General features: G+C 29.9%; 4 protein-coding genes, 1 long non-coding RNA gene and 2 pseudogenes across 7 annotated transcripts; all 7 read left to right on the forward strand.

Annotated features, from left to right (window-relative positions):
- Window positions 1-2,621: 2,621 nt before the first annotated feature.
- On the forward strand, window positions 2,622-7,051 carry LOC124831741 (uncharacterized). 2 transcript variants are annotated; one of them, XM_088099795.1, is made up of 6 exons: window positions 2,622-2,761; window positions 2,838-2,999; window positions 3,666-3,808; window positions 3,935-4,064; window positions 5,205-5,396; window positions 6,688-7,051. In XM_088099795.1, the coding sequence occupies exons 2-6, from the start codon at window positions 2,862-2,864 to the stop codon at window positions 6,892-6,894; spliced, it is 810 nt and encodes a 269-aa protein (XP_087955921.1). In that variant the 5' UTR covers window positions 2,622-2,761; window positions 2,838-2,861; the 3' UTR covers window positions 6,895-7,051. The 2 variants fall into 2 exon arrangements, with proteins under 2 accessions (XP_087955921.1, XP_047161780.1); XM_047305824.2 differs by lacking the exon at window positions 2,622-2,761 and having other exon boundaries at window positions 2,768-2,999.
- Window positions 7,052-10,522: 3,471 nt separating this feature from the next.
- On the forward strand, window positions 10,523-13,379 carry LOC148193081 (putative WRKY transcription factor 31). The gene is made up of 5 exons (XM_088099719.1): window positions 10,523-10,958; window positions 11,281-11,379; window positions 11,511-12,062; window positions 12,154-12,267; window positions 12,467-13,379. The coding sequence occupies exons 1-5, from the start codon at window positions 10,632-10,634 to the stop codon at window positions 13,139-13,141; spliced, it is 1,767 nt and encodes a 588-aa protein (XP_087955845.1). The 5' UTR covers window positions 10,523-10,631; the 3' UTR covers window positions 13,142-13,379.
- An 8,979-nt stretch (window positions 13,380-22,358) lies between these two features.
- Window positions 22,359-24,493, forward strand: LOC124820488 (uncharacterized). Of its 2 annotated transcripts, XR_015782370.1 has the most exons (6): window positions 22,359-22,698; window positions 22,836-22,974; window positions 23,074-23,273; window positions 23,414-23,829; window positions 23,935-24,017; window positions 24,098-24,493. It is a non-coding gene; the product is annotated as an uncharacterized LOC124820488 (long non-coding RNA). The 2 variants fall into 2 exon arrangements; XR_007027368.2 differs by having other exon boundaries at window positions 22,359-22,974.
- Window positions 24,494-37,995: 13,502 nt separating this feature from the next.
- LOC124828332 (E3 ubiquitin-protein ligase PUB24-like) lies at window positions 37,996-39,407 on the forward strand. The gene has a single exon (XM_047301595.2). The coding sequence runs from the start codon at window positions 38,061-38,063 to the stop codon at window positions 39,291-39,293; it is 1,233 nt and encodes a 410-aa protein (XP_047157551.1). The 5' UTR covers window positions 37,996-38,060; the 3' UTR covers window positions 39,294-39,407.
- Window positions 39,408-60,953: 21,546 nt separating this feature from the next.
- Window positions 60,954-61,459, forward strand: LOC148193082 (E3 ubiquitin-protein ligase PUB23 pseudogene; annotated as a pseudogene).
- LOC124829351 (E3 ubiquitin-protein ligase PUB23 pseudogene) lies at window positions 60,957-62,622 on the forward strand (annotated as a pseudogene).
- A 58-nt stretch (window positions 62,623-62,680) lies between these two features.
- On the forward strand, window positions 62,681-64,275 carry LOC148193083 (uncharacterized). Its single transcript, XM_088098231.1, has 2 exons — window positions 62,681-63,814; window positions 64,108-64,275. The coding sequence occupies exons 1-2, from the start codon at window positions 62,704-62,706 to the stop codon at window positions 64,137-64,139; spliced, it is 1,143 nt and encodes a 380-aa protein (XP_087954357.1). The 5' UTR covers window positions 62,681-62,703; the 3' UTR covers window positions 64,140-64,275.
- The last annotated feature ends 7,814 nt before the right edge of the window (window positions 64,276-72,089 follow it).

The raw sequence follows: 72,089 nt of genomic DNA on the forward strand, positions 1-72,089 counted from the left end.
TCCTCTCAATGTTTGAGAAAATCTCAAATTCTCCATGACATGGTTTTGACTTTTGGAGCTCGTCTAATTCTATTTTCTGGCTAAGATTATCATACATATTCTGCAAACATATATACAACGAAACAACAACCATTTTGAAGATTATCCTGTGGAGTAAAATCTAGAGGCTAAGCACACATGAGTTCATGATTTGAGTTTGCGAATTCAGTAATTAGCATCTAGTTAGAAAAATTTGTTGGTGACAATATAATACATTAATGAAGATGAAGGTGGAATTATCCTAAGAATAACCTTATTTCAATCACACTATATTAAATTTAATTATTTAGTTTAATTTTTTTATTAACTTTTCAATGAAAATATGCTAAACTTTAGAAAATATTAAATATCGACAGTTAATATTGGTTTATATCTTGTAGATTTAATAAGCATTATTTAAAATATTATGAAGATTTGTAAACTTTTCTATTCAGTACTTTTTTTAATTTAATAACAGTTGTTTCATAACAAAATTATATATAGAGTTATTGAGTGAAGTCATACTTGTACTACTAATATATAATAAGTAAATAATTGATGAACTCACAAAAAATTCAAATTAATGTCAAAATTGTCATTTAAAATAAGATTATTATTTTATAAAAATTATTTTAAAAGACATAGCTACTATAATTTTAAATTATTGATAATGAAATTATTTTACACCATCTATTAAACTATATATTTAGATATATTCATTATTTTATCCTGTAAATTTTTTAATCTTTTAATAAAGAAGAAAAAAGAGAGACAAATTTCATACAATTATGAAAGAGACTTCAATGTTTCTGTTTATCTTTAATACAAAAATGTTCAATTTGATGAATTATCTTTAATACAAACATTAAAATCTAATTTTGTATGTTAAATTTTCAGGATAAAAATTGATATTAAAAGTCCATAAATCATATTTTCTTCCAATTATGATAAAAAAACCTTAAATAATATTAGAATTTTCACAGATGTTAACCTGTAAATTTTTTTCGTGTAAAACTTGAAACATAAGATTTTTATATATAAAAACGAAAATAAAATATGTGAACTAGCATGACCAAGTCATGAATTTATGCAGAAACTTGAAAACATAGCTATTTAATCTTTTGTTTGTCCTCACATTCAATCATTCTGGTTATCTAAAACTCCTATTCTTGATTCACGAAAGTTACGTTGAAAACCTTGATTCAACTCTTGCTAGTTTTTTCTTTTTACTTATGCAAGTAGTGATGGTTGTGAAGGTGAGTTGTTGTTGATTTTTTCTTTGGCAAACTTTGAGATTTTTGGTTCATTATAAATCACTCCGCCTATTAATAGGTTTTAAATGTTTTCCTTCACATAACGGTGCTCTCTTCTCTTTTTTTTATTAGGTATATTTATTTTCTAAAAGAGTTTATGTTAGATTTTTTTAGTATCCGAAAATATTTGAAAAGCTCTTGTTTTATCTTAGAAAACTTGTCCAATACACCATGAACAAATCCTTAAGGACATTGAATCTACACGTATTAAGAATCTAGTTTTGTTTGTGCTTTTGTCAATATTTATAACAATTTTAAGGAGTTCAATGGGTTATGTCATTGAATATAATGGATTTTCCACTCTACTAAAAGAGTATAATGATGCTATATGATTTACCTGATATATGATTTACCTGATGAATATCTTTTAAGGGTAATGTATGATTTACCTGATGAAATCACCTATATGAGCGTTAAGTGGGATCGATTGTATGAGACCTTAACATAATCTCTAGAACACTTATGTATATTAGGTACACACATGACCTAGGAAGCGCAACACAGTGATAACTAAGAATTTTGAGGGTGTATTGTAATTGATAAACCGCTAACACACGTTAAGTATATTTGGTTCATATAGTTTGTTATACCAACTACACTTTGTGTTAAGTTTCTTAATCTAAAATTGTTATAAAATAAAGCTTTGAAAATATATTACAAAAGCTAACAAATAATTAGTTGCAAATTTCCTAGTTTTAATTAGCCTCTCTTACGCATGAAAGAGAAGTACAAGTGAAATTCTTTGAGCAAGATTACATATATTATTAGTACACGACTCTAACACAAGATTGATGGTCCATCATGTCTTGTTAATTATAAGAATACTTGTACTGAAAAAAAAACACACACACACACGAGATCACAATGGCTAAAGATCTAAATTTCACATGAAGATTATCTGCTAACTCAAAATCATTGGTTTAAGACAACATCCAATCTTAGGTTGTTATGGAGAAGTGAAATATAACCTGTTATGACTATGTTTCATTGAAATATACTGAATTAGGGTTTATCTTCTCAATTGATTATCATTTATTTCATTCAAATGTAAGTGGATTCAATGGTTATTTTTGTGTTCTGGGAGAAAAAAGTGCAACATTTGTGATGAAGTCCAAATAAAGTACACATTATCCTTCAACTGAATGGAAAAATCTAGTTAAAAATATGTTTGAGTTATGATATATACACCTACCACTCATTTTAATTAGCATTATAATAACTCTTACACAAAATTTAACACTTTGTTATAATTGAACATACTATAGTATCTCCTATTGGAAATTAGAAATTCGATGATATAAAAATGTTGGACAAAAATTGGTCTATTAGAAAAACTAAAATGCGAAACAAACAATTAAATTTTTGTAAAAACTAAAATGGTTTTAACAAAAGTACGATGAACAGGGATCAATTCAAGCGAGAAAGCTAAGGTAAAGTGAGAGAATCTTCATCATTTGTTACAGTATCACTCTCCATTATTAATTTAGAGAGATTTGTTCTTCATAGTCTCATACAGAAGCCAACTGAGGAATGTTGCGCGTAGCTCCCAAATTCTTCACCGCCGCCCCGCTTCGGACCGTTTCACTCTTTGCATGTCGCTTCTCACTCCGTTCTATCGCTGACTCAGCTCCTTTCAACAAAATCCGCATTCAAAGAGATGATGACACTGTGAGTCACTATAACCCATTCCAAATCCATTTCTTCTATATCAAGTTTTTGGGTCATGGGGTTGCTTTGTTTTGCCGCATTTTGTTCATAATTTTAATTTTCCACTTTCTTTCATCTGCAAAATAGAATCTTTCTGACTTTTTTTTTGGGGGTGGGGATTGAGCAATGGGTTTTTGAGTTAGACTCGGATGGTATTGATGAGCCACCACACTGAAAAAGTTAAAGCTTGGAAATTTTTTTTGCCTAAATGTGTTGGGTAACTTTACTCTGGAAGCTGTTCATTGGAGTCGGAACTTAAGAGTGATTATTTCATGTTCTGCAAATATTGATTCTGGACTACGGATGGAAATTGTTGTGCATTTCAGCCGTAATGTGGTTTTCACTTTGCAGCATAAAGTTGTATCAAGGTTTTAAATTGCGATTGTGGTCGTGGTTTTTTCGTCGTTGCAGGATATTGTGGAAAATATACGTAGCTGAAATCCTGGTTGCGGACCATTTTTGAAAGCTTGGTTGTGATTTAGACAAGATTAATAAGATATCATTTTCAGTGATGCTGTTGAACTGAAGTTTTTTTTATGCCATTTTCTATATAGATTTCTATGTGCTACCTGTAGTGGAACCTTATTGCTAATTTTTTGCTATTTAATTTCTGTTTTTAATGATTAGGCATTTGATGCATATGTTGTTGGCAAAAACAACGCTCCTGGAATTGTTGTGCTTCAGGAGTGGTGGGGTGTGGATTTCGAAATTAAAAACCATGCTGTGATGATTTCTCAACTCGGTCAGGGATTCAAAGCTCTTATTCCAGAGTAAGATAACTGTTGCCACCTAAAATTTCTTTATCTTCCGTCTCTGTGTATTGTGTATTGTGTATTGTATAGTAGCATATGCTGTATTCTGATTTTTTTAAGGGCTTTCTTCCCCATTTTTCCCAGTCTATACAGAGGAAAGGTTGGTCTGGATGTTGCAGAAGCACAACATTTGATGAATGGTCTTGATTGGCAAGGCGCTGTGAAAGATATTCATGCTTCAGTTAACTGGCTTAAGGCAAATGGTTCAGCCAAGGTTTCTACCTATTCTTGTGTTGTCAAGATAAAAATTTATTTATTTAAACCACCCTCTTAACTGCGGCACCGAATTCTTAATGTGTTGACCTGTGCCCGAACAAGCATTCTGTTTTTACTTTTATCACCATTCTGTGATTGCAGAGGGTTTTAATGTTTTGATCAACCCATTAAGACATAAATCAGCCTTTGGTTCATATTCGGTGAGTTAGCTTGAGAGTTTGGCACTCTGCATTAGGCATGATTGAATAAGCAAATGCAATACATTATACTTTATCAGTTAATTTGGTGTAAGAGTTGTGCTGTACAACTTTATTCATCAAACACCTCTTATACATTAAAATAATTGGACTACTAAATCAAGACTTAAGGGAGGGTTTCGACTTAATTGCATTTTGAAGCATGGAGTTATGGAAAAACTTACCTATGAAATAATTTTTTTTACCATTACAAGTCATTGTTTACAAACACACCATATTGATTTTTCGATAGATAGGCATTCAGCATGAAAAGTAAAAATACCAAGACCTGGTAGTTTTAAAATTTATCAAGCCTTGTGCTATTAAGTCGTATATTATCTGGCCCATTTATGATGTATATACTGCTTCTAATCTTTTTGTTCCAAAGTTTTAATATTTTGTTCTTGTTATGGTCAAGTATTTTATAATTCTAATCTAGTAAGTCAAAATAGGCTCAGCCAAATACTTATGGTAGTTTCAATTCATCTTCCTTTTATTTTTTATTGGGAAAAGTTTTGCATCATGATCACGATACCTAGGTGGGAATTATTTTGCTGCCAATTTTATAACATTTCAAAGTACATAATTCTGATGTGCTTTTGTGTCTTATACTGTCATGCAATGGTAAGTTTGTCCACAAAATGCTTATTAATGTAATTTGAAAATAAAAGAGCTCATTAGCTTGGGTATTTTTTCTAGGTAGGGAGCATGGGAATTAATTATGTTACGAAACAGATAATTTAGTTCCTCTGTTCTTTTAAATTAGCATGCCAAAAGTGATACATTATACTGAATCCAGATACTTTTTTTTAATACTTTCTATATTGAGAAATATCATTTTTCTTAAATTTGAGGTAAGTCACTGGTTGAACAACTTGTGTATTTATCTTTAATTGCCACAGGCTGGTGTTACTGGATTTTGTATGGGGGGTGCACTTGCTATTGCAAGCTCAGTCTTGGTTCCAAATGTTGATGCTGCTGTAGCTTTCTATGGAGTTCCTTCCTCTGAGCTTGCAGACCCTGCCCAAGCCAAGGCTCCTGTTCAGGCTCATTTTGGAGAGCTGGATAATTTTGTTGGTTTTTCAGATGTTACGGTATGAGAACATACTAGCAACACATTACTGATCTTTGTTAAGGTGCCTTGTTTGCCAAGTAAATAATTTCTGTTTTTCATTTTTTAAGGGAGGTGCCTAATTTCTTAGAGTATGTTTGGATTCCAATTAGGAAATTAAGTTGAGTTGAACTCAACTTGAGTTAAAACAAAGTAACTCATTGTAAGTCAACTGGAGTATGAGGTGAATTTTGTTTCTAACCAGCTCTGAGAAAAAAAGTGTCAAACATGTTCATACATTCTTCAATGAAAATCGAAAGTGTTCCAACTGAAATCAAACACACCTTGAAACATACATTTAGTTCTTTTTTGTGAGGATTAGCATGCAAAGGGAGGGACATTTGATCTTACAAAGATGTTGTGCTTGCTAGAAAACTAAATGATGGAGGGTTGTAAATTAGAATTTAAAATCATTATTTACTTTCTGGTTAAGAGGATAAATAGGAAGAAAAGACATCTACACTACAGCCCAGTAATTGATTGGCTTATACTGTAGACAAAAAATATTTTAAAGTTGCTTTTTTTCTTTTTGGGTAATGCAAGTGCACTAAAATTCAATTTTCTATTACAGAAGCAATGGTTGCTTCTGAGGTAGAGCATATAAAATCACATTAAGCTTTAAATGATTCCAAAAAGGATTGTTAAACATGGGGCACTTATCAAGAAATTGAAGTATATCTTGTTGAAACTTGGTAGTCTAGAGACTCTTGATCTCACACTAATGTGTGCTGGTGGTAGAAATTGAAGTAGAGAAGGGATAAATCTCACACTAATTCTTAGCTTGTTATTCTTTTCAGTTTTTGTTCCTCTCTGTTTCTTCATCATTTTATTATTCAGCACCCTTTAAGTAATGTTGAGAAACACTTGAAGCAAAACTCCAATGCCTACTGGCCATGAATTTCCTCACCTTGTGAACATAGAATTTTATTTCTTAAAAGAAACACAACCTTTCTATATCATTCATGTACTGCCAATGCACATAATCTGTTAAATGCTATCAAGTTAATTCAAGTGCTTTGATAAAAGCTAATGAGCAATCCCTTAACTGTTAGGTTTTATACTTTTGGAAATTGTACCTTCTCCCTTTCACTTTCACCACAAAGTCAATCTTATATCTCCTCAGCATTAGACATTCTGCCTAGAAAATGTTTGTTTGGAAATGTTTTTGAACACTTATTAATGTTATGAGTTTCCAAACTCTTCACTAGTAATATCATGTGTGAACATTGTTTAGCTGATAAAAAAAAGTGTTTGAACACTGTTTAATGTCTCAGGCAGCCAAGGCCTTGGAGGAGAAGCTGAAGGCAGCTGGAGTTGCTCATGAGGTACACATATATCCTAACAATGGACATGCATTCATGAACAGGTCTCCTGAAGGAATCAAGAGGAGGAAGAGCATGGGAATGCCAGACGAAGATGAAGCTGCAGTTCAGCTGGCATGGTCTCGTTTCCAGTCATGGATGACTTACTTAACTGGCTAAATACTTTATTAGTACTGCCTCAATGCTATGCTATACTTCTAATTCCATCTTTGGTAGAAGTAGTTTACTAGAATTTTCTTCACGGGTGGATTGCATACATGCACCCCCTTGAGAAATTTGACTTGGGAATATAAGAAGTAAATATGATATTTGTTTATTCATCGGTGTCATTTTTCTCTATTTTATGGTCAGTTTTTCAAAGCTTTTATGTATTCGTGATTCTATTCACATTTTGTCTATTTCTATACAAGTTTGTTGTTAGAAATTTGAGCTGTACTATTTTTTATAAATCCTTCTGTAACATCAACTTGACGTCGACACTTTCATATTGTACGAAACCTGGTTCACTTATCCTATGAAACAACACACGTACACAACACGAACACTGATCACGATTTATATAATGAACATGAAAAGCTGAGAGAGAGAGAGAGAGAGAGAGAGAGAGAGAGAGAGAGAGTCAACATGATATTAATCTAAATTGAAAAATAAGATTGATGTAATTTATATTTGTATTTACACATGCAAGATACACGAGGTTCATGGTCTAATTGGGTCCACCTTTGATTAATTTGTGTCTGGCTTTAGTTTGACTTGATGTAACTTGTGACAGAACCAAACATTTGGTATCTAAGACAACTTACGAAACCAAAATTGCCAATAAGTTTGATTATCTGCATATGTTAATTGCAGTTAGAAAAAAGGAAACTTTTTGGTGATTACTTTAGCTTTTGATGGTGGGTGAGTGTGAACACAATGGTAGTGTTGTAATGCTAAGGAGTGTGGATCTGAAAGAAGAAAAGGGTCACGTGAGGAAAGACTAATATAAAATGTAGCTTAAACAGCTACAATCCGACCAAACTCTTTATACATAATAATGACAAATCAATCATTTTTAATTTAATTTAAGTAATTCAAATCGTAAGTAATAAACTTTTTTTAGTTTCTTCGGTTGACACAGCCAACAAAATTTATGCACTTTCCATCTTCTACAATGTCTGCAGTTTCATTGAGACGCAAATAGAAACCCAAAACACATGGTTTTACGCGTCTAAGAACCTCTGAAGAAATTATAATGACTAAGGAAACAAAACTAAGGAAAAGTTGGTTCCAGTTAGGTTGAGAAATTATTACGAATATGATCACTTTCTTTCCGTGATGTTAGAATCCAAGAAGTAAAACCGACCTATACCTTCTGATCAAATAAAATACATACACAAATTTGGTAAAATTTGCACACTCTTTTTCTGATTAAAATAACCCAAAAAAGTCATAAAAAGTTGCGTTGATCATTAATGATTTGAGTTGGAGAAATGAAGATTTTGCATAACTTTTCTTTTTTTTATTAGATAAAATAGTTCGTGCATCAAACGTGTAATAACTTTTTTTTAATTACAATAATAATCTCCAAAACTATATATTATATGTAAATCCTTTACATTAACAGTATTTAGAAAGTAAACTATCATCGTCCTTACCTTGCTTGCTATACTATATATGTAACTGCTTTATATTACAGCAATGCTACTTCATGAACTTTTTCTCACAAGTATAACTTTTATGATTCGAAATTTATGTTCGCTTTTCATAAAAAAGAAGAAGTTAAATGACTCTTATTATGTTGTTTCAGTCCTTGTGATATACCTATATCTTTATTCTTGTAAATTTAAATAATTTGCTTTTAGTATGCTGTTATTTCGTTACTAAAAGAAAAGAAAATAAAAAAAAAGTGCTTAAATTACTTTTATTACACATATTTGAAAGTTGTATATTTTTTTATAATATTACTAATATGGGTAACTTTTGAAAATTGTATGTATAAGAATTAGTTGTAGTGATATAGCACAACTTTATTATTAAAAAGTTGTACATGACACGACTTCATATTTGTTAAAGTGAACTCTATACACCTTTTGTGTTAAAGGAGTTGTGTGGGACAAATATAACTTTGATTACACTTAATTTGTTTTTTGCAATTTGAATTTAAATCATATCAGGATAGCAAGACTTAGTTAAATGTAATTTGAACTACAATTTTAATTCAAATCACATTACACTAAAATCATGTCACCTTAGTATTATTTCAATTAAAAATAAATAAATAGAATAAAAGTCGTGTGTGATTCGCAAACTTCTCTATATAAATCGTATGAAGTTGATTTAACTTTATTGTATCATACATGTATCACTTCTTCGTAACGAAGTGTTGTCATGCAACCGCGACTTACTCATATTTTCAAAAAATTTTAAAATTCATTTTGATAATTCTGTGAAAAAATTACACTAATATGGTAAAAAAAATAATTCGACCTTTCTCTATACAATGCCCTTTGACAATATCCATGCATGAGTGTATGAGTATTCAAAACAGAAGAAGAGAGATAGTTAATTTTATGGTGTGAATAGGCATCATGTCCCGTGTGTATCGAAGTCAAAAATGTTGGATAGAAACAAAGTCGCACATAAGATAGTATAAGATATGAATTTATATACATATAAAATATTTTTCTTATAGTAAAAAACTTTTTAGAATGGTACTAAAAATAAATACTTCAGAGTTTAATTCAAAACGAAAAATAACTTACGGTATAGAGATTTACTAAAGTGTATAAGGATAAAAACAGAATGAAACGAAGGAGGGGACCCATAATTATAATTAGTCTTTCATCACATTACATTGCAACCTTTGACTCAGATTACACTTTTCACGAGCCTCATGCGCCGGCCCAACAGGGGCGGTGATTTTCCAGAACGAACGCGTCAATCTCCTCTTCCTAATCTTTTGCCTTCATTCACACCAAATCAACAATATCAGCTACAACAAAATCATACTAATTCTCGAACACAACAGCAACAACAATTTCCTTTCGATACGTACCCATATTAATTTCGACAATTTTTTCCTCATATCATTGGTGCAATATGTTGAATTTCGTTTGGTCAACCTACTTACGTTTCGGGATCCACCAACTTTCTTTCTTTCCTAGTTACTATTAAATTAGTATATGACTTTTTATAAACAATTTACCCTATGATTAAGGGTGAGCAATCTACCCTACAATGTTAGCCTTCCAAAAATTACACAACCTCTATTTTCAATCCTATATCTGTATATGCCATTCCAAACTAAATATAACTAATCATCATCATTCTTGGATTTTCTTACACTTCTTCAAATAAATCTAACATTATCTTTCAAAACCAACTAATTCTTTAGATATATCTTTCAAGCTCCATTGTTAACAAAATTATCTTTTGGACAAAACTTTAAACATGTTAAAAAAGAGCAATGAAAAATATTAAGGGTACAAAAAAGATTTGTTAAATCTGTCTATTTATATAGTAACAATTTTCGTACTTATAATATCTTGTCTGCATCATTCAGCCATCATTCATTAAATTGAAAACATAGAAGATCCGGGAACAAACAAAATGAAAATATTACATAAATATATACACAAGAGATCAAAACTGAGAACGTATATTTTTATGAATAAGTAAACATTAGCATTGACAAGTCTTTGTCCACATGTAAAACTGTAATGTAATAATACTTGGAAGTTATTCAAAGCTAAGAGAGACAACGGAAGTTCTGGTCATCTTCTCAAGTCTCAGTTGTCCCGTTTTATTGCCGAGTCCATTGCATCGTTTATAAAGACTTCACAGACTTCTCTCTCTTTCTCTCTCTCTTTCTTTAGTCTTATTCTCTCTCTGTATCTTTTTCTCTCTTGGAATTTATGGTTAGAGGTTGTGGACTCTCCATGGATTCAGATCCAATTGGGAGCTTCTTCCTCCACAAGCCTATTGTTCTCAATTCTTTCCCTGAAGACACAAACCACCCCAAGTGGAAACTTAGTCCCCACAACAACATGGACACCATCCCCTTCCAAGTCAACCTTAGCTGTTCTCCAAACAATCATCACTCTCCCCCACCACCCCTCCACAACACAACCGAGATGGACTTCTTCTCCGACAACACCAACAACATCAACGACAACGTTTCTGCTTCTGCCTCTAATCATCATCATTCCACCACCCCACCTACGTTGGAATTCAAACTAAACGTGAGTCACCCAACCATCATCATATTTTTTTGGAAATAACTCACATACACTTTCTTAGCTGTTTTTTATATCCGAATTGAAATTTCATATCAGTAATATATGCTGATACTTAATACCAACCCTTATTTTGTCTCGATTATTCAAACGAATCTATAATTTTAATTTAAAAATAGTACCAGAAATACCTGAAGATGTGTATCTGTCTAAGTTTTATCCAGGTATTTTATGGTTTATTGCTTTAACTTAGCACAAACTTTTGAAGACTTTTTTTGTGTGATCATTTTGTTTGTGGGCTCATGAATCTGTAATTTGTTTTTGATAGACTGGGCTGAATCTTCTCACTACCAACACTAGCAGTGATCAATCTATGGTGGATGATGAGATATCACCCAATTCAGAAGACAGAAGAGCGGAGAATAAGGTAAAGATCGATAGATATGTATAGCAGCTAGTTTAATTTAATAAGATGACATGCCATAGGGAGGTTCTCTTTTAATTTGTTTTACTTTGGAGGGTATTCTAAAATTGAGTGCTTTTCATGAACTGTTTTAGCTTGCTGTTCTTCAAGCTGAGCTTGAGAGAATGAAGAGGGAGAATCAAAAGTTGAGAGACGCGCTTCATCAGGTTAACGTCAATTACGATGCACTTCAGATGCATTTCATGAATTTGATGCAGCAGAAGGGCGAGGAAGTTGAAGAACAAGAAGTGATTGGTGGAAAGTCAGAAGAGAAGAAGCAAGGAGAGAGTGGCGGGGTATTGGTGCCAAGACAGTTCATGGATCTTGGATTGGCTACTAATGCTGACACTGAAGAACCCTCTTGTTCATCTGGGGGAAGAAGTCAAGATCGATCAGGATCACCCAACGCAGAAGTGGCCTCGAAGGAATTAGGGACCAGTATGAATGAGAATGTTAATGATGAAGGGCGTGACAAGGAGAAGAAGGAATATGGTAGAGGGGTTGAAAGTGAGGATAGTCCCTCAGGTCATGCTTTTGCTGGGGATAAAGTTCCAAGGTTCAGTCCTCAAAAGAATAACGTTGAACAGGCTGAGGCAACCATGAGGAAGGCAAGAGTTTCTGTTAGAGCTCGATCAGAAGCACCTATGGTAAGTAGGAATTCATGTTCTTCAATTCTGTAAAACTTTTCATGATAATTTTGTTCGTTTTAGCTGATAGAGAAGCTTTTCATTGTCTCAGATCACTGATGGGTGTCAATGGAGAAAGTATGGGCAGAAGATGGCCAAAGGAAACCCATGTCCTAGAGCTTATTATAGGTGTACCATGGCTGCTGGTTGCCCAGTTAGAAAACAGGTATTTTTGTTCACTTTAAAGCTTGATTTCCTGGTTTAATATGATTTTTGTTGAAGATGGATAGAGAACAAAAAAAGTACTATTAAATTGAAGAATATATATGATTTCAAGGCTCAGTTTTTGTTGTTCAATATAAGGTATGTAGGTTAAAACTCAAGTGGTCTATTCTAATCCAATATATGGTACTTGGAATAAACAGGTACAAAGGTGTGCTGAAGATCGAACAGTCCTGAACACAACCTACGAAGGCAATCACAACCACCCTTTGCCACCAGCAGCTATGGCAATGGCACAAACCACTTCCTCAGCTGCAAGAATGCTTCTTTCTGGGTCAATGTCTAGTGCTGACAGCATAATGAATGCAAACTTACTCACAAGAGCACTCCTCCCTTGCTCTTCAAGCATTGCTACTATCTCAGCATCTGCTCCATTCCCAACTGTTACATTGGACCTAACACAATCTCCAAATCCTCTACAGTTCCCAAGGCACCCAAACCAGTTACAAATTCCCCTCCAAGGTATCCCTCAGAATTTTTCAAATTCCCCAGCCTCTTTAATGCCTCAGATATTTGGACAAGCACTCTACAATCAATCAAAGTTTTCTGGTCTTCAAATGCCACATGATGCAGACCCTTCACAATTTGGAAACCACCCTCAGCAGGTACCACCACACCTTACTGACACAGTTAGTGCTGCCATTGCTGCTGATCCAAACTTCACTGCAGCTTTGGCAGCAGCTATCACTTCCATTATTGGTGGTGCTCAGCAGCACAACAACAGTAATAATACTAACAATAATGGCAACATGACAGTCAGCAACAGCACTGGCAATGGCAACATCACAACTAGCAACAACACCAACGGGAAGCAATAAAATAAAATCAGCTATTCCATCAGTGAATTAGTGAATTAGTTCACCCCTTTCATTTTTTCACGACATTGATTTAATTAAGTAGATTTTATGACCTTTCTATTTGTTCATTTGTTTTGTGATTCAGGAAAGCTTTTTTACTATTTGACATAGATAATTTTTTATTTGGTTGTAGACTTTTATATCAGTTGTTATGAAACCTGTATACAAAAACATACATAAAATTTATTTATGCATAAGAAATCGCTCTCTTTCCTCACTTTTTTTTATAAAACATGAAAAAGTATCGCTTTATTCTATTGTAATATTTCCCACGGTAGAAGCTAAATCTTGTTAAAAAAGAAACTTCGAGATGATGAAAGAAGAGATCTATATTGCTTGCAACAAATGGCATCATATGGAAAGGGAAATGAGAATTCAAGAAAACCGTCTCGGAGCAGTTAAAGAGGATGTCACTTCTTGGACTCATATTTTTATAGTGAGAGAAAACGAACACCGACTCAGAGAGAGTCATGATCTTCAACTTGTCTTTTGCATGGCGCCATATCTGGTCAAACAGCATATATGTGAATGCAGTTTCACTAGCATGTTAAAGAATTGACATCATACGCATTTTCGACATAATTTTACCTTTGTTTTCATGCATATATATAATAAAATACAGCTCATAATCAAACCGAATAGCTTTTTGTTGTTAAACTTTGACGTTGAAAAGTAATTTTCCAACTGGCTAACATACACTATCATCTAACAGTAACCCTACAGTTTAGTTCTCTTCATTAATTAGTATCTTAATTCTCTTTTGAACGAAAGATACTTTTGCTTTGACAAAATCATCATCCACAGAAGAAGATAAAGTACTGCTCATGCTAATCTCTTATCAAGTCCTGACTTAAGAATTTAATTCCCAAAACCTGCAAACTTATTATGGCCAGCTGGTCTATTAGGTCTACAAGCATTTATAGATAAACTAAATGAGATTTCAAACACGTTAAGACGTTTAAGGTTGTCTATCTTGTTAAAAACTTGATTCAGATTACTTACTATTATATATGAATAACTTTATATTAAGTTAATCTAAACCAACTATAATATATGTCATTATAAGTGCAAGTATATGTGAATAACTTTATCTGGACCCATAAAGGGTATATATATATTTATATATATATATATATATAAAGATTATTTAAACCAAAGACTTTGGTCTGTGATAGCAAACAAACCTAGCGTGGTTACCAGACGTAAAGTGGTGCCTCCTATTTCATCAACACACACATGTATATATAGGCTTTTTGGCGAAGCTATCAATTAGATTACTATTCATTGGACCTTTTGTCGTTATGTTGTACACGCCAAAGCCTAACATTACCAAATCCACTATGTAGTATTGGGAAATGTGGTAACTAGATTTTGTGTCTTGCTTTTGAGTCTGGTCTGGGACTAGTTAGTATGGGAAGTTATATGGTAAAGTGTTTGATGGGTTGGTCGTGACTTGTTGGCTTCATCATTTATTTGTTGCATGCCTTCACTGCCAATTTGAAAGCTCAAATAAGCAATAGGCTATGATTCTTGAATGCTCAGGCTAATTGAGCATTCCCATGCTTCTGACCACTGTGTTATTCAGCACCAAGATACAACCTTCTCTTTTCGGAATTCTGTGCAATCATGCTCACATATTATAATTCTATTCTCAGTGATCGTACAATTGACATGCCACTACATGCATCAACTTTTGTTTGATTAAATAATCTGTTAAATTGGACCGGTAAACTCTTCGTTTGGATTCATTATATTTGAATGAATAAATTCTGTCACTACATTTTTATTTAGTTTTTACACGATTATGTGCGTCGATTTTCGCAGGTTGATTTTTTCAACAAAACCTAAAGCTAACGAACCAAAACACTCAATTGTTTTGGCACCAGGGGCATCTTGTCAGTGTTATGGCGTAGACAAGATTAAAACAATAAGAAAACATACTTACACTAATAGATATGATTGGTCGATGAGACTTGTGCACAATGAAGAGAATATATTATTTTTCTTAGACAACACATATACAGTAGAAAACAATAAATCAATTAATAAAAACGGTATTTTATTTGTGTGTTGTATATAAAATCTTATTATATAGATAGAGGATTTATAATTATTACAAAAAAAATAAGTTATTTAAACTGAGGAATATATTTGATTTTGTAAGTAAAAAATAGATGTGTAGTTTGGTATGACTTAATACCGTACAAAATAACACATTGAGAAAGACGTTAACTAGTTGATTATGACTTCAAATATAAATAGTTAGAATAATTTGATCTTGTACTTGTTCACAAATGAACTAGCAATCAACTTTTGATGAGTTATTAGTTAACACTAGTAAAAAATTGGGTTTTTACAGCGCACATTATGCCACGGTTCACCGGAAACCGCAGCATAATGGTGCGCAGTGGCAGTTTTGTAAATAAATCGAAAAAATATGCCGCGGTTCCGCTCTGAACCGTGGCATATACTCCAGTCAACCATCCCCTTTAACGCCACGTCTGAATAAAAAATTAAATAACAGAGTATATGTCGCGGTTCTAAGGGTAACCGCGACCTATTCTCCTACCTGAAATAAATTTAAAATGAATTTGAAATATTTAGAAGAATATACCGCGGTTGCCCGCTGAACCGCTGCATATAGTTTAAAAATAATTTCAAAAATGTCATTTAGGTTATTTTTTTAATGAGCATAGGCCGCGGTTTGTTGTGAAACCGCGACATATAACCGTCTTATACCGCGGTTAAGTAGTGAACCGCGGTAGATTCCCCAGTCAGAGTTAAAAAATAAAACTTTGGAACAGTATCGTCTTGTTCGCGTCGCGCACTCTGGTTTCTCTCATCCGTTTCGGGTTCGGGTTCATTTTTGGTAAAGAGGAGAGACAAGTTTCGGCGGCCAGACGCAACCTCCATCCTCACGGCACGGTGGGTACCACGACGGTGACATCTTCGAGGCGCGCGGGGGTTTGCGATTTTGCGGCGACGAGCTTCGCGTTTCTGATAGGGTTTGTTTTTTATCTCATTCTTGTGATTTGGGGGTTAGGGTTTCGGAGGGAATTTCCTTCCTGTGTCTAGCGATTTTGTATTGTGTCTTCCATAGTTGTTTCCCTTTCCTCCTGATATTTCTATAATTGATTTTCATCCCTTTGTATTGTGCTTGGCATTAGATATAATCTTGGTTGTACAGTCGTAGCTTCTTGAGATAAAACAACATGATGCTAGGCTTCGTCCTGTCCTTGACGAGTAATTCTTGTTGAAACACTAAACACTTTGGAAAGGTGTGCTACCTGTCAGACAAAGAAATTCAAAATATGGGAACTTCTCAATTTGTCCATAGCCTCCTTTTCTTGGTCTGGGATCTTCCTTGAAAAAAAAATTGATATCAGCTCAGATCAAGATAGTAATTTAATCTGATATTTTATATAGCATGCAAGTTCTACTAGCTTGCTTTTTCTACCTTTTTGTTGGTTTTTAGCTGTTACAGTTTTTTGTTGAAGCTTGAATTTTGTGAACAGGTAGCTTTGGCAAAACAGAGAGTTGATGAATATATTTACTCTCAGTTGATACAACAGACTGGCACCCAACAGTCAACGTAAGTATTTTCCATATAAATTGGATCCATTTAAATTGTAAAATGTTCCAGTAAACAAGGAACATCTAGTCCATTGTAATAATTAAGATCTTTCTGTAAAAGTTTTTAACCCCATTCTAAAAGGTGGCATTTTATAGTTCATTGATAGTGTAAAATTGTTAAAGTGTGCATTGTGGATTAAAACTAATAAACTATTTTTTAACTGATTTATTATTTCAGTCTGAGATTCAAAATTTTTAATGAACTTTTCGTGTATTAAAATTTTATGCCCCTACTAATGAGCATACAATTGTAAACTGCAAAGCAATTAGTTGTTTAAGTATACTTCAAATTTCTAGTTCTGTAATTTTAAATTGTTAGTGAGATGAAGAAGTTTGATCCTTGGAAAATGTTTGCATATCATAAGTAAGTACACTGTTAATAACGTTTCAGTGAGTCATCATTTTATTGTCAGCTTTACATAATTAATGTTCAGTTATATTTAGGTGAAAATATAACTCTACCAATGGCTATATTAAAGATTTTTAATTAGTAAGAAAGAACTAGGTTATGAAATTGCTATATTTAAGTTACACTGCATTGTGTTTATGGAAATTGAAAAGAAAAAAGTGTTAGCACCTTATTAAATACTGTAAGAGAAGAACACAATATTTGTTAAATACTGATAAAATGGTTTGTGATACCATTTGTTGTCTCATGAAGTATTACAGAAGGTTACCTGATGATTGCCGGGAAAGAAGGGGATTTGGCTTAAATTGCCTTTTAGAGAAGTCTGACCTAGTTCCAATAGCTATTAAGGTAACATAACTTCTTGATTGATTACTTAAAATAGATAATTAATTGGCTATAAAATTGTTTTGTCATATATTCATTTCTTATTGTGCTATTAATTATAGAAGAATTGTTGAACCTATGACTCCTGCTCTCAGGAAGGCTTTGGATACCACCATGCAGAACCAAGATATGCTAGTACTAGTAAAGAATGTGCTTAATATGTATTATCTTAATTTGTAAATATTTTTGTAGATATGCAGGGGAATATGCCGCGGTTAGTGCTAAAACCGCGGCATATACTAGAGTCTTTTGCCGCGGTTCAACCGCGGCATATAGTGGACAACTTTTTTTTTAAAAAAAAAATGGATTTAGGCAGCGGTTCCTTGGACAACCGCGGCATATTCCGCAACCTATATATCGCGGTTATGACCGCGGCCTAAAGTCTCTGACTTACTACCGCGGCTGAATATGCCGCGGTTCGTAAACCGCGACGTATAGTGAAAAATAACCGCGGTAAAATCCCCTCGCTGCACTAGTGTAATGAAACAAAGGATTGGTTTGGTTGGGTACTATTAAACATAACACCTCTGGGCTTGGTCAAAAGATCAAACTGAATAGTCTTTGGCCAAAGGTCAAGACGATTGATCTAGGATGAAGACGGAAACAAATTGTTTCGTATCGAAATTTGAGACAAACCATCTTAGACCAAAAGTCGAGACAGGTTATCAATTCGGACCAAAAGTTAAGATAGATAGTTGACTCAGACCAAAAGTCGAGATAGGTCGAGACAAACCATTTAGAGCCGAAGATCGAGAGGGTTGTCTCAAGCCGAAGGTCGAGGAGAGTCATCCTAGACTAAAAGTTGAGATGGATTAGCCTAGATCGAAGGCCGAGATGAGTTGTCTAAGGTAAAAGGCCAAAATGGGTCATGACGGGCTAAAGGTCGAGACAAGTCGTCTCACTCCGAAGGTCGAGATGTGATGTCTAAATACGAAGGTTGAGGAGGGTCGGCCTAAACCAAAATTTGACACGAGTCATCTCAAACAAAATCTCAAAACAGGTTGCATCGGGTCAAAGATGAGTTACTCGAGCCAAAAGCCGAGACAATTCGTCATTGATCGAATGTCGAGATTGATCCTTCTAAACCAAAATTCAAGAAGGATCGTCTCGACCCAAAGTTCATCATGGGCCGTCACAACCCAAAAGTTAAGACAAGTCGTCTCGATCCAACTGATACATGTCAGTCTAGGCTAAAGGTTGAGACATGTCAGTCCTCTTAGACTAAAGGTCGAGATGGTCGACCCAGGTCGAAGGTCAAGACGGATCGACTAAGGCAAAATGTTGAGACAGCCCGGGACGAAGGTTGAGACATGCAAGCCCAAGTTGAAGGTCGAGACATGTAGGCCTAAGCCGAAAGTCGAGACAGATTGACCAAAGTCTACGCCCAAAATGGCCAACTCAGATCGACGATCGAGTCTAATTGTCTCAGACCAAATGTTGAGACCGACTAACCTAAAATCGATCGACTGACCTAAAATCGATCGACTGACCTAAAATCGATCGACTGACCTAAAATCGATCGACTCAGGTTAAAGTTTGAGACAAGACGTCCCAATATGAAATTTGATCGAAGTTCGAGACGGGTAGGCCCAAGAGAAAGGCCAAGACGATTTGCCCCAAGTTGAAGGCCGAGATAGGTTGTTACAGGTTGAAGGTCTACACAGGTTTGTCCAGGCCAAAGGTCGTGGCTGGCTAACTCAGGCCAAAGGTTGTAACTACCCAGCCTGGATAAGAAATTAAGATGGTTTATCCTGTGTCAAAAGTAGAGACAAGTCTTTCGTGACCGAATATTAACCTCATCAGTTACACATAACTATATATCCTATAACTAATTTTTTACACACATGAATCAAGTTATACTGACCTCATGAGTTGTAAGAGATAAAAAGAAGTATCCTGGAGTTAATTCCTCCTCATTTTCCTTATACCTCATAACGTTTGACTCTTTCACCCCTAACAACTTATCTACCTCATCAAATATTTTACTATAATATTCTATCTCTCTGTAGTCAATATTGCAAAACTTCACAATAACTTTCAGTCTCACATACATTAACATATAAACAATCATGATAATTAAAAAAAAAGTCTAGAAAACAAATATACATTCCAAATCTAGTTAATATGTATCATTAATCAATCTAACTCAATTCACATTCCAATTATAAAAGTGTGGATTAACTCGATATATATATATATATATATATGGAGTTTGCTAACTTTAGCAATGTGTACCGAGTTTTAGTAGATAAAAATACTATCATATATTATGGATTCTAAGTTTTAAGGTCAAGGGTATTTGAATAATTTTCATTCTCAAAACTAAAAAAAAAAAACAAGAAACTCTCAAACCCTTACTCACCTCCCTCATTCCTCTCAACCCTTTCTCTTTCATCTCTCTCACTTCAACCTTTTCTTTGTCATCCCTAGTGTAGCCCCAACTTAAAAAATCAGAAACACTCGCCTAACCCTAATCCACCTTCCTCACTTATCCAATTTTTTTTCTCTCTTATCTCCATACTCTCTCTCACCCATGCAATTCCAATTGAAGTGAAATCAAGAATTCTCACTATTTCTTAGATTCATGGATAGGTTGGGGCAATAATATCACAAAAAATACCTAAGAAAACTAAAATACTGGCAATTTGAAACAAAATATAGTTCCAGATCCATGTATTCTATTTGTACTATCTTTTTTGCACTAGATATTGGAACGAAATCTTTCATCACTTTTCGAATTCTTCTTTTTTATATTAGTTGTTTTCATCTTTTTCTTGGATTCGAATCCAAAAAGAGTTATAAGTTAATTAAAAGCAACCCGCGACACCACAATTTGTTGTTCTTTCTCTGTTCGATCATTTGTTTTTCACTTTAATAACAAAATTAAAATTATGGAAAACAAATGAATGAACAAAGCAAGAGCAACAAATTGCGGTGTCGCGGGTTGCTGTGTATGGGTAAGAGAGAGTATGAAGATGAGAGAGAAACAAAGTGGATAAGTGAAAAGGTGGATTAGGGTTAAGCGAGTGTTTCTAATTTTTTTCAGTTGGGGCTACAGTAGGGATAACAGAGAAAATGTTAGAGTGAGAGAGATGAAAGAGAAAGGGTTGAGAGAATGAGAAGGTGAATAAGGGTTTGGGGGTTTCTTGTTTTTTTTTTTCAGTTTTGAGAATGAAAATTATTCAAATATCCTTGACCTTACAACTTAAAGTCCATAATATATGAGGGTATTTTTGTCTACTAAAACTCGATACAAATTGCTAAAATATACCAACTGAAAAAAAGAGTGTACATAAATTAACAAACCCATATATATATATATATATATATATATATATATATATATATATATATATATATATATATATATATATATATATATATATAAGTCTTGTTTTTAATTAATATTTCTTTTTCATATGTAAATTCGTACTCTCAAATAACACATAGGACAAAGAAAAAGTAATCCACAAATTATAAGGAAATTATAATAAAGAAAAAAGAGACTAGTTTATTAATGAAAATAAAATAATAAATCAAGAAAATATTAGTGTGTTAATTGGATTGAGTTGTTCAATAATTTTATCAAGTCGATTAAATCTAATTATATTGAATTTAATTTTATTTATAATTTAATTAATATATGATTTGATCTCATCCAATCATATATGTAAATATAGTGACCAAAATCAAGTTATTAATAGATAATAATATATAGTATAAAAGTGTAAATCTATATACTACGTATTCATAGTCCTCAAAAAATTTTAAATAATATTTTTTAAAATACAAACAATTCTTATTAACGAGGAAACATTATTGAATACATGAACACATAAATGTATACATGCATCCATTCGTATTTACAACATCACAAGCTCGTTGTCGATCCTTACTACCCCCATAAATATAAACATAGTATATGATCATCGTATGTGGAAAAGACAATCACAATAATGTAAGGGCAAGTAATTGATATTGAATCATAATACATATAATTTTTTTATCATCAACTTAATTTAAACAATTTGTATCATATCATTTGTCATAATACTATTTTGTACATATCACAGAGACTAGGAACCTCCTTCGAATCTCATTGTCTAAACCTCATTCTTTATACGAGTATAAGAATTTAGTAAAGTCACAATGACTTCATGCTGGAACACCTTATATTAATGTATACACTACACTTTATAATATGGTCATTAGAATAGTTTCAGATATTTCTCAATCACACAACACACTTCAATTTCAAAGCAGTTACCCCTTTTACCTAACAGATTTACGACTTATAAACTATGTTATTCTGATTCTTAAAACTAAAACTAAAATTTCTCTTTTCGAGTTAAAATTTTACTATCATCATAAACCTAGTATGAGGACTTGTTGCGTCTTATCCCTATGAAGGGCGACTACAAGAAATAGACTTAAAAGTCTTGCATCAATGTCGAAGGTTCCCTACTTTTTCAGTCAATATGTTGGTTCTCCTATTAATTCATTTTATGGATAAACAAAATTCATTTTGTGTTCAAGTACTTCACATGTAAAAGTGAGATTGAATGATATTATTAACACTACAAAAATATAACAGCATAGTAGCGGTTCGTTTCCCGAGGTTTTAAAAACCTCTCTTAATTATCCGTGGTTGCACTACAAAAATGCAGTTAAATTTAATTTATTTTTTTTAAATATAATTATAAAGGTTTCTTTGTGAAATTTTTGAAATGTCGCGCCTCTGCACCACCAGTGCTTTGTTTTTCACTTCATCAGAGTTTCGAGTATTATTGACTTTCTTCACTGCTCCGTTTCCATCTTCACCTTCGCCTCTCGACTTCTTCATCTTCAGCCGTTGCGTCTCAATTTCTCCATCTTCGTAACCCTTTGTCACTTCGCAGTCATGATTTCCTTGCCTTCTCCTCCTCCAAATCCTTAATTTCAAAAACCTGAAGCTCACCGACCTTGTGATTGACTTTTTGAGGAGCTCTCCGATGGCGTTTTTAAGGAGCTTGTGATTCGCACAGCCTTCGTGTCTTGCCATTTCCATCTCCCAACCTTCGTGTCTCACCGTTTCCATTTTCACCTCCTTCGCGTATGACTTCTCCATTCTCACAGTCCTTCTTCACTTTGCAATTCTTATTTCCCTTGTCTTTCCCTACTTCAAATCCCTAATTCCGAAAACCCAAGCATCATTAAGAGCTCGTCGATGTTGCAATTGATGTTTTTTAGGAGCTTGCGAGTTGCACAAGGTGGAATCAGACGTTGACCGGAGCCACCTCCTTCTTCACGACGTCCTGGACGGTGTTAACAACTTCTTCAGAGGGGAGATTCCTCAATCTCAGGGACACCTGAGAAGCCTCCAATACTTGTAAGCATACATGAGCTTGGGTTTGATATCTTGAGATGAATCCATTTTTAGTATCAATCTCTACTGTTTAATGCTAAAATTTTCCCAAAATTGTTTCAGGAGGCTCAATAATAACACTCTTGTTGGTGAATGCCAAAGTCTCTGGCTAACATGACCCAACACAATCTTCTGTAATACACATATGAACTCTTCTGTTTGATACTTGTATCTCATGCATAATTTCAGTTTATATTTCTAGTTTTGAGGTGTTATTTGGTGGAGACACAAGCACAATCAACAAGCATTCTTGGATATTAAAGGTACTTGCCATTTGCACACCTTGAATGAAATCAAAGTAAAATATACATCGTTATATAAGAATGTTCCAGTGCATCAAAAGTTAATTCAAGTATGGTATTGTTCTGAAATTTATGACCTTTTTGTTAACTGTTTCAAAAAGGATCATGAAGAAGTCTACCTTGGAAACTTGAAGAGGTTTCAATTTAGAGAACTCCAGATTTCTACTCACAACTTCAGCAGCAAAAACATATTAGGAAAATGTGGTTTTGGAAATGTCTACAATCTCCCTGATGGTACTCTTGTAGCTGTCAAGAGGCTTAAAGATGGAAATGCAATTGGAGGAGAGATTCAATTTCAGACCGAAGTTGAAATGATCAGCTTGGCAATTCTTTTATTTCTGAAGAGGCAGAGCCAAGTCCCTTTGTTGGTCAGTGGCAAGGTAAACCTGTTTCTTTCATGCGATCCAACGAGCATGGAAACCATGAAACACAGAGGAAATGGGACACTTAAGGTCTTCATGGCTTGCCTCTCAAATTTGTTCAAGTTGACCAAAACGCCAGGAATTGGTGGAGAAAGGTACTTCAGTTCATAATACTCCCTTCCCTCAGTGCCTTCTTTAGAAACCAGTAACTTTACTTCTTAATTAGCATATTAACTTTATCCATAATTTTCACTTTGAAGCTTGGTAACGTGGTATTATAGCTGAAGGTTTGCAAGGGGAAGATCGGTTGGAGGCTCTCTTGTACTCAGCTATCTATCTCAAGGTCTTGTTCTTTCTTTTCCATTCAATCATCCATGCTCTTATTTTACCATCTTCTGAACCCTTCTTACATTATCTGTGCAGTGGATAAACACAGGGCAAATATCTTGTTTTGAAGATGGAGGTCACCACCGCCCCAATAGGGATGCTAAGATTTCAAGGCTTATATTTCGTGAACTAGAGCGACACACTACTCGGAAGGATATATCTCCATAGGTGATCTATTATTAGTTTTGACAGTGGATTATGTGGTCCTGATTGCATTATAGATGTTGTTGATGTTTAACAAAAGTTATATGAGGGTGGGTGTTTATGTTATAGGTTCTACATTGCAGTATATTTTAGATGTGTAGGTGTGTCTTGGCCTTAAGGCTTGTTTAGATTCTTTATGAGTCATATTTTTGGTATTGAACATTTGTATTGAATATATGTATTGAACATCTATATAGAACATATGTAATGAATATCTTTCTTTTTAATTTTTATGTATGAACAATTAGTTGTATGAATGATGTTAATTTTATACAATATTATTCAATTTTAGTTCATATTAATTTATTGTTTGTTTTCTCAATAAAACCATTTTTATTATAATCCAATTTTATTACAATAAAAAAACAAAAAAAAATTAACTGGATACATTTCCGGCGGTTTTAAAACTCCGGTTAACTAAACCATGCAAATTAGGGGCGATTTTTGGAGAACCCCAGCTAGTTCCGGCGGTTTTTCAGTAACCCCGCTAATACCGGCGGTTCTCACAAAACTCCGTTAATACCGGCGGTTTTCTCAAAACTTCCGCTAATACCGGCGGTTTTCACAAAAAACCCCTGGTAATTCCGGCAGTTTTTGAAAACCCTCGTTATTTCCGCCGGTTCTGCAAAAAACCGCCGGTAATTACTTAGCGACGCAGGTTTTTCCAACGGTTTTTCTAACCGCGGGTAACATATTTTTTGGAGGTTAAAACCGCCAGAAACGCAAAAAATAACCTCCAGTAAAAATATAATTTTTTATAGTGTAACATGACACAGAATAAAATCAATTTCAATAGAGATAAATAAATAAAAATGAGATTAAGAACACTTCACTTAAATAAATAAATAAAAATATAAATAAACAAAAATGAGATTACGAAGACCTCGCTAGATTAATAAAAATAATAAAAATGAATAAATAAAAAAAAGTTATAAACACCTCATTAATAAAATAATAAAATTAACAAAAATAAGGTTATACGCACCTAACTTAATAAAATGATAATAATAAATAAATGAAACTGAGGTTATAAACCTCACTAATAAAACAAAAATAAAGATAATAAATAAATAAAAATAAGATTATAAATATATCACTAATAAAATAATAATAATAATAAATAAATAAATAAAATTGAAGTTATAAATATTTTACTATTAAAATAAAAATAATAACCATAGAGAAACAAATAAAAATAAAAATAAAGACACCAAAATAAAATAAATATATATATATATATATATATATAATGATAGATGTTTTGTTTTCCTTATCTCAAAATAACTTGTTCAAGTAAAACTCTATTCGTAAGAAGATTGAATAATTTTTCCAACCTACTTTAAAATCTTAATCGATAGAGAAAGAAGATGAAAATTAAGAAGAATGAGAAAGAAAGATTGATGGATGCAACTATCAAAACTCTCTTGTTTCACTTCTGTTCTTAGCATTATATAAAATATTTAAATATTTTTTTTCTCCCATACATTCATAGTCATGTAATAGTAAATCCATAATTTATTATTTAAATATTATAATACTATTTCACATTTGACAACTTATGATAGTTGAGAGAAGACTTGTTGACTTTTGTAGAAAATTTGTTTCTTATCACAAATATGAAAATGATATTTCTAATTACAAGCCTCTAAATATAAATCTAACGGTCAAAGTGAATAATATTATCTTAATAACATGTTGTAAAATTTTGAGTTCGATCCAATAGTTAACGAAACAAAAATTGAATTGTTATTAAAGTAACTCGAAATAGAAAATAAGTGACACTAGTTCAAATTACAATTTTTTTTCTAACCATAGACCTCTAAATGGAAATTCAGAATTCATGATAAAAATCTCATCTCAATCTAAGAGATGAAGCAAATACAATTTTTACTAAGGTAAGTCAAAATTAGACATTGTGTAAACACTTAACTTTTACACTAAAATACAAAAATTATTTCTCTTAACATAAACCTCTTAGTGTAAATCTTATTAGTTACATTATAGAACTATATTTTAACAATACTTTGTGAAAATTGCAGCCTAATCCAATAATATATGGAATTACAATAACAATTTTATCCATATAACTTAAAACTGAACACTAATTAATATTTCAAAATTATCTTTTAATTCTTTTACAAAACCCTTCTTCTTAATTCCATAATTTCTCAATTTATTTATAAAAACATATAAAAAAAAACTTAAATATAGTTAATATATAAAGAATAAAGGATATTACACTTATACATAAAATTATTTTATTTATATTGTAAATATCTAGATGTTACATTATTAAATCATTTTTCTTTTTCTTATAAAATATCAATTATTTATATAATATAAGATCATTAATTAAAAAATATATAATTTTATTCTTTTCAAAAAGTAAATTAATTTTATATTAAATATTTAATTATGAAATTTAAATATGATTAATAACTAATATAAAAATACAACAGTAATAAATTATATTATATTTTTTTATATTTTAGATTAATTTAAACAAACTAATTTTAACGTCGACTTATTTAAAGTTTTAAATTAATCGATATAAATGTTATATTAGTTTTTAATTATATTGATATTAAAAATTATAATTTGTAATAAAACTAGCCAAAATTTTAAGTCAATTAACTCAATCTAAATCCAAAACAGGCAAAAATAATCGGATTAAATTAAAATTAATATAAAAATTCAGAAACATAAGTCAATCCAACCTAATATAAATGTTAAATAATTTAGATTTTCTACTAAACCCAGACTAGGAATAGGATTAAAATATATTGATGCGTAACTATATTGATACTATGATAGAGCCAGTAAAAGGAGAATTTTGAAAGGTAAAACCAAACCTAAAAGTTTAATTAACAACGAAATTAGCGCGCAGTTTAACATTTTATAATTTTCAGCAAACATTGCTCAGGTTATATTTGAATTATCAAATGAAACATTACTTTCATTTCTATAAATTCTCATATTTTTTTGGTAAATTTTTAATAGCATACTGTCAAATAATAATTTATTGTTTAATGACTTTTATAAATTTTTTTCTAACAAAATTTAAAGTATTTATAACAAATAGTTGTTCATTAATTTACTATAATTATTTATATAATTGATTGATTAATTTTGTTATGATTTGTTATAATTATTTATATAATTGATTGATTTATTACAATTATTCGTATTATTGATTAAGTTATTTGTATAATCTATTTTATAAATAGATTTTTTTTCTTTAAAAGATAACATAGAAAATGAGTCTTCATTATTTTTTTTTTCATTTCTTCTTCTTTAGTATAAACTTTAATCAACTAAATTAGTGGAAACATTTTTCTATCTAAAAATTATATGTATATCAATTAAGATTCTTTCTAATTTTTTTCTTATTTATAATTTTAATTTTGTGATATTTTATTTTATATTATCCCTTTTTATGAAATATTTTATTTCTTCTTATTCCCGTATAAACTTATAAAGAGAAAAACATTATTTGACTAATTATTTACAGCCAAACATGAGCTTCGCCTACACTTGCAACTTTAAAGAAACCACGTCGTGACTGATGTCTAATTATATATTTCAATAACTATCGTAATTTTTAAATATTTTTTATTTAATTATCATTCTTATAATAAACAAAAGTATTAATCGCTTTTTACTTGTATCTTTTACACTACTTCAAATTTTAATTTCTTTACCTACATATATTTATTATGATTCAAAACTGAAAATGGTGAACTAAAAAATTATAAATACTTTATTAACGTCAAGAAAAAAAGTATTTTTCATTTTTTTAAAGAAATTTTTAATACAAAAAAAAAAAAGGATCGGGAGGTGGAAATTAATTAAGGAATTAAATTATCATGATTTTTGGATATTCCAACATCATGCTTAATGTCAATAAATGATTTACACAAGGTTTTGAATGTGTGTGAAATAAGAAGATTAAGAAAGTAAATTCATTGATTCCTTCTATCAGCCCAATTATCATTTGTGCACAGGCCCATCTCACTTATAAGCCCTCTATAAGCTCAATTTCAATTTCAGTCTATTAATTGTATATAAAAAATTGATAAAAATATAGTTTTTCCCTGGAGATATGATTATTATATGGTTCTTGCTTTTTGTCAAAATATATAATTGATTTTACTTAATTTACCCTAACGAGATATAAATATTATATTGTTTGTTTTCTTTTGTTGAAATATTGAAGAAGAATGCTTTTTAATTGAAATTTATGCTAAATATTTTAGTTTACCAAAACAATTTTAACTGACCCTATGCTCTAGAATCATTTCATATTTATGCATCAACGCTTTACTGACAGAAATTTATTTGAGAATAATGTTTAATGAAATTTGTTAAGTATTTAAGAGTCCAAAAATGGTTCTGAATAGTCAGAAAACTTGTTATGATAAAAAAGCATATCAAATAGTCAAGTAATTTAGCAAGATATATTTTTAAAATAAATGCATATGCATATTAAGAGATGGTTTTCTAGTAAAACAAACTTAACCTTTCTATATATATATATATGGTATTAGCTTTCAAAATAAAAATGTCTGCATAATAGAATATTATTAAAGTTCGTTAAGCTGATTTTAAAGTAATAAATAATGTTGAATAGTTTATTTTCGAGTTAATTAAAAGGATCAATAAGAAAATATACCCGTGATAAATAATTGATAAAATATTAATTAGATTAATAAGGAGCAAAGTTTTCATGATGACTACCAACTAATTAGTTAAATAATATTATTTACACATATCTCCTTGTTATTAAGTATTAAGTATGCATTTTTTATTTTAAATTAATTTATTAAGAGAAATAGTGTAATTGTGAGTTAAAGAAAGCAAAATATTAAATCGTTATTAATCTAATTAGATCGTAAGAGTATTGAAGAATCATATGTCATAGAGATAAAGGGTCAACGTCATACATTTTATTGAATCTTTAGAACATTAATAGATAATCTCACGAAGAAATACACATATATTTTATTTTAATATGTCTAAGAATAACTTAATTTTAATATATTTTGATTTTTTTATATTACGCATTTATTTGAAAATTATTTATTTTTTATTATATGTTTTTACATTCCCAATATAAGCAAGCTATCATAGAGGGATTTTGATTTTTTTTATATTACGCATTTATTTGAAAATCATTTAGTTTTTATGATATGTTTTTACATTCCCAATATTAATATAAGCTATGGTAAAGGATTTCTGAGTGTCACCACATTACATTTAACATAACCAATAGAAAGTGATTTCCAAATCATCATATAAAATTTAAGAACTATTTGAGTATAAAGAAGAGTTTTAATACTTTTTCTGAACAACTTATTTCGTTAAATTAAAAATTTATTTCATAATTAGATGTGCTATGAGAATTAAAGGTGATGAATTGATACATGATTTTTAAGACAAATAAACATTTGAAGATACAAAATGTGTGTGAAATAGAGAAGATATTTAATATAGTGTGGTGATATATTTCACATATCATCATATATTTTAAACATGTAATAGGAATTTTGATTCCTAAACATGGTACATTAAATAATATATTTTATAAATATGCATGGTTTGAACAAAATTTATAGTTTTTCGTCTATTGTACAAATAAATAACAATTCAAATTCACCTATAGACATAACAAAAAATAGTAAAAAATTATATAAAATGAAAACTCTATTTGAACATTCTTTTCCCATTAGACACAACCACAGATAAACTTCTCTAGAAAGATTTATAAAAGAAAAAAAAATGAATTTATCAGTTAAAGTTAATTTGTCAATAAATTAAAAAAATTAAAAAGCTGTATAAGAGAATTTATATAAATTAACTTATAAACCAATGAATTTTAATTTATGGAGAAAATAATTTAATTTTTTTATGTTTTTTCTCCTATAACTCCTTAGAAAGAAACTTATTTAAAATTATTTTAAAAATAACTAAAACATATGAAATTATGTGAAAGAGTTAGTTTATACATAAATTAATTTAACTTTTTCCAAATATAAATAAATGAGTATTATGAGATTGGTTAGTTGAACATAATTAATTAGATTCAGAAATGGTAATGATAGTTGTTATTTAAGTATTTTTCTTTTTAGAATATTGCATCATCCACTGGTAGACAAAACGTGTCCCTCATGCTCTTAATTCACACGTGCTCTATTGTCTCAATCAGAATTGGACCACTTCTCTTCATTCTTCAACCATAACATAGCCACGCATAACAAAACCCTAAAAAAAATTTCCTGGCACTAAAAGAAGGACGAAAAAGAGGACCACGTGCCTTGCGTGTGACGAAAACTCCTCTTCAATATTGATGCCTTAACCCTTACAAGTCACGCCATCAACCCAAATCTATCATAATATTTTAGATCAATCATCAAGGTATTATTTATTCTAAGATTTTAAATTTTCTTTTTAACGATTTTATTCTTTAAATATGTTTGATTTTGGTATATTTTATTATTTTATATTTGTTTCTACGGGTTTCAAAAAATAAATAAATATATATATATATATATATATATATATATATATATATATATATATATATATATTAAAAAAACACGGTTCAATAAGATTTTTTTAATTTTTATATTATAGAATTGTTTAATTTACTTACAAATTATAACTAAATTTCAATAATTTTGTAGATTTATTATTATTTATCATTTTATTATTATTTATTATAATGTTATTATATTCTTCATTTAAGTATTAATAAGAATACACACCAACTACTTTGATCTTATAAATATAACTAAAATTTATATAAAANGTTGAAGGAGAAACGGATCTGCCATATCCGTTGAGTCTGGGCGATTTCCTCTGCACCCATAGAAAACACAGAAAACGCATCAACCTAAGACCAAAGGTCAAACATACAACAGACAGATTATATTCCAGTAAATTCAAATGAAATAAATTTAGTTTGAACCGAGGAAACTGCATAATAAACGCACCGAAGCACCACTGAACCACCACGGCACCACCACCGCACAAGTAACACGTGACCAAGGCATAAAATGGAGAAGAAAAAAAATTAAAGAAGTGAAAACGGATATGAAGAATGGATTGAGAAAAATGAGAAAGTGAGAGTTTGGGAGAGGGGTGGGTGTGCGGCTACGTATGAGAGTGAAAATGAGAGGTAAAAATTAGGGTTTTCATAAATTAAAAGGTAAAAAAATAAAAAATTTAAAGTAAAAAAAGAGTGATTTTGTAATTAAAAATTGTTTGGAGAGATGGAGGAAGCATTTGAGATGGTGGAGGAGCAACTTCCCTTAAAGGTTTGCTATGGGTTTTGTTTCAACAATAAATAAGAAAAACACATCATTGAACTTCCCTCTCCCAAAAATAAATATCTATCACGCCAAAAAAGTTTCAATGGGATAAATCCTTTACACCATCTCAACAAGTACAACTTTCAATTAGTCTTGTTACTATAAAGAGGACATTTATTATTTAGTCCTTTATTTTACGCAAATATATAACTTTTGATGAAACAAAGAATTAACAAATTTTCTAACTTCCTAAACCCATGCTTAGTTAAGTTTCAACACAGTAAATTTCATTTATATTATTTAATTGAGTTTTAACTGTTTTAATCTACTATCTTACATTGTTACTATTAACTCCACATAAAAATTAAAAAGTATATATAATTAAGTTTCAAGTTTATTATATATTTTAAATTGAGTATTTACTAAAAAATTTAATTATATTAGTGACTAAAAAATTTTATACTTTTAAAATGATTACATAAGATAAACGAAGATGTCAGGGTTATACTTTTATACTTTTGTTTAAGTACAATATCATGAACTTAAACAATAAAAAAAATAAACTATGAAACCTTAATTATAAACAACATTGTTTTAGGTTTTTTATATTTTAGTAGTTAATTAAAAAATAAAATGATGTCCTATTTTACAAAGAAAATTAGGATTTACTATTCAAAACTGTGATATTTTACTTGTAAAATCTAATGGTCAAATTTTTTTACTTTATAACAACACGAGATAATAACGACTTAATGCAAAATATAAATATTTTAGATCATAAAATGATTTTTTTAATAGAGATAATAACGACTTAATCCAACCCTCCAACTTCTTATATATATATATATATATATATATATATATATATTTAATTATAAAAATATTTTCTAAAATTTTAGTTGATTAATTAATATCTTTAATTAGATAAATTAAAACAAATATGAATTTTTATATTAAATTACTCTATTATAGTTAAATATTCTTATTAGATAGAGATGATACACTTTAATGTCTACCATTTCCTTTGCTTTTCAAATAATAAGTCTTTTTTATCACATATGTCAAGATTTTATCTTTTGATAAAGGTTGTATAATTTTGGTGGAAAAACTACAAATGAGATTACTCACTTAACTTTGTGGTATAAGTCAATTTATCCTTGACTCTTTAGGAATGAAAATATATTTGCAGGGAGTCTTGTAGTTGGAAGTTCCATATAGGTTTAAAATAAGGTCAATTTATAATATATAACTGAGTGTAAATCTCAATCCACAAACTGATTTTTTGGGGATGAGTTAGACCTTAAAACCCACTTCTTAATATTTGTCCAAGCGTCTTGGATCGAGGTGTACTAAACATATATGTATATTAATCTCTAAAAATTAAGATATGCTAGTTGAAAGTTTTTTCGAAGTGTCTTCAAACTCTTAGACCTAGGTGAACATATATTAATAATTAAAATTTAATTTATAAATATTAATGATTTAAATTCTAATACTATATATATATAATATGTGTCTTTTAAATTACTTTTTATTTTAATTTATAAGTTTAAAAAATTGGATTAATTCATCTCGTACCACCTCTCTAATTTTACAAACGAAGAGAAACAATCTAAACTAAACTAGTTTAGCAAATTGAATACTGAAACCTAACCCATAAAATCGAAACCGACGAGTCCCTTTACTCTTGGCATTCTACAGTGAGAAGTAAAAGATTCTAAAAGAAAAATTCTATGGCGTCCTCCAAAGTCTGCCATTGTTAATCGTTTCCATTTTCAACAACCATGGATGCATGTCTTTCATGTGCTCATTCTCTTCTCTTACAAACAACGATTGACTTTTTCCTTAAATAAATGAAGGCCCACAACAAAGATTTGACACCCATTCGTCTCTATGCAAAATGCTTCGCTCCATCTCTTTCTCCCTCTTTTAATCACTTTTAGTCTTCGGAGATCAATTAATTTATTATATATTTCATTTTTCTCTTTATTTTATTCTTTCATTGCAACATATCTCTGACTTGGTAATCACAAATTCTTACATAAAGACAACCTACCACAATTAATCAACATAATAGGCCCACCTAATAATAATCCGTTAAACTTAAAAAAAAACACTTCTAGTTTATAAACACTAGAATTAAAATACCAAAATAGTAAATTTGAAGTACAGCTGTATTTTTTAAATTGAGAAACTAAACAATTATTTGAAAAATTCCAAGAGAAAATTCCTCCTAAATTTTAAAGATTAGAAGGACAATTACACTTAAAATTTAATCACAAATACTATTTTTTTTATAAACCTGAAATTTAAATTTTATTAGGTCTCAATGGAAATTGTGTATCTAAACATAATTTTGTTTGACTAGCACGTGTTACTCAGTTCAATCTCTCGTATTTTCAAAGGTGCTTAGCATCCAGAAGAGTGAAAGAAAGAAAAATATTGCAAGACGATAATGAGTATTGTGATTTGACAAAGAAAATAAAAAAAAAGAAAAAAGAAAGGAAGACGAGAGAAAAATCAAAGTTGGATAAGATTGTATATAGCACCGATTAACTTTGTTGTTTTGTTAATTTAATTTGGTTTTGAATTCAAACCAAATCTGAATTTGGAAGCTGCAAAGTTTAAACTCACACTGAAGCGATTGGGTCAAAACTATACTTCTCATTCGTAATTTATTGCATGAATTAACGTTTTTTGGAAGCTATTTTACCTTTTAGAAGTGATATTCTCACGGAATGATGTGTGCATGTAATTATTTTGACCGCCGCTATTTTGATTGGTTGAGTGTAGAAGGATATTTTAATTAGGGTGTGTTTAGGATCATAGTGAAAATTAAGTCATTTGAATAATAAGTTAAATATAATAATATTTAAGTTATTCTTTTTAAATTTAATGATGTTTTCAAATTTAATCTTTTTCTAAAACTAAAATCATTTTTTATAATAAAAAAGTTACCTTTCGAAATCAATAAAAATTATCTACAATAAAATTGTTAAAATTATATATATTTATATTTGTCCTTAAGTCATTTGAATAATAAGTTATATATAATAATAATTAAGTGATTTTTTTTAATTTAATGATTTTATTATTCTTTGTTATTATAGAAAAAAAGTGAATACAGTCTTAAAAGAGATGCCTAGCATATGTTTTACTTATTGATAGTAGTTTTTATACTAAATAAAAAAAACAACTATATAATTAATAAAATATAATTGCAATACATTCGCATTACAAATATTTTTACATTGTCCTTTCACATTAAATTGTCTTATATAATTGAAAGTTTTGTAATTATTTTTTTGTAATATGTATTAAAATTAAATTTTCCTTTTAAATATGATAAGATTAATCTATTCATAAAGGGAGAACTATTCATATGATAAGATTAATCTATTCATTCTTATTTTTAATTCTTTTAATCTAATGATTTTAGCAACGATGGAATTAAAAGAAATTGAAAGACAAAAAAAAAAAAAATTCTAAAAGATTTTTAAAATAACTTAATCCTTCCTTTTTTTTTTGTTATGTTATTCGATCAATTTTTTGTAATTTATCCCAAACATATGAAACATGTCCACTCACCTTGTCATACTTGTTAGAACATAAATAAATCACATATTTTAATTTTTTAGATTTTATAATATTACATAAGTTTAAGTACCAAATACAACAATCATTACGAGTAATAGTAAAATTGATAAAGTGAATAACTTTAATGTGTGATTCTACATGAATTTATAAATTAATTTTTAAAATATCCCTAACTAGAATTTTGATTTGTGCAACGCACATTATATTCATTTTTTAAGATAAATGTATTTTATTTTTTATAAAAATAATTGAAATTAGGTTATAATTTACAACCCATCACTACTGATTTGATGGGCTGACTTTCCAGTTATGATTTTTTTTTGTCATCAAATTTAATATCGTCAGTTTTGTCGAGTTGTTCTGTTAGGTTAGATGATTGTCGAATTGCTAATATCATGATTGTTGAGTTGTTTTGCTCTGGTATGAATGGTTGTTAAGTTGTTTTTGTGTGGTCTAGATGACTGCCTAACTGGTCTAGTCTGTTCGGGTCTAAATGACAATCAAATTGATTAGTCTGGTCTAGATGACTATTGAGTTAGTCTGATTGAATTAAAGATCTTTGGAAAAAAATGAAAAAGTTTCTTTATAATTAAGATGCACAAATGTTGTGAAAAAAATGGTAGATATATGCACCAAAGAGATCCCACATGTAGAGATATGTACAATGGTCAATGAAAAAATAAATAAAACTTTGACAAGAACATATGAGAAAACAATAAAACTTTGTCTCCTTCTGAGCTTGTCTCCATGTTTTTCCTTTAGAGCTTTTCTCCTGTCGAACTTGTGTCGATGTTTCTCCTACTGAGCTTGTATCCACGAATAGTGTTTGGATCAAAGTGATAACTTGGGCTGAGCTTGTATCCACGAATAGTGTTTGGATCAAAGTGATAACTTGGGCTGCAAGCTGTTAGGGTTGGCCAGATGGTGAAAAAATTTCCTACACAATTTGTGTATTGTGGTTAATAAAAATGGTGACAAAAATTTCTATTAGAAAACAAAAGCTCTTTATCGATTAGAAAATAATATTGTAAATTCTAACAATATTGAAAAGTAAATACTTCGTGAACAATTGTATTGCACTGTACCTCTTTGTCTTGGAGTACAATCTCCATTAAAAATCTTTAAAGAACCATAATCTCATCACTCAAGCAATGATATTTAATTTTCACTCTTAGATCCAGTTTAGATATGGAGTGACATTATTTTTGCGCAATAGACATAATGAATAATGAATGTAACCATTAGTTTTGTAACACAAATAATGTCCACAAATGTATATATATAAAAAGAAAAGAATAGAGAACATGCGTCAAACAACTTGCTTTGATTTTTAATTTAAATTTGGTTTATGAATTCCTACATGATTCATGTATCGTGGTCAACAATTTGCCAAAAAAAATTACAAAAATAAACATGCAAACTATGCACAAAAATGCTTCTAAATCTCTATACACAATTTTGATCATAGTAGTTTCTTTGAAAAGAAAATGGTTTAGAGAATTTTAAGATAACTTAGTCCTTTTTTTTATTATGTTATTCTATCAACTTTTTGTTAGTTAGTCAACTTATTCTTGATTAAGACATAAGAAGCATATCCACTCACCTTATCATTCTTGTTAGAACATCTAATAAAGTTTAAATAAGTTATATATTTTAATTTTTTAAATTTAATAATATTACACAAGTTTAAGTACTAAATAGAAAAAATCGTTACAATTAATGATAAAATTGATAAAATGAATAACTTTAATTTGTGATTCATAGAATTTATAAATTAATCTATAAAATATCCTCAATATCTCTCCTTCAACATCTCAAACTATTTCTTTAGTTTTCTAAAAATATTAAACAATGCTGTTTAGAGTATAAGCACTTACACCAATCATAATTTTTGGTTTGAACTTGAAATAATCTTTTTAAACACTAATATGAAAGATAATCTCCTACAAGTACAATTATCTCAACATACGTATCGAAATCTAAGGCTTAATTATTATTTTTATTCTATTTAATTAGTTTAATGATAAAATATTCAATTAATCCTATGATTTGTTACCACATTTTCACCTAATTAATACTAAAATTTTAATAAATAAAAAAATTGTAAATTTAATGACGTTATTGGTAGTACAAATTTATACTGTTGCAGTTTTTAAAAACTGAAAATTTTATTAACAGAGGGAGAAATTCAATAAAATAAATAAACAATATTGGATTTACTCATTAAAACTATCGACAATCTTCACTCAAATTGGTTCATAATCTTGGAATTTTTAAAAGGTTAAAAAGAACAATAAAATTATATAAAAAATATTAAAAGAGAAATAATGAAGAAGCATTATTTTATCGCGAATTTAACTCCCCACCACCGAAAATTGAGAAATTTCGTGACGTTGGTGGTTTGAAACAGAAGCAGGCAATGCAACAGAGTATTAGAAAAAGTTGACCAAACAAACAAACAGCCATTGGGAACACGACACGTCACAATGCATGATGCACATTGCACCCTTGAAAGATTCATTCATGCATCTAAATTCAATTCAAAACCCACAAAATAAAGTAGATGATGCAGTTACTACACACACATTAAGGTTTGACCATCCAACACAACATTGACAAACATAAAGTAGTGATGATGAGCATATATGACCATGACTGGTAAAACCAAAGGAAAAAATGGGCCATGCTTTTGCACATTCTCATCATCATCATCATCACTTTATCATAAGATATTATCCTTCTATGCTATAATCTGTATTATATAATATATATAGAAATCTTCTCATACCTTAATATTTATTCAACAGCAATCTCTTACCAAAAGAAGCAACTCCTTTTCCTGTTCTGCAGAACCATCATTCAGTTCTGTACACATATTTTCAACTTTAATGGCAGAAATTGAAATCCCTCAGTATTTTGTTTGTCCCATTTCGTTTCAGATCATGGAAGATCCTGTGACTACTGTGACAGGGATTACATATGACAGAGAAAGCATAGAAGAGTGGTTGCGCAAGGCCAACGATTGTGTGTGTCCTGTTAGCAAACAACCACTTCCAAGAAGCTCTCAATACTTAACCCCTAACCACACACTTCGGAGGCTTATCCAAGCTTGGTGTTCGGAAAACACTGCCAATGGTGTTGATCGAATTCCAACCCCGAAAACCCCTTTAAGCATGATCCAAGTTCAGAAGCTTCTGAAGGGTCTTGAGGCTCCTCATTCTTTTGGAACATCGTTGGAAAAGTTGCATGCTTTGGCTACACAAAGCCAGAGGAACAGAACCTGCATGGCTGAGGCTGGTGTAGCCAAGGCCATGGTCAAACTGATTAACAACAGTTTCAAAGATGGAAACACAAACGCCAGTTCCGTTGAAGAAGCTTTGAGAATTGTTCATCTGCTTTGGAACAACCACAGCAGCATGAAACCTCTAGTTGGGGAGAGCTTGGACTTCATCAACTCGTTGACTTGGGTTTTGAAGGTTCATTTGGATGACAGCAACAGCAACGTGGTAAACGAAGCAATGCCCCTTTTGAAGTTGACAATCGAGGTTGCTGATTCAACCCTTTTGGGAAATTTAAGCTTTGAATTCTTCAAGGAAATGGTGAGAGTATTGAAGAAAATAGAACTATCTCAGAAAACTATCAAATCTGCTTTGCATGTGCTTGTACAAACCAGCGTTTTGGGTAGAAACAGAACGAGGATTGTTGAGGCGGGTGCAGTGACAGAACTCATAGAGCTTGAGCTTGAGAAGCCAGAGAAGAACATGACAGAGCTCATATTCAACCTTTTGGCTCATCTGTGTTGTTGTGCTGACGGGAGAGAACAGTTTCTTAGACATGCTGCGGGCATTGCAGTTGTTTCAAAGAGGGTTTTAAGGGTTTCTGCTGCCACTGATGAGAGAGCAATTCATGTGTTTTCAGTGATTGCTAAGTTTTCAGCATCAAACGAGGTTGTTCTAGAGATGCTAAGGGTTGGAGCTGTGTCAAAGCTTTGCATGGTGATGCAAGCAGATTGTGGTGCTTATTTGAAAGAGAAAGCAAGAGACATCCTTAGATTGCACTCCAAAGTTTGGAACAATTCTCCTTGTATACAACTGTATTTGTTTACTAGGCACCAAAGGTGATCAAAATTGAACCCCAATGTCGTTTACATGAAAATATTACTATATGATCCAAGATCATTATTTAGTCTCCTCAACCAATCATGTAACTTGTAGTTGAGTACTATTAACGGTTTTACAAATTAAAAACCTCGATTATATGTGAAGATTAATTAAAAGCATAAACATTAGTAGTGAGAAACCATGTAATAATTTTGTCCAAACTTTGGAGAAATTCTAGTAGATTAATCCTAAAGTTGAGAAAAACAAAATAGTATAATACAAATTATTTTTCTTAGGTCCTGAACACCTAGTTAGGCTAAGATTTTATCATTCGGATTGAGCTTAAACTAATAAATCAACTATGTAATTTGAATTGAGGAAACCTTTCTCTTATTTGAATTGAGGAAACGTTTCTCTTTTCTTTTACAAGAGAAAACCTTAGGTAGCTTAAAAATAAAAAAAAGATATCATACTTAGTATATTGTATGATTGTTCACTCATTTACAAATCGGACGATCAATTGTTAATCAAACGTCAACAAAGTACTTTTGTGATCAAAAGATCATAGAATATGATGACCAAATGGTCAACAATTAGGAAGATTAACTCTAATTGTTTATCAATTTAAGGTAAAGTATGGTCATCATCAATTAGGTTGCAATTAGGTTGTTGCTAGTCGAAAATCCACATCTAAATCTATAAATATAGGTTTAAGGTAGATAATTGTATTTACTATGCTACAATAAGCGTTAGATGTTGACCTCAACCTTACACTCCAATACACTTGGTAAATTAAAATTTGATGTAAACATAAAAAATGTAAATATCATCCATGTATATAGAAATTTTATACCAAGAACGACAAGGACACATGAAAAAATATGATAAATTACATTTTTACGCACTTTCCTAAATAAACATTCATTTCATAAAATTATTTTATTAATAATAATATATAAATAATTAAATTTAAAAATAAAAAGTTAAACTTAAAATATTAATATAATTAATTATCATAAAATTTATTCATTATAACATATTGCCAATTTACCAATGCTTTCTTATATAAAACTGGTAAACAGTGTTTAAAATTTGGGAAATTCGTGGCTTGATTTTTCTTAACTCCTTATTAGGAATGACAAAAAAAATTCATAGGTGTCAATATCCGGGTTTTTGTACGAGACAAATTTAAAGTATAAATTACCGATTTAGGTAAAAAAAATATCAAATTACAAAAATAGGCAAGTTGTGAGAGACCTAAACGACTTCAAATAAAGAAGTTGTGTCCCTGCAAAGACTTCACCCTGACATAATGGTCAGAGGTGAAGTCGTACACTCCAAAAATGATTTTAGGGTATGGTAATCGATTATCCAACTTTGTAATCGATTACCACGTCTTTTCTCATAAAAAAATTATAAAAAAATTGAAGTCGTGCACCCCACATTTTAACTTTTTTTATTTTTTTTATTTTTTTTATTTGTTATTAATTAAAATAATTTATAATTTGTAAATAATATTTTTAAATGTATTCAAAATAAATAAAATTATATCTAATTAATAATTAAAGTTTTTAAGTATTATTAAACAAATAAATTTCATGGTTTTAATTATTTTTGTAATTAAATTAAATTTTCTATAAAATAATTTTAATTAAATAATGTGTAACTATAATTATTGTAATTATGTAATTAAAAATTCAAAAAAACTTATATTTCATTATAATTTATTTTTTTGAATTTTATTATTATAGTATATTTTTTTTACAAATTATAATTAATTAATAACAATTTTTTCATTATTTAAATTAATAAAAATATTAAATATAAACTATTTAATTTAATAAAAATATAAATTAATTAAAATTGTAGAGTTGACGACTTCTTGAAGTCGTGCACCCTACACACTTTCACTTTTTTAATTTTTTTTGTTTAAAATGATTTATAATTTTTTATTAATGTATTTAAATGTATATAAAATATTTTAAATTATATATAATTAATAATTAAAGTGTTTTAATATTATTAAATGAATAAATTTCATTGTTTTAATTATTTTTGTAATTAAATTAAATTTTTTATAAAATGATTTTAATTAAATAATTTATAACTATAATTATTTTAATTATGTAATTAAAAATTAAAAAAAAATTGCCTAGTACAAAATCGGATATCTGCGATTAAAATCCGTAACGGATAGTTACTATCGGTTGAAATTTATTATCTACGGGTAACAGATAACAGATATATTTAAATTAAATTTAATTAAAAATAAGATTATTATATATCTTATTAGGTTAAATTTAATTAAAATTAAAATTAAAATTTTATTTTATTTAATTTTTATTATATTATGTATATTGTAATTTTATTTTAAAATTATATAAAATAATTTTTTTTAAATTTTTGTGAGTATTCGCGTGTATCTGGGTTTTAAAAGACCCAAAAATATTTTTTTAGTGAATATTCACGGTTACGAGTCATATTTAATTTTGTAGATCTGTTTATAAGTAGGCAATAGTCCTACCTTACCTAACTCGTTGTCATCTCTTCTCATTATCTTTTCCATTTCTTTACTTATTTAAGAATTTTAGAGTTAACGGCATATAAATAATTAGATATACCCACTGTTAATGATAACATTTTGTGAATATTTTAATTGATTTGTTGTATTTGTTAACGTCTCTCTCATTTTGTTCGAAATTTAGGTTTTTACCACAATAATTAATAAATACATATAATATTTTATAAAAATATGCAATTTTGTTATATATCTACGATTTTTATATTAATTACATTCTCTCCATATATATATTATATATATATATATATATATATATATATTATATTTTTTTTTTAATTTTCCACTCTATAATAAAATAATTGAGGATGTGATAGCAAACTTTAACATTTTATTGATACTATAAAAATGGCTGTTAAATACAGACAAAGTATTTGTAGGTGGAACTTTAAAACAGTAGTTGAATTTTGAGGGGGTAGGGCAGGGTGACGAAAGAGCATATTATTGGAGAAAAACATAATTATTTAATGAAGTGATTAAATGTATTAAATATGTTATAGTTTCTTTTTTAATTATGTGTATCTAGAAGCTTATGGTAAAAAAATGCTGGAAAATATTGATAGAATATTTCATCTTTTGATGTGATTTTTTTGGGAACAGCTTTAAGGTTTTATTTTATTATTTTGGTACAGGCAATTGATCTGATTACAACAATTTTTTAAGATATACTTAGAAAGTTGATTTTAAACCTAATTCCTAATTTTTGCATCAAAAGGAGAAAGGTAAATCGGTGGTGTGAATGATTTGAAAGCCGAAAGAAAGGATAAGATTATTTAATGTCGATGGATGAATATACTCACATAACACGTTCGTCAATTTTCATGTGTTACTTTACTGCTTATTATGTTCATAATTGATTTAGCCAAAACACACGTCAATGTTTTGTCCTTTTTCGAATAACATACACGTGCAATTATAATAAAAGGTTGTTAAAAATGTATGTATTTGTTTTAAAGGTGTCAAAATAAAATAATTATAAATTAAAATATTATTATTTTAAGTTATAAAGTGGGTGTATTTTATTCTATAGATGTAAAAAATATTATCATCTATATTATATATTTACTAAGAAAATCGTTTTGTAACCCAATCCCGTGTTTGTTAACTGAGTTATCATTCATAACGAAATAAACATGCAAGCTTATGGACTAATTCACCAAATTATGTACCTTTCAGTCATCTGAAAAAAAAAATAGCCTTTATAGTTGAAAGATATGCATTAGGTTTTGTATATAGAAGTCCTATTGTTTTTAATAAAAATATAATTTAAATATCTCTTAAACCATAAATAAGCATGATTTATAATTTTCTTTATTTCTACTAATAACTCTAGTTTTCAACTTCTTTGAGATTTTATAAATTTTAAAAAGTGATTAGTGTTTATGTATTTAATTTATTGTTATAATAATAAAAATTTGTTTACAAATTATAAAAATGGTCTGTATGTTGATTAAATAAATATAGGTAAAACTTAACATTTTTTGTTATTTTGTAATTTGATAATAAATAAAAATGTTAGAATTTGAAAAGGACGAACTACATACGTGGAAGAATTACAAATAATAAGAGAAGACTAATTAAAATGACTTAAAGTAATAATTGTAAAGTGATACACATAAATTCAAAGCAATGTAAACATAGTAAGCATATATATATATATATATATATATATATATATATATATATATATATATATGGGTTCTCACAATTATATGAACATTAGAAATACTATATATTTATTACGCCGTCATCATCAAAATCTTATCATAAATGTACTCATGGTAAATTATTAAATAAAAACATATGCCATTTATTTAATTTAATAAGTATTTATTATGTAAAACTCTCAAAACATTATTTTAATTCCTTGTATCAATAAAAGTCATTAAGAAATTATATGTATTTACAAACTTAATAACTTCTAGAAAACCGGCCGACGACGTCTACTTTGAGAATTTTGACTCATTATTAAAGTTTACATGACATTAACAGTTACTTACCTGTAATTAGAGGATTTCTCTACATAAATTCTACAAATGTTATACAAATATTATGCAGTATTTATCAATTTTTCATCATGTGATATATTCATATATAATTTTAGTTATTAAGACAATAGATTTATATATGTCATTTTTGTAAGGGTTATATAACTTGGTGATGACATTATATTCATGTTAGATCATATTGTTATTCAATTTTTACTTCACATATAATACCATATATTACACCTCCAAATACATTAAAATAATTAATTTCTATTGTCTTAATTTTTGAGTTGTTTTATCATTTTAGTGTAATTTCACAATAAAATTATAAAAATAGTGTAAATTTAAAAAAAAAATTGAACTTGGATAAAACTTGACACGGCTTCAAAATAAAGAAGTCATGGTATACTGAAGTGACTTCACTATAGACGAATTAAATTTCAAGTCATGACTATTTTTATAAAAAAAGTTGAACCAAAAGCAAAGTTGTGTCATGTTGATATAATTTCACTTTTGTAATAAAATGAAGTGAAATCATGTAATGTTGTGACAACTTCAATTTTATAATGATTTCAGTTCGTGATGAGTTTAGTTCATAATTACTTCAATTCATTTCATTATATAATTAAAGTCATTAATGCATGACATGACTTCTGTTTAATATTTCATCACAAATTTGAAGTTGTCACAGTATAACACAACTATAATTCATTTCATTACAGAATTGAAGTTGTATCAACATAGCACAACTTCTTCATTTTGAATTTGTGCCAACTCGTTCAAACTCAAATTTTTTAGAGCCTCAAGCCAACCTTTCTTACACCAAGATTACTTCCATTTTAATCTTACACAACCCAAAATCGTTATCCCCATAAGAAAAGTTGTGTATCCAATCAGTAAACCAATAAGTCTCGTACCATGATTCATTTCATATATAAGAGATTGATCTCACCTCTTGTTATAAATAATAATAATAACAACAACAAAAACACTAATTATAATAAGACAAAGATATGGATAAAAAGAAGATTGATCAAGTCAAACAATACTTATAACAAATATTAACAATATAGAATAAAATTATAAATAAAGAAAAGAATAAAAAGAGTTTGGGTTAAGAAAAATAGAGTATTGTCTTTAAAGAGAAAACACACTACAAAGGAAGAAGACAAAATAATGTGTTCATTTCACTTCAAGAAAATTATTACATAACCAATTTTAAAGACCATAATAATTAGTTACTATATGAACTAAGTTAGATATCATTACTATCTAAATAGTTTCTATTATGAATCAAAAATTATAATTGATCTTTGAATTATAGAGTCTAAAGTGATCCTAAAATTAACTACCAAATTTTAGATACTTATCATTGATTCTAAATTAATCTTTTACTGGAAGTTGGAGACTAATTTAAACATTAATCCTTAATAGTTTAAACCTTGTTAGCTAATATTAGATATTAACTTAGACTCTAATTCAAAATCAATATAGTGACTAATTAATTGGTATTTTTAAAATTGGTTGTTAATTAATAATATTTTATAATTCGTGTGATCACTAATGTTTTAAAAAATAATATAAAAGAAATATATGAAAACCCTTGTAAGTATTTTGTTTGTTCTCACTTTTTTTTATTTAGATAGGTTGTATTAATAGGAAGAAGAGAATAAATTATAATAAATAAATCTACTTAAAATAAAATACTAAGTCGTAATAAATTTGATTCAAATAAATAAAGATAAAAAATTGTTCACTCATAAAATATATTTATCTACAAAATTAATAATTCATAAAAGCAAGCATGACTAACCACAAGATAATTTATTTATCTTTTTTAAAAATTATAATAAATATTTTTAACACCTCTAACCTAAAATCTATAGATTAGTTATATTCTTCACTTTACTTTTTATATATATATATATATATATATATATATATATATATATATATATATATATATAATATATAAACTTATTATTATAGGTAACCCAACTATAATGAACAATATTACATATTGTAACAAAGTTAAATCTACAAAATTCTTGGGTTAATTATAACCAATTAGGAGACTATTTTAATTTCTATTATATAGAAGTTAATAATTGAAAGTTTTTTTTTGGCACAAGGATAACTTTATATTTTAGAAATAGAGGTGCTAAATTCAAGCTTGATACTTACTACTTTTAAAAGATTTAGCCATCAGGCTAATTAAGAAAATTTAGTTGCAAAAGGATTTTATAAAATTAAAATATCCATATTTCTATCTAATTTTTTTTATATTCTCTATTATTAATTATATAAAGCATTTGCTTACAAATGATATTTTCTTTTTTCAATATGTCTCATGTATCAACTTTGAAATTCCAAAGCATATTATTAGCAGCAGTCTTTTCTCAAAGGAATTATCTTTTTAAACTGCATGGTTTTTCAACTATTTTCCACTCGAATGTTAGATTTTTCACTCTACTGCGATTTCACATTTTTTATGCATGAAACGAACATCTTCTCCATCACAAGTTGAAATTACTTTTGCTACTAAATTTATCAACATTTCAAACCTTGTAGAGGTCATACATCTGATTCCAACTTAGAGTGAATCTTCCTACACCTCCCTCACCTCATCCTGCACCTCCAAATTTACCTATCTACCCTTCATTTAATAAAAAAGTCAAAACGGTAATTAATAAATTAAATTTTTTTAACCCCCAACCATTTTTCTAACTCCCAACCACAAGCACAAAAATATTCCTTCTTTATAAACCCTGAGGTCCCTTAGGTGCACTGTTCATGGTTTTTCACTGTAGCAAGTAATTTATGGTCTAGTACATTGTAATTGGAATTGGATTGAATTGTAAGATTTGGAGATACAGCAGCGTGACGGCAGGAGGAAGAGGAAGAAGACTCTGCGCCGACGAAGATACGCAACCGCACTTCGAGGTGCGGAAAGACTCCGCCGCACTTCGAAGTGCGTTTTTAATTTAGGGTACCGCACTTTGAAGTGCGTTGATATCTTTTTAATGCTTTCAATTATACAATTTTAGTCCCACCTTCTTTGAAACAACTTTCTTAATATATATATTTTATTTATATTATATGCACATATGCACTCCTCTCATTATAAACTTTTTCTATATCACATATCCTCTTATGTAGGAGTTTATCCATGTAAATTTAACCAATTGCCAAAAACTTTTTTCAAAACAAAAAAAAAGACAAAGAACTCATAACCGGATTATTTTTATATAATTATGAGATAATAATTATTAGTTAAAAATATTTTACTAAAATATCTGTATAGTATTTTTTTTTCTGAGAATTAAAGAATAAATGAGATCCATATTCTCACAGAAAAAAAAATGTTTATCGGTGTTGTGGGTACAGTAAAAAATTGGACAAAGATATACTAGTGATGTCACAGAAAGAAGAAACTAACTTTATAAAGCCGCACTTCCAACTGCGGCTCTGATCCTTGCCGCACTTCCAAATGCGGTGTGCACCTCCAGCGAGCCGCACTTCCAACTGCGGCTCTGATCCTTGCCGCACTTCCAAATGCGGCGTGCACCTCCAGCGAGCCGCACTTCCAACTGCGGCTCTGATCCTTGCCGCACTTCCAACAGCGGCGTGCACCTCCAGCGAGCTCCGATCCAATCACGACCCACGAACCCAATCACGAACCACGAACCCAACCAAGCACATAACAGGAAACAAATATATTACATTGATGGAAGCTACTAACCTGGACGCCAGCGAGGAACACGAGCAAAGCAGCGGATGTCAGAGACAAAGGACAGAGAGAAAAAGAGGGAGGAAGGAGGGGGTGTAGATCTAGGGTTTTACTGAGATGCGGCAGGGAGTGAGATGGGGCAGGGGAAGAAGAAGATGAGTTAAATAGGGTTTCAAATTTTATTAACTTTTTTAAACAATTCTTTTTCTCTCTCCTCGTTGACTGTCAAAGGGCACATTTGGAATTATAATTTTTTTTGGAGGTGCAGGATGAGGATGGTGAGGTGCAGGGAGAATGACTCTCCAACTTATTGTGAGAAACATCTATGAGAAGGAACATTTAACGAAATAAAATAATAAATTCTAACAAGTGGAAAAGACCACCTCTAATATTATTGTGCTGGAATTTGAATTCATTTTTGTCTTTGTTGAATTGTATTCTAGAAACGCTTTTGCACCTGTGATATATATATATATATATATATTGGAAAATACAGGTTAAATAATGGTAAACAATAATGATTTCAACCTGAACCATCCATTAAGATAATTAATATATATTAGTAATACCATAAATTAATATTTCCAAATCTATTTACTAATAATAAATTAAATAAATAACTTTCAAGAACCCTTAAAAGAAAAATCCATCTGCATGAGTAGAAACTTCCATATAAGTAGAAACTATTGAACTTATCAGATTTCTTGACCTCTTAATATCTTTTTATAAACTTCCATACCAGTTGAGATATTGAACTTCTCAGATTTAATTAATGTGACGGAAATTATTGGAATGGGCGAAAATTAAAAAAATATGGGTATGGTGGTGCAAGTGTATCTATCATATATATATATATATATATATATTCCAGTGGTCTTTCCTCTACGTAGAAGAAGATGAAGATATAGATGTAGGCGTAGACTTAACGGTATATATCTTCTAACTTTTCAATCAAAAACTTAAAAAATATCGTATAAAACTCGATAAATAATTAATGAATTTCAACCCTTCCATTTTTTTTTGAAAAGGTCAATATTTTTGTATTTTAGGAGGGATAAAGTCCGCAAACTATTGATAAAAACAATTAGTCTCCAATTTCTAACCTAACATCGCATCATGTTGCCCTATTTTTCATGGCCAAATAATAATCATATAGACGATTGCTAAATAGAAGTTTATCTTTGGAGGAAAAAGTTCTTGCCATCATTTATGCATGAGCTATAATTAAAGATTTTAGATAAAAATTCAAATAACAAACGGATATTGAACTTAAGAATATATAAATCTTATTCTATAAATCAGTTTCATTAAATTTAAAATGTATTTTTTAACAAAGTCGAAGAAAGATAATTTGGATTCTTATAAAAAAGTTTGATTAAAAATAATGAGAAAAGGACATAAAATAAAATAACGGTTCAAAAATCATGATTACCTTCATAGTCAAATACTCATCGAATAGAATACATCTTTGTTGATTTGTTCTTATACTTTTGTCATACGTGTTGCCTAGTTATAATTGTTTTTACTACAGTTCCAGTAGAAACTAGAAACAACCGTCATATTATGTACAAGTCCAAATAAATATATGTCATTATTTTATTAATATTACGCTGACTTCCTTTTCATTTTTTTTATTTGATTCGTTCTAATTTCAAATTTATAATTATATATATTACAAAATAATAAAAGTAATAAGTGAAAGTAAAATCCATATTAACTCTTCTCTTTATAAATGATATAAATAATATGTAAAACAATAAAATAGGTAAATAGAAAAAAAAAACAATGATAAGTGTATACTTGTTTTCGTATTTATAAATGAGTTTAAAGTTATAATTATTGTTGTGTTTCCTCATTGAAAAGTTTTAATTAGAAGTAGGGAAGTTGTGTAATAATTTGCATAAGAAATTCTACATTATTTGGAGTGTTGACTTTACTGTCTCGCTAAGCGCACGCCATCAGCCGCTCAGCCAAAATGAAGATTTTCGCCTAGCACATCAGCACTATGCGCTTAGCGAATGGCGGCAGTTTGAGGTTTGCAGTTGAGGTTTTTTCGCTCAGCGCATGCATAGTTGTGCATTGAGCAAATTAATTAAATGAAGTTGGTTTTAAAAGACGAGACAAAAGCAAAGAAAGTAACTCCTGACAATACATAGCACGAAAATTACTGGAGAATTTCAGGTGACGATCAGGAGACTACTTCAAGGCATTTAGACAACATTGTATGCAAGGGATTGCAAAACTGTGTACGTTCTAGATGACTAGGAGTAAACTAATTCTTTCTTTCGATGGAATTGAATGTAATGACTGACATTTGATGTAATCTTCTTGTTCAATATATGAGAGTATGACTGACATATGCTTTTCTTGTTTTACTTGTCATTATACGAGAGTATGATATATTTTATATACTCAAGTTGTATTGGAAAAAAAAATTGAGTATGAACGTAAGAAAAGCAACCAAAAGGAACAATGTTAGGAATAGTCTCAATTCTTTTGGTCATTTATAAACATCAGATTTTAATGCAAGGGTTATGTTTAATTACTTAAGGAATTAATAATTGAACATATATCTTTAGAACTTGTTTTAAGGGATTAAACCAATATACAATGATATTAATTTTTGAACACAGATTTTATTGCTCATAAAGTGACTGTAATGTAGTCATGAAATCAATTCCAACGAAGCTTACACTCAACTTTAAATTCAAATTTTAATATTTTGTTAATTTCATTACTTTTAGTTTACATGAATCAAATTTTCATTGTTATTAAATTGATTTGGTAAATAATTTCAATTTTATAGCGTAACTCAATTCCCTTGGGAGAACGATGCTCTGAACTTACTCTTTAGTAGGAACGATTTAGTATAATTGCAAAAAGTTATCAAACAATAATAAAAATAAAAAGAAAAATCCACGACACTTAGTCTAAGAAAAACTTTCACTAATAATATTGATGCAACGACATGTCTTCGTATTAATCCCTTAGTTTAATATCGTCATTTGTGTCTTTTGTTACTAATGAATTAAATTAAATACTTAAATGTATTTTACCAAAACATACGAAGAAATGAAGGAATCGAAGAAAATGGTATTATTTGATGGTACAAAGCAATCAAATTTTTTTAACAAGTATATTGGATAGTTTATAATATATGTATAACAATTATTGTATCAATAAGGATTTGATAGAAAATACAACGTTCTAACTAGCTTGACTATGAATAAAACAAAAAAAGGATTGTATATAAAATAGGATTAATCTATGAAAACATAACCATTTTGGTAGTAAAATGCATTGTAAAACAGTTTGGAGTTGAAAAAGATTGACTTCAAGATGATAAAAACATGTTGAAGCTAGATTTCACCAATTTGTCCCGTTTTTCAATCACTAGTTATAAAGATGTCAATCATGTTCTGATAATTCTCTTTGAATGTAATTCAAGATCCATTTATGACACCTAGAATCTAAGATTACCAAACTTCAATACGATTTCATAGTGAATAATGGATCACATGTATTAAAATCAGGACTCTATAACCAGCTAGAGCCTTATATTTATTCCATGCATCTAAAAGTATGAGGAGAATCACTTGGACCACAACTTGGAACTAATTTCCACTCAATCCCAAGCTAGTGAAATAAGATGAGTGATCAATTGATCCAACAACAAGTACAAATTGATTCATAAACATGTAAATAAAACCATACTTTCATTAATAAAATAGTATCAATTACAAGAGAGTTTCAAAGGGTTACATCCTTCTTAAACACTTTAGGAGAATTAGCTCCTCATAATGGATAGACAAAATTCATACAAAGAAAAGACATCATCTCCTCAACCTCTAATAATATTCTTTAAAGTATAGAGGAAAGTGTATGAGAAACTCTCTAAAAGTCTCTCTCTAAGATATGTGTGAAGTCTCTCAAAATATAGGAGCAAAGGTGTGACTTTAACGGTGAAAGCGTGGATTCAGCTACAAAGGTTTCCTTCTAAGGTGGGTTCCTTTGTGGCTCAAGCCTTATGCTTTTAGTGTTCTAGTCCCTAAGATAACTTCTTTGAGAAAGAGTCTTTGCGGCTTAGCCTCAGGTTCAGTGCTTGAGGTTTCCCTCAAAGGTGAGTTTTTTAGTGTGGCTCAAGCCTCAAGATTCTCACTTCACTCGCGCCAAAGTTAGTTTTGCAATTGCTTAGAATTCCTTCATTTTCCTTATTTTTTTTCCATTGACTCTCTATTGTCATCAACATCTGCAAAACAAATCAAATTAAGATGATTTCGACAAATATTTAACATAATCAACACAAGATAAAGGCCAAATTGTCATCAAAATTAAATTATTTTAGGCACTTTTCAAGTACCAAGAAAATGAAATTAAGGATTAAATAAAGAATATGAATAGCCAAAAAAAATGAGAAAAATGTGCCTACAAAACATGAGTGGATCAATTGGAGATTGCAATGCCCCTACCCCTTTATTCAAGACTAAACACTAGTGGGTGAAGAAGGGTTTGGCCAAGAAACATATAAAAAACAATAAAGTTAAATAAAATTTCAAAGACTGATCATTATAAAAACCAAACACTCAACTATTTATATCTTACACCAAAAATAAGAACATAGATACGATTTGAAACTTTCAACTAAAAACAGATACAACTGAAATTATTAAACCTAAAATTTTTGTGGTTGTGACATGTGTAAAAAATTGCTTTTTATGTTCCATAGATTTGTATTATTTATAGATGAGTCTTGGATTACAACATTGAACCATAGACTGCGGTCAAAGTTCCCCACAATTTCACTCTGGATTCCGTGTATAAAATGATTAGGTTGTCCTTATAGTTTCCACTTCATCTTCTTCTTTGTCCTACACCAGTTGTGCATCTTATTTTTCCTATTTCTCCTTAAATTTATGTTTCAGATCCACTTCGAAATCCTTTGTCGTTGTCAAAAACTCTCTTGTACACTCGTTGCTCTACCATGTTGGTTGAAGAGATCAGTTTTTGTGACATTTTTGGTTGTCATTGTTGTATATGTTTATTCCAGATTGATTAAGTTTTTAAAATGTGTAACCCAGAATACAATTTTAAATAAAAAAGTGCCTTTTAAATTAATCCAAATATATTACCTTATTATAAAATATAATATGAATGTTGTAATTCGGAATATATATATTTTTATTTTACATTTCAAAATATAGATTCTGAAACATAAAAATATTGATGGTTAACACTGGATTACGTCTTCGGATTACCCAATCCAAAATCGAAAGTGAAAATCCTATACAAGAGAGTAAATTTGGAATTCCAAATTTATGGGAGTCCGGGCAGAAATTATGGGTGTGCAGGAAGAAATTCCTATGGTCCAGTTTCATATCGGGCTTTACAGCATTGGGGCAACACATGTTTTAGATAATTGCTATATAAAACCCTTAAGTATTAAACACACGCACGTTCTATATTTTGAAAATTGATATTTTTATAAGAATGTCCCTTTCAAACTATTATGAAACTTGTTTGTTATAATTTAATCAACTAATAAAATTTAATAAATTATGAAGTTATAATTCAAATAATCTATTATTTCGTTAAATTAGGCAATTATATAATAGTTTTAGAATAGTTTTAGGCAAGTGTTAGTGGACAAACTTAACAGGTTCATTTTTATGTTATAGAAGATGATGAATTGAATAGAAAAAGGATAATTTTGTGTTGAATGAAACACCTTTGTGTTGAATGAAACACCTTTGTAATTCATATATTTCAGTCCATACACGGTTTCTGGCAATTTTTCCGTTTGGTCAATGAGTTGGACGCTCCCCATACATGTGATAGACATAAGTTTACTTTCCAAACCGCTAACTTCAAGTTGATATGGTTCCTAACGCCACATAAATACTCAGCCTGTCACCATTTATGAAGAAGAAAGCTATTGTTATTAAGTCTTAGACTGTGTCTTTAATGACAGGAAAAATTGGACTGTTTACATTTAAAATATTAGTTTAAGAATCAATATGAGCATGTCGAATTTATGTATGAAAATATGTAGATTTAGAAAGTATTTAAAAATTTCCAAGTTTTTCTTAAGGTTACTTCATCGTATCTAATAATTTTGGAAAGATAAATATGGTAAATGTAATGAAAAGTTTCACTAATACATACAAGTTAGTTTGATATGTTGTTGTTCATACTGTTAAATTATTACTACAAGAGAACTATAGTATTAACTAATTAGATATGATTAAGTTAATTTTGAATTATATTCCAATAAATATGAATTGTTTTTCAATAATTGATTTTTACGAAATCTTATACAAAATATTAATAAAACACCATGTAAATGCTAATAAATAAAAATAAAAATTTATCGTATTAGAATTAATATTAAAGATCGATATATATGAATTTAATAAAGTACCAAATTAATAGAAGACCTTAAAATGATTATAGGAAAAGATTTAATTGTAATGTTTTTTCAAAATAAATTAATTATCGATTATCCATAATTATTGTTTAATTGATTATTTTTATTTTAAATTAATTAAAGTAATTTTTTAATTAATTTGTTGCGATCTTAAAGTAGATTCTCAAATAAAAGAATACATTTTTAGATTATTCATAATAAATTTAACAAAAGTATATTCTTAATTAAATAGCATTTTGTTTAATCATATCTATTATCAAGTTAAAAGTTAATTAATTAAAGTACATTCTTGACTAATTATTCTTAAAGTTTTTATCATTAATCTCAATTGGTATTAAAAACCAATTGAATCATATGAAAGTTCCTAACTTTAATCAAAGTATATTCACAATCAAAATTAAAAACATTTAGACTCATATGATCAACATGCATATAGATTAAAACACCTCACTAATAGCTATGATGTAACAATCATTACTTTTTATGTGATAGAAAGATAAAAGATGTATATAAAAAATAACCTAAAATAATAATCAAAAGAACAAAAACATTATTTTAATCTAACCTCAAAATCCATAATGAAATTATAGTGGTACCAACCCAGAAACTTAGCCCTCCATGAATGGGATAAAATACATAATGAATGAAAGTAAAAGTAAGAAAAGGGTGAAAAGAAGGTGAGAGATGTAATGGATGATAGTTGCACCAAACTAGCATGAACATCATTTGTGTCTTTTAACCGTGCGATCAAAATGGAAATGGCTCTAAGGGAGACATCTATATTCGTCTAGGAGTCATTCAGAACCTTCTCTAATCGGGTAACCTTAAACTAGTTTTTGTCAAGAGCGATTCGCTTGCTAAGTAAGGTCGGTCGACGCTTAGCTCAGCTAAAGCATCCCATGCATCGACCGCCAAGAGACCCTTTATCAATTTCTTCTGAATGAAGATAAAATTAGAGGAGACCTTTTTACTGAATTTCAACTCAATACCAAAAATACCTTCAACTAAGGGAGCAAATGTCTCGCCTTGAACAAATGTCTCGTCCGAACACTTCCCGACGGGTACTGAAAGTTATGTTCACGAACATCATGGGACACCCATCCATAACCCAGAATCTCTGGTAGGTTCAACTCAGCCCTCTCCACCGACACATCAATTTTGACCCTACTGGTTGCACTCTGGGCAAACCCCTTCATGTTTGTTCCTTGTTTCCAACAGTATTCAAATATGCTTGATGGTGTTAACTGATGAAACAATTTGTTTGATTAATGCTTGGCTCCCTAATAATGACCCAAGCGGTGATGATGACGACGGGGTATACCCTTAACCGTTTCGACCAGAGAACTCTCTTGAAGAAGAAATACCCACGGTAAACTTTTTTACCTTAAGAGAAGAGAAAATGTGAAGATCAATTGATACGTGTAGAATCTCGTAAGAAGAAATTTGAAAATGACAGGCGATAACTGTCGCGGAATTTGGATCGTTAAACCTAGACACATCTAATGGTTAAAAACACATGACACTTCATATCTTGCATCAAAGCTAATAGCACGTGACACGAGGCATCACAACTCTTCGAGTCCTCAATAACCTTTTCAAATACATCCGATAAAAGTCTAATAATTAGCAATACTACCAAATTACTTCTACAGAACATTCATCTTATCGTAGTCAATCCTCGACCGCTCGAGCTTATGGGACTTGTGTATAGTACAAGTTTGGTTAGTTCAATGTAGATCGGTCGTGTTAACCCTGACATAGGGCAATCAACCGATCCAACAGAACAATTATTGAGACAAATAAAATCGCACCATCTTCACGAAAGCATATGCATAGATTAGAACAAATCAGCCTTGTAATTAGGATTAGGGTGAGATTGAGCCATAATTAATACTATGGTAATTAAAATCCCGTTATAATTTGTATAAATAGAAGGTCCAACTAAGGCAATTGATAACATTGATTATTGCATTTAATACCTAAGCGTTTAGATCGCATTCTGACTTAAGATCTGGAGTACCTTTTACAGGTACTATCTGAGCAGTTTGAGACAAATGAACATAAAATAAGACCTAGGACAAGACTGAACGAATAAGAGAAAAGGAAAGTGAGGAATTGTCTTCCTGAAGCTGTGTGCACTCGATTGGTCCTGTAGAAGCAACTAATAATTAAGTCTGGATCTATAAAACTCGATGAATTGTGTTGTAGTATTGAAGAGTAAATTAATAAAATGACACAAATGAGTTAATTTGATTTTGAAATAAGACAACATTGCATAAGTCAAACATCCGATATATTCAGATTTAAACACACACTATGTAATATTTAGACACACTTATCATAACTGAATTGATAACTTGGACTAAAAAAATAAAGCTTAAATCACATTTAATACATATTGATATTTTCTCTTGGAGTTTTGTCCATAGAGAAAATTGATGGAGATTGTCTTACTCAACTAAAAAAATCAATAAGAACAATTTTTTTTAATTGTTAGACAAAAACACTTAACCTTAGTCGCAAAGTATATTTTAATCATTTGAAAGAAAAATTATAATATTAGTAACTTCAAATTTATGTTTGAAGAAAACATCCGATTAAAAAAACAATATTAGTATAATAGGCTTAACAGAAAACTCCTAAATATCATTGTATAATGTATCAAATAATTATTTATGCATTTGAAGAGTGAAGTAAAAAAGAATTCTAAACTTATTATGAAGATGAAAATTAAAAGTGAAGTATTAAAAAAATATTGTTACTTAAAAGTTGAAAACTTTATCTAAGATATATACAAATATTGAATGTCTTGTACAAACATTTTTACAATATTTAATATTTAAAAAAACAGTATTATTGAAAAGGTTTTATTGATACATATATCTAAAATTTTAAATAAAAATAATAATAAAAAACTATTAAACGAAAAGACATTCTTGGGAACTTCATTTTTTCCAAAAAACCATAATAGTTTTCTTAAATAAAAAAGTTATAACTGTGTGAAGTCCAATACAGTTTTTTGATGTTTTCAGAATTTCTGAGTGACAGCAATGCGCCACATATGCATTAAATGCTTTCCCATTTTTCGTTGCACTTTTTGACTGTTTCTAATCTCTTACCATACTTTCACTGTCGGTTTCCAGTGTCCTGTAACTATCAAAGCGCGTCAGAGGAGCACCCCTTATCTCATTTTTGGAATGAAAAATAACAAAATCGAAGAAATAGTAATAAATATATATATGATTTTATTTTTTTTTAAAGAAAAATAGATCAAACAAAGTCGTTTCATTTAATTGGGATACAAATTATTATCTATCCTAATTCTTCAATTTTTTTAAATTACTTATATTTGAAAAAATTAAGAGTATAAATAACTCATGACATTACTTTGTTAAGAAAAAGTTTATGTTAAAGTAATATAATTTTAGTATAAAATATTTTTAAGTTGAAGTATTGTTAATGTAACGTAACTTTAGTTTAATATATTTTTAACTGAAATTATGTTAGGATAAAATAATTTTGGTTCAATTTTAATGAAAATCATATCAGACATAATAATAATTTAAAATACTCTAGATTATAATTGTGTCACATTAGTACTATGATTTAACTTCAAAAGTATTTTAAATTAACATCGTCTAAATTTCTTCACATTCATAATATTGTTCTAATCATTCCATTCCGATCATTTTTCTAAAACATCACACCGCCGAACGTGTTTAATTCCCCAATTCTTCCATTTTTTTTATAGGCTCATGGAATTAGAAATTTATCAACATCTAAAGTATTGTATTTATTTTCTAGTAATATTTTATACTAATAGTTTTTTAGACAAAATTCATTACACTAATATAATTATTTTGAGACGTTGATAATTTTTATAAAAAGTATCTATTAATTTCCATAAAAATAAATTATCAGTCATTAATTTCTTATCTTATTTGTAAAAAGTGACACGTAATTATTCTGAAGAAAAATAAAAAATTATCCGATTAAACTCTTTTTACAAATAAATAGTAACAACTAATATAATATGATTGATAAAAATAAAAATAAAATTATAGTCTAGTGGTATGAATGAAAAACTAATAAAGTTGTTCGAGAATGTCATCATTTATAATACTTTAAAATGTATATTAAAAGTTGATATTAAAATATTTTGACTGACAAGAAAAAAGAATGGCATTGTATTTACTTCATAAAATCACAAAAAACACTTGATATGGCGAATAGAAAATAAAAATCTCCTAAAAATATAATAATCCCTAACTATTATTGGCTCTAAAATTAGACCTCTCTAATGAAAAAGTAATTTAAAGGGACTCTGACAACAGTATTAAAATATTATAAAAATAAATAGTATTAAAATGCTGTAAAAATGTTTAAAAATAATAATAATGATAACAATTTTTATTGATGTAAATAATAGTACTAGAAGAATTATTTTGTATCTCTATATAGTTTAAGAAAAAGATGTTAATAACAATAAGTGATATATATTATATTATATAATCATCTTCAAAATATGTATAAGAATTAGGGATACCTATACTAACGAAATATAGATAATACTTATAAAAGAAGTACTAATATATGGATACAATAATATTTTAAAATACTGTAATGATACTAACGCCAAATATAAAACATCATAACGAGGGTAAAAAAACATGATCAAAAGAAAATATAATTAGGGGAAATATATTAAAATAACATCACTTTTGATAAAAAAAATTCAAAACTTTTATATTCTTTTATGAGGGTGTAATATAAATGGAGATATTAATACCTATTATTAAGTATAACAAACATTATAAAAGAAGAAATATACAAATTCCTAATGACACTGGTATCCAAGTGTTGTTGTAGATAGAAAAGTCCTTAGTCAAACCCACTTTATTTTTTTCTTTCTTTCTTTTTTTAACATCTGCGTCTCTTTGACTTAAATTTGTTGCTATTCGGACTTCACACACATTTATTTCTTTTATTTTTTTTATATTTTTCCCATGATTAATTAAATATCCTGAGAAATTATTGTATTACCTTCTGGACAACATCCCAGTCCATGTAATTTTCCTTCAAATGGTATCTTAAATTTAAAACAGAATAATACTTTAATACACATAAAATTTTCATATTTATTTGATACAGCATAAAAATTTAATAAAATAATCATTGCCGAAGGCAATTAATAAAATGTAACAAAAGAAAACGTGTAGAAAAATCTAATGTATATAAAAGCAAAGTAAAAAATATACGCATTGAGGTCTGAGTAGTAATAAGAAGAGATGAAAGAATACCAAACTCCAATTTATTTTCATTCAAAATTGAAAAAAAAAAGAGAGTATAATTAAACAGAAGTCAAAATAGGGCTTAATTGCAATTGCAATTTGCAACGGGAGCTGGTATAGTAATAAAGAAAAAAACGAAGGTCTTTATATTTCATCATTTAATATGCTATCTCCCACGTTAAAGCTCTTAACTTTCACCATCACCATCTCTTCCTTTTAATTTCCATGTGTTGACCTTATCATTCACAACAACTTGTATAAGATATTCCTACCTTATGTACCACTCTTTTTTTTTCCTTTTTTTTCTCACCACGTGTCTTCCACATATGCTACATATATTAAAAAAAAGGCTAATACAATATTTTTGCATTCTTTTAATTATTTTTATTATTGGATAAAATCTCTTGCGTATATTATTAAATGTTGATAAAGAATAAGTTAATAGATTTAACAATAAATTTAATCAAATGATAAAAAAAAATATTGTTTTCTTGCAATGTCTACTCTATAACTATAAAATAAATTTTGTATAAACTAGAGTTACTAAAACAGGTAAAAAGGACTTATTATAGTATTTTAGCTTTATTAATTTTCCTTTGATATATTTTTTTCTAATTGATCTAAATTTCAAATTAGTGAAATGATTATGAAAAAAAGAAACATCATATTAAATGCATTGAGATTTTGATTTTCATTTTAAGAATAAAGAAATTAGGAAGAATCAGAAATGGAAAGGAGAGGATTCGTTGATCATGTATATCTTCCATCCCTTTTTTTTTTCAAATTATGTTGGTTGTTGTTCGACAGTGTTAGGATGTTTGTTTTCAATACTTTTTTATAATGAATTGGTGACTAACCACTAACACTCACGTAAATCAGATTCTTGGTGAACTAAATTTAATTTTGGACCATATTAAAATTTATAATTTTTTTAATCTAACTAGTCTCAAGTCTATGATGTGCCAAATTGGTTTATGAGTTTTAGCTATGAACTTCTACTTACTTTAATTATGATATTAATATCAGTGACTCCATCTATTGATAAAATAAATATTAAATAAGTATATTTATGTTTATTCCATATTATTGTCTTAAATAGTGAGTTAGTTTCCATACGGGGAGTGAAGCGAAAATTTTGATTTATCAAACACACTTTTTATACTTTCACTATATTGTGTGCTAAAATTACTCAATTTCCACTAAATAGGACCATTAAATATATATGTATATATTATCTATGCATTTTCACGAATTTTAATAATAATAAACAACAAAAAATACGTTATTCTAATTTAGTTGGTATTTTTTAACTTAAGTTTTTAGTACATAACTACATTAATTAATTATTTTTATCTTTTTCCTTGTTTATAAATAATCTTCCTTAACTCAAACAACATTATTTTGTTATAAAAAATAACGTGATATGTTGAAATTGTAATCATAAAACTGAAAATATATTAAAATGTGAATTCTTATACTTTAGAGTTGATATAATATATTTATAGTATTCATCTTATTTTGTAGCTAATTTATGGTTGTCATTTATTTATTGTTCTTTTCTCTGACTCTTCCATAATAGAATTCAAAGGAAGACCAAAGCTAACACTATTTCTTTCATGTCATTTCTTTTTAGGTAGAACTCAGTTCAATCCAACCAAAGATGGACTGAAATGGAGGTTCCTGCTCTTTTCCTCTGTCCAGTTTCATTGCAGCTTATGAGAGACCCCGTGACAGTGTACACAGGAATCACATATGACAGACAAAACATAGAGAGATGGTTATTTTCATGCAAGAACAACAAAACCTGCCCTGTCACTAGGCAATCACTGTCACGCACAGATCTTACTCCAAACCACACTCTCCGACGTTTGATCCAAGCTTGGTGCGACCACAATGCCTGCCTTGGACATGAAACCTTTTCATCTCCAAACCCAACCATTGATCAAACCGAGATTGTCAAACTTCTCTTAGAGGCAAAGAAGTTCCCAGAAAAACAGCTCAAGTGTCTTAGTAGGCTTCAATATATTGCTCTTGAAAGTGAAAGTAACAAAATCTGTTTGGAGTCTGCAGGGGCAATAGATTTCTTGGCTTCCACCATGATGATAAATTCAACCGGTATGAGTGAAGCAGCTATAAAAATCATGTTTCACCTAAACCCTTCTGAATCTCAGCTTAAAAAACCTGATGAACAACGAAGGGATTCAGTTTTTGGAGTCTTTGCTTCATGTCTTGAAGCTTGGAAAGTGCCAATCTCGAAGTCATACAACTTTGCTATTGAAGTCAACACTTAAGGTGGCTAGTCCAACCCAATTGAACAATGTCACCCCAGAGCTGTTTGTGGAGATAATTAGAGTGTTGAGGGATCAGATTTCACGAGAGGCTTCAAAGGCAGCTTTGAAACTTCTGGTGGAGTTGTGTTCATGGGGCAGGAACAAGATCAAAGCAGTTGAGAGTGGTGGAGTTTTAGTCATCGTTGAGCTACTTGTTGACGTGTCTGATAGGAGAGCATGTGAACTCATGTTGATAGCTTTGGACAAACTATGCGGTTGTGCAGAAGGAAGGGCTGAATTGGTGAACCATGGAGCTGGAATTGCTGTTGTGGCAAAGAAAATTCTGAGGGTTTCACAAGTGGCAAGTGATAGAGGGGTGAAAATTTTGACCTCCATTTGTAGGTATTCAGCCACCCCAAGAGTTCTTCATGAAATGCTGCTGTTTGGAGCAGTGTCAAAGTTGTGCTTGGTGCTTCAAGTTGAGGGTTGTTTCAAGGCCAAAGAAAGGGCAAAGGAGACACTCAAATTGCACTCTCTAGTCTGGAGGAACTCCACATGCATTCCTCTTCCTTTGCTTGCATCTTATCCATGATCTCATGGCTTTGTCATTTATCAAGGTTAAAGTATTGAAATATATGTTTGTTCTTGTCCATGATGTTCTGCTGTTTATCGTGGAACTATATATATGTCAATGAACCTCTCAAGCGTTGTGAATGGAAAATGAATCCCAGTATCCATGTTTGTGAACATTAAGCACAAGAGCTGTAATTAAGTTTTCACTGGATTGTCATGTGCATTAATTCTTTCATATGCTTTGACCCACAGAAAAGGTGAGATTGATTTTGGTTGTGTGAGAAATATCGTTTCTACCCCTGTTTTGTTATGTTTATTTGCTTTCTGTTACTGTGGTAGATTTTGGTAGATATTTCTAGCATTCTGTTATTGTGCTAGACAGGCTGTAATCCTCTTTATTTTCTTCTTTTTATTTTGTACAATGTGCTGAATATATATTGAGCACTTTCAGACTTTATTAGATGGAATGAATAATGAGGATTAAGGTGCTTGGCCATTACTCTGTCATGGTATCATCGCTAACACCCACTGCTTCTTCCGCCTGAAGCTTCTTTTTCTTCTTCCTCATTTTCTGAAAATGGCTTCCCTGAGCCATCCTATTACACAAACACCGGATCACCTTGTGAATCCGGCAAACCCACTTTATCTTCATCCTGCAGAAAACCCAGCATTGGTGCTTGTTTCCCCTCTCCTTACGGAGAGCAATTTTCATCAATGGGAACGTGACATGGTCGTTGCACTGGAGACCAAAAACAAGGAGAAGTTCATTGATGGTACTCTTCCTTGTCCCCCTCTCTCAGATCCACTTCACGAAGCTTGGCGTCGCTCAAATCGAATGGTGATGTCCTGGCTCACACGATCCATGACTTCTTCGATCAAGCAATCGGTGATGTGGATGGATACAGCATCAGAGATTTGGAGAGATCTCAAGGATCGATTCTCCCATGCTGATAAATTTAGGGTTTCTGATCTTCAGGATCAGATTCTCGCTTGTCATCAAGGTGATTTACCTGTTTCTGAGTATTATACGAGATTGAAAATCCTATGGAAAGAGTTGGAGCTCTATAGATGTGTTCTCAACTGCAATTGCTTAACTCCCTGTGCTTGTGGACTTCTTGCGAAACTTCAAAAAGAAAGAGAGGATGATTATGTGATTCGATTTCTCCGTGGTCTCAATGAGAGCTATGCCCAAGTTCGTTCTCAAATCATGATAATGGATCCCATGCCTTCGATTGTCAAAACTTTTTCTATGGTTCTTCAGCATGAACGTGAGTTCATTAGCACCAATCCTAAACATCCTGTTTCCGATTCTTTGGCCTTCACTGCAGTTTCGAATGCTCAACCACGGTTCAACTCTTCCAACAAAGTCCCTTTCAATGCTAGTAAGAACAATTTCAAGAACAACAAATTCTGTGAAAAATGCAAGAAGACCAATCACACCATTGAAACCTGTTATTTTCGCATTGGTTTTCCTGCTGGTTATAAAAAGAACAAGCCCAACACCAAAGCTTCTGCCAGTTTGGTTGAAGTAGATTCAGCTGCCTCTCTACAGCACCTTGATTTGGATGGTAGTCCTCCCAATGACCAATTCACTTTCTCTAAAGACCAGTATCAAGCAATTTTGGCTTTGCTTCAACAGAGTAAGGATCACTATTCCTCAGTGAATCAAGCCTCTGTTAAACACTCAGGTATATCTTCTGATTTTATTCCCTGGATATTTGATAGTGGTGCCACCGATCATATTTGTCCCACCAAATCCTTATTTCATAACCTTCATGCCATAACACCCATACACATTAAATTGCCTAATCACACTACTGTCACTGCCAATTTCTCTGGGAATATTCACATAGGTGACTTATTCCTTCTTGATGTTCTTTTTGTTCCTGACTTTTCTGCTCATCTAATTTCTATTTCCAAACTTGTTTCCACTATTGACTGTATGGCAGTATTCTCTGATTCTCACTGTCTTCTTTTCCAGAAATCTCACTTCAAGATGATTGGAGCAGCTAGGAAGATTAATGGCTTGTATTGTCTTGCAGAATCAAATGCTATGCGTTGCAATTTACCTTTCCAAACTGATGTTATCAATAAATCAAATGCTTTCGTTGTAAATGCAGTCAATACCAGTGCACTTTGGCACCATAGACTAGGCCATACTTCAAATTCCATTTTACAATTGTTATCTTCTCAACATGCTGATATTATATACAAGAATTGTACTCCTTGCGACACTTGTCATTTTGCCAAACATAAGAAATTACCTTTTTCTCTTAGCACCTCCAAGAGTTCTCAATTTTTTGAGTTGTTGCATGCTGACATATGGGGACCCTTACGCACTGTTTCTATTGATGGTCAAAATTTTTTAACACTTGTTGATGATTTCAGTAGATTCACATGGGTTTATCTTCTAAAATCAAAAGCTGAGGTCCAAATTGTTCTTCCCAATTTCATACATCTCATTGAAAATCAATTTGACACTAAACTTAAAAGATTAAGATCTGACAATGGCAAGGAGTTTTTCTTAACTGATTTCTTCTCTTCTAAAGGCATTTTTCATGAAACATCATGCATTGAATCACCCCAGCAAAATGGAATAGTTGAGCGTAAACATCAACATATTTTGAATGTAGCTCGCGCCTTACTTTTCCAATCACATCTTCCCTCTGTTTTTTGGTCTTTTGCTATAAGACATGCTGTACATCTCATAAACAGGCTCCCAACTCCATTTCTCAAAAACCAATCTCCTTATGAAATTGTTTTTAGAAAAACTCCTGATTTTAAAATGCTTAGAGTCTTTGGTTGTCTAGCTTTTGCAACACTATTACTTCTGGCAGAACCAAATTAGACAAAGAGCTTCTAAGTGTATTTTTCTTGGTTTCAAATCAGGGGTCAAAGGTTTTCTGTTATATGATATGACTACACATAAGCTTTTGCTCTCTCGTAATGTCATTTTTTATGAGTCTCATTTTCCATATTCTGTTTCTCATCATCATCACACTGGTACTGCTGCATCCCAACAATCATTTGATTCTTTGATTGCTTTTGATATATCTGGTTCACACTTTAATGATTTTCGTATTATTTCGGATGTTATCTCTAGTAATAATGATAATCATGTTGTTGAACCAGTTATGCAATTTCATAATGATTCTACTGATATTGTACAACCTGTTGATCCACCTGGTAGACTTTCAACTAGAATTAGGAAGCCACCTGCTTATTTGTCTGATTATGATTGTTCCACTGTTTCTTTTGCTCCTACTTCTAGCTCCACAGCTTATCCTTTACAATCATACTTGTCATATTCCAAATGTTCTGACTCTCACACTGTTTTTTGCATGTCTTTATCTGCTTTCATTGAGCCATCTTCTTTTAAAGAGGCTTGTCAACATGCTCATTGGCAGCAGGCCATGCTTGCGGAAATTAAGGCTCTTGAGAGGAATAGAACTTGGTCATTGGTCCGATTACCACCAAAGAAAAGAGTTGTTGGTTGCAAATGGGTCTACAAGACTAAATTGAATGCAGCTGGGGTTATAGAAAGATATAAGGCACGCTTAGTTGCCAAAGGGTTCACACAAACTGAAGGCATGGATTTCTTTGATACTTTTTCCCCTGTTGTGAAGCTTACAACTGTCAGGTTTCTCCTTTCCATTGCTGTTTCTCATAACTGGTTTTTACACCAGCTTGACGTTGATAATGCTTTTTTGCATGGTGATTTGGATGAAGAGGTTTATATGAAACCTCCGCCGGGCTTGATTCTTCCCGAACCTCATTTGGTTTGTAAATTGCACAAGTCTCTCTATGGTCTTCGCCAAGCTTCTCGACAATGGAATGCTAAGCTCACAACTGCCTTACTTTCTTATGGATTTTCTCAGAGTACCGCTGATCATTCATTATTTCTTCGACAGTCTGCTACCTCTTTTACTGCTCTTCTAATATATGTGGATGATATCGTTCTAACTGGTGATAGCATGGATGATATTGTTGCTGTTAAGAAATTTTTACATCAAGAATTCCGCATCAAAGACTTGGGAAATCTCAAGTATTTCCTTGGTTTTGAAGTTGCTAGATCACAACAGGGTCTTGTCTTGAATCAACGAAAATATTGCTTAGAAATTTTAGCTGAATTTGGTCTCACTGGATGTAAAACCAGCACCTTCTCCTTCAAATCCTACCGATAAGCTAAATGATGATGATGGTGATCTTCTTTCAGATCCTACTTCTTATAGGAGATTAATTGGCAAACTACAGTATCTAACAAACACACGGCCTGATATTTCTTTTGCTGTTCAGCAAGTTAGTCAGTTCATGTCCAAGCCCAGATCCTCTCATCTCAATGCTGTTTTCAGGATTTTGAAATACCTCAAAGGTTGTCCTGGATTAGGCCTCTTTTATCCTTCCAGCAATCCTCACAGACTTCAAGCTTTTTCTGACTCCGATTGGGCTACTTGTTGCATCTCTAGAAAATCCATCACTGGTTATTGTGTATTCTATGGGAATTGTCTTATCTCTTGGAAATCAAAGAAGCAATCCACCGTGTCCAGGAGCTCTACTGAAGCTGAATACAGAGCTTTAGCCTCTGTTGCTTGTGAATTGCAATGGTTGAAGTATGTTGCTGATGATTTATGCCTTAAAATTCCAAGTCCTTTTCCTACATTTTGTGATAATCAGTCTGCCATTCAACTGGCTAAGAATCCATCCTTTCATGAACGCACCAAACATATTGAAGTGGATTGTCATCTTATTCGTGCTAAGGTTCTTGATGGACTCATTGTTCTTTCTCATGTTCCTTCGAAGCATCAATTGGCAGATATGTTTACTAAGTCACTTTATCCTGGACCTTTCAACATCAATTTATCCAAGATGGGATTGCTAAACATTCACCACCCATCTTGAGGGAGGGTGTGAGAAATATCGTTTCTACCCCTGTTTTGTTATGTTTATTTGCTTTCTGTTACTGTGGTAGATTTTGGTAGATATTTCTAGCATTCTGTTATTGTGCTAGACAGGCTGTAATCCTCTTTATTTTCTTCTTTTTATTTTGTACAATGTGCTGAATATATATTGAGCACTTTCAGACTTTATTAGATGGAATGAATAATGAGGATTAAGGTGCTTGGCCATTACTCTGTCAGGTTGGTTGTGCTGAGCTTTTAGCTATACATGATGTTTCAATGTTGAAGTATTAGTTTTACCTAATCCACTTGGTACTGATATAAAGACAAAGGGCCATTGATGTAAGCTTAAAATCAAATTTGTTGCTTGACCTACTTTTGGAAACACCCATGAACATATTTTAAATATGTTTTTAAAAGCAATTATTACAATTTTTGAGTGTTTCTGTGACCCATTTTCTTCGACACAGCTTCGTGATTGAAGTGTATATAACCCAGTTGCTTTTGCATGTTCAAGGATAATGTGTATTAAATTGTTAGGTTAAGATTGTGATTATAAAAAAACCTTACTAAAAGTGACAGTTAATGAAGATAAAATTAGCGTAAGATCCAAATTTAAATAAATTTGTAGAAAGTCGTTATTACCACCTTACATTTGACCGGGTTACCAAAGAAACGCAATTACGTTACTTGTTTATCAAATTTTCCACATAATTTAATATTCAATTAACTATCCGTCAATATATTAGAGTTGTTAGCGTATTACTCACGATTTTAAAAAATGTCAACAATTTAATATTTCAATTCAATAACTATTAATTATTAAACATATTTTTACTATGAATGGATCAGATGATGATACTCAATGTTTTATTTTTATTTCAATTCTTAGAGTATTAGAATAAAATATTATATATAATTAAGTATTCAGTTTTTAAATATTTGTATTATTATTTTTATTTATTTTGTTAATATGTTTTGTTATTATATATAGTTATCACCTTTATATAAAAAATATATTTTGTTTTCATAAATTTATTATTATTATTTATTTTTTAATATGGTATAAAAATGATATTTTTGCATTCATTTTAATAATATATCTAATTATATTTTATTTTAATATAAAGTAAATTAAATTGTCCTCTATTTCTATCTAAATCATAAACTCTTAACACTAAGATGTTTAAAATAGTTTAGAATACTAGCTAGGGTTCCATGAATAATCAATAAACTTAATGAAGTCAACTCTTGATCTCAACTCTCCCATCAATATCATATCATAAATTGGTATGTTCATGATAAACAAGATGATTCGGCCTTCTTTGTAGAATGAATGGCCATAATAGCCCAATGGAACTTGTACCCAAAACCACATAGTTTGAAAAATATTCAACTAAAAAACAAATGAAAACTCATGGTCGTAGAGTTTACATTTGACTAAACTCTTTTCACATGTTATTGGATGTAGGCTCGTCAATGGCTTAAGCATACAATGGGTGTTGCTCCCTCCACCACCACACATTTCTCTCTCCACCTCCCATTTACTATTTTGCCCCTAAGTAAAATTTTATTTTTAGGGTTATGTTTTACTTTTACCCATTCACAACCTATTCCACTAATAACCTATTATAGTGTCCCGTACATGAGTAAAATATTTTTCTTTCATTTTAACATTATATTTCTTCCTCTTTTTCTTTTACAAGTTGCAAAGGTTGGTGGTGGTGGAAAGAATTATCAAGCAGTCTCCCTCTCGTGGTGCAGTGTCGCTCTCGTAGTGTAGTGTGTGGAGTAGTGCAGTGTGTGGAGTGGTGCAGTGTGTGTTGCTTCCTCAAGGTGCGTATTCAAATAAACCTTCAAATAAAACTCTAAAATAAAAAAGTAAACTTTAAGACATCCTTCAACGGATGTCAAAATCCTTCAACGGATGTCAACATCCGTTTAAGGTAAAACGGATGTCGACATCCATTTTTTCTTAAACGGATGTTGACATCCGTTGAAGGATGTCACCTCCGTTTAAAAGTTACGTTTTTTATTTTAGGGTTTCTTTTATTAGTTTATTCTTTATTTTGGAAATATTTTAATAATTTAATTTAAATGTTTTGATTTATTATTTTTGAATATATTTTTAATGTATTTTAATAATGTAAAGGAATTGAAGAAGAAAGAAACGGAGGAGGAGAAGTGAAACGGAGAAGACAGATGGGTTGTAGAGTAAAACGAAAGACAAATTATTAAACGAAAATGAGAGATGGAAAGATTGGGTGCAGGAGTAAAATAGGAGAACTAAATTTGAATAAATTAAAATAGTAAAGTAAAAATTTTAATCTAAGGATATAATTGGAATTAAAATAATTGGGGAGGTGGAGGGAGAAAGGTGTGGTGGTGGAAGGAGCAACACTCGCATACAATAGCTTGGGCCCAAAACAAGGGGAACAACGAGTCACAAGTTGAAACCCAACGGTGAAAAATTGAAAGAAATAAACGATTTTTTTTTAAATTAAAGTGAAAAATGTTTTTTTATAGAGTTCATCGTTGTATTGAAAATAATTCAATATAATTTTGATCCCTTAACTTTTATAAAAAAAAATTAGAATTAGTCTGAGACAATTTAATCCTCTCAACTTCATAAATAAGTGAATTTAACCAATGAAACGACATTAAAATTTTGTTGAGTTGTTTAATGATGTTCTACTATAAAATATATTGCTTTAGACAAGTCATTATACATGTGTTAAATTGATACATGTGACGACATTTGAAAAGTTTATTTAATATTTTTTATATAATTAGTTAAACTGTGACCACATCATTAAGGCTTTTTTAGTTTTTAGTTTATTAATTTATTATATTTTAATTCAATATAAAAATATTATTTAATTTTCTTTTAAATTTATTACATGATTATATATAAAATAATTTTATTTTATTTAATAAAATAATTATTATTAATTTAATTTATATAGTATTATTTAATAATTATTATAATATTTTTTATATTATTAGTTAAACAGGATATGGTCACATTTAGGTTTTTTGTTTATTAATTTATTATATTTTAAATTAATATATAAATATTATTTAATTTTATTTTAAATTTATTACATAATTATATATAAATCAATTTTATTTTATTTAATTAAATAATTATTATTAATTTAATATTAAAATATTTTTTATGTTATTAGTTAAACCACATCCTGTTAAGTTTTTATTTTTATTTTTTTAGTTTATTAATTTATTATATTTTAAATTAATATATAAATATTATTTAATTTTATTTTAAATTTATTTCATAATTATATATAAATTAATTTTATTTTATTTAATAAAATAATTATTATCATTTTAATTTATATATTATTATTTAATAAATTATTATGATATTTTTCATATTATAATTAGTTAAACGAATGTACCACATTCGCATCCGTGAAGGTTTTTTTTTTCTTTAATATTTTTTAGTTTACGGATGTGGTCACATCCGTTGACAGATATCCACATCCGTTAAAAGTGAAACTGATATTAACATTTATTGAAGATAAAATGAATGTTAACATCCCGTTTTATTAGAAGGACAACTTAAGTTTGAAATAGTGCAGGAAGCATTTGGTTTGATGGTGGTAGAGGAAGCAACAATCAAAATTTCTGTTAATGACCCAAACAGTATGACAACCAACGTTAATGGGCCAAGCATAGAAGACAAGTATCCACTCACAAATCTCTCTGTTTGCTTCCCCACCACCCCATCCATATCTTTCACAACTTTCCACCCATCTCAAATTTACTCACACTATTAGGCCACTGTCCTTTTCTTTTATTTTTTTTCAAAATTTTTGATAAATTAGATATAAAAAATAATAAATATACCGTTTAGTCCCTAAAAACGTTGATTAACATAACAAACCCTTGCATAGTTTTTTTTTTGTTTTTTTTTATAAAATAAAAGTTATTTATTTAAAGCAGTTTAAAGTTGGACGATGACGATGAATTCCCGTTTAACGTGAAATGGATCAACGTTTTGGTTGATTGACATTTATTTTTGTGTGGAGTGAATGAAAGAAGAGATGTGATAATAGGAGAAGATTTTGTTAGATTTTGCCACCAACATAGAACGTAAGAAGGATATATAGTGTTGAAGAAAATTTTCCGTATATAATATTGGATGGAAAATAGAGCAGCACGTGTAGATAATGTTTTGTTGGAGCCACTAATTTTTGTTCGCTGCTGTTTATTTTTCCCTTCTTTTCAATAATTTGACGCATTTATAAATATAGTATTATACGAACTAGGGTTGGGTAACTAAATGAAGTATATGTTTTTACCCCAAAAAGAAAAAACACTTAAAAGGCTTTGAGGAGCATTCATTCTTAATGTCGGCCACCTTTTTGGATAAAGCTGTGGAAATACAACAAATAGAATTGTCGTACGTAAGCTAAATATTAGTCAATCCATCCCACTAACATTAACAATAACATTAACATTAACATTGCTTCACATGTTGCTTCTTTCAGCTGCTTAGCAAAAGTGGTCGTAGTCTAACGTAAATGAGTGGACGTACGTATATATCCTTGCATGTTAAACTTTTCAGTGACATATATTCTATTTCTATATATATTCCTCCAACCACATATATATCATATCACATACATCATGCATATGCATGCATGCATCGATGAATTATTCCTCCACTCTACATACATCTCTTTCTTTCATCAACTTTGGTACATGTATAACTCAACAACTTAACTGTCACGTATTCAGTTATACATATTTTAAGTTTAATTTGATTCTGCTTGTCTACGTTTCAACTTATAAAATATCTTTTTTTAATTCTAAAAAATAGGAAGGATAAGAAAGAAAATAAACAATGGCAATTTGAAAACAGAAAATCAAAACAACTTCAAAATGCTTTTTTTTTTCTATTTAAGTATTTGAATATGATATTTTTTTCCTTTTTTTTATAAAAAATTTGCAGCTATAGCCTTTTGGTAAAAGTAATTGATGTTTAAGTTTTATATATCCACGCATAAGAAAAATTCCGCGGAAGTTTTATCATCTATGT

The sequence above is a fragment of the Vigna umbellata genome, chromosome 9, assembly GCF_029865625.1.
Source record: "Vigna umbellata cultivar VRB3 chromosome 9, Vumbellata_1.0, whole genome shotgun sequence".
NCBI lineage: Eukaryota > Viridiplantae > Streptophyta > Magnoliopsida > Fabales > Fabaceae > Vigna > Vigna umbellata.

Excerpts from the sequence above, each read along its gene's own strand:
- LOC124831741 (XM_088099795.1), top strand. The coding sequence starts at position 2,862 with ATGTTGCGCGTAGCTCCCAAATTCTTCACCGCCGCCCCGCTTCGGACC. Across the intron at positions 3,809-3,934 it reads TTCAAAGCTCTTATTCCAGA|TCTATACAGAGGAAAGGTTG; the intron begins GTAAGATAACTG and ends CATTTTTCCCAG. Across the intron at positions 5,397-6,687 it reads TTGGTTTTTCAGATGTTACG|GCAGCCAAGGCCTTGGAGGA; the intron begins GTATGAGAACAT and ends TTAATGTCTCAG.
- LOC148193083 (XM_088098231.1), top strand. The coding sequence starts at position 62,704 with ATGGCTTCCCTGAGCCATCCTATTACACAAACACCGGATCACCTTGTG. Across the intron at positions 63,815-64,107 it reads AGCCTCTGTTAAACACTCAG|AAATCTCACTTCAAGATGAT; the intron begins GTATATCTTCTG and ends CTTCTTTTCCAG.
- LOC148193081 (XM_088099719.1), top strand. The coding sequence starts at position 10,632 with ATGGTTAGAGGTTGTGGACTCTCCATGGATTCAGATCCAATTGGGAGC. Across the intron at positions 11,380-11,510 it reads ACAGAAGAGCGGAGAATAAG|CTTGCTGTTCTTCAAGCTGA; the intron begins GTAAAGATCGAT and ends GAACTGTTTTAG. Across the intron at positions 12,268-12,466 it reads GTTGCCCAGTTAGAAAACAG|GTACAAAGGTGTGCTGAAGA; the intron begins GTATTTTTGTTC and ends TGGAATAAACAG.
- LOC124828332 (XM_047301595.2), top strand. The coding sequence starts at position 38,061 with ATGGCAGAAATTGAAATCCCTCAGTATTTTGTTTGTCCCATTTCGTTT.